General features: G+C 45.0%; 3 protein-coding genes across 3 annotated transcripts; 1 reads left to right on the top strand and 2 right to left on the bottom strand.

Annotated features, from left to right (window-relative positions):
- Positions 1–11273: 11273 nt before the first annotated feature.
- MTURN (maturin, neural progenitor differentiation regulator homolog) lies at positions 11274–24112 on the bottom strand. The gene is made up of 3 exons (XM_061464452.1): positions 23861–24112; positions 17915–18037; positions 11274–13200 (listed from the first exon to the last, which is right to left on the bottom strand). The coding sequence occupies exons 1-3, from the start codon at positions 24020–24022 to the stop codon at positions 13090–13092; spliced, it is 396 nt and encodes a 131-aa protein (XP_061320436.1). The 5' UTR covers positions 24023–24112; the 3' UTR covers positions 11274–13089.
- A 10148-nt stretch (positions 24113–34260) lies between these two features.
- EAF1 (ELL associated factor 1) lies at positions 34261–53389 on the bottom strand. The gene is made up of 6 exons (XM_061464454.1): positions 53258–53389; positions 49766–49860; positions 45818–45954; positions 42994–43160; positions 37987–38217; positions 34261–35963 (listed from the first exon to the last, which is right to left on the bottom strand). The coding sequence occupies exons 1-6, from the start codon at positions 53358–53360 to the stop codon at positions 35917–35919; spliced, it is 780 nt and encodes a 259-aa protein (XP_061320438.1). The 5' UTR covers positions 53361–53389; the 3' UTR covers positions 34261–35916.
- METTL6 (methyltransferase 6, tRNA N3-cytidine) lies at positions 53379–60716 on the top strand. The gene is made up of 6 exons (XM_061464453.1): positions 53379–53500; positions 54957–55327; positions 55986–56120; positions 57342–57512; positions 58061–58202; positions 60230–60716. The coding sequence occupies exons 2-6, from the start codon at positions 55049–55051 to the stop codon at positions 60385–60387; spliced, it is 885 nt and encodes a 294-aa protein (XP_061320437.1). The 5' UTR covers positions 53379–53500; positions 54957–55048; the 3' UTR covers positions 60388–60716.
- Positions 60717–60948: the final 232 nt, after the last annotated feature.

Below are 60948 nucleotides of genomic sequence, written 5' to 3' on the forward strand. Positions count from 1 at the left end.
AATTTCCATTCCTGTGGCATCTTTTCCTTCTCCCATCCAAGTGTATTTGTTTTAGTGCATTTAGTCCAACTGACTGTACTGGTCTGCTCTGCTGTGGCATAATCTGTCTCAGGTGCCCATTTCAAATGACAAGGTGGCTGGATTGCTTTGTCACAGAAAAGCGTATTCTTTTGCTATCATCAAACATAAACGTTTTAAAGTAAAAAATAAAGCACTGACATCCACTTCAACCAGTCCTACAACTCACCCCCACCCGTGACCAAAATGTACCCCTTGAAAAGAAAGCAAACCCTGCCTTCTATATTACCTGCTTCTATAAAAACAGCTATAAGAGATTCTTTTTCTTTCTGCCCCATTTCCAAGAGCTGGGCTGTTGCACAAGCTGCTTTTCTTGTGATGTTTATTGCCATGCTAAAGCCGTGCTATCATCATAAGTGATACGGGCTATAAGATACCCCAACTGCTTCATAGTCCAGAGCACTGGTCTTGAATCAAATGGTCCAGAAATGAGATTCCCCTCCAGGCCTGCCCGCTGTCTAAGGCACAGTAACTGGTTCTATTGGTTCCTCTGCTTCAACCCTGGAGACGCATCCTAGACTCACTACTTTATCTTCTTCTTTTGTTAAATCTACCTCTTTGGCTTGTATTCAGGTTCCTCTGCAGCCCTAACCTCCCTTTTATAATTCCCTTTATCTGACCCTCAATCTCTTCCTCACTCCCAGGACATAGATTAAACTTGCTGCCATTTTCCCAGCCTTCTCCAAGCCTGTAGCATGCATACTTCTCTCCATCATTTCCTTTGCTGCAGCAGTTTTTTCTTCTCCCCCCTTCAGGTACCCTTGTTTGAATGCATTTAGTATAACTAACTGCATTGATTTGTTTTGCTTGGACAGAATCTGCCCCAGGTATCCACTTAAAAATGACAAATGAGTTGGATTCCTGACAGCCCCAAGGAAAAAAGCATTGCTTTTGCTACCGTTGGGCAATGGTACATGGTGTTAAAAGACAGTGACTGATATTGGCAGATTCATCTATGAATGCCAGTTGCTATGGTCAATAGCAAATCTCTAGAAATGAAAATATTATGGATATGAACCCAGTGTTTGTTACAGACACATTTCTGCTGCACATCTATGGCGTCACATTTACATAGGTTACACAGCAGATACTGCACCATGAAGCCTCAGAACATCCATAGCGTGAAATGAAGAGAAATTTAATGCAAAAATGGAGGTAAGAAGGCACTGGTGGCTGCAGTCAGATGAGTCTGGTTTCTAGCATGGTACTTTGCCAGTTCACAGGAAAGAGATCCATCCCTGCTTCTGTGCATTCTTCACAACATTCAGTAAACAGAGGCTTTCTCCTGTTCCTTCTAAGCTTCCACTGCCTTTTCCACCATTTGTGTTGATGTTGGCAGGTATTTGTGGTGCCCTTTAGCTCAGCCGTCACTTCCGTCAGTCTCAGAATGAATCATAGAATCACAGATTGGTTTGGGCTGGAAAGGACCTTAAGATCATCCAGTTCCAACCCCCTGCCATGGGCAGGGACACCTCACACTAGACCATGTTGCCCAAGGCTCTGTCCAACCTGGCCTTGAACACTGCCAGGGATGGAGCATTCACAACCTCCCTGGGCAACCCATTCCAGTGCCTCACCACCCTCACAGTAAAGAACTTTTTCCTTATATCTAACCCAAACTTCCCCTGTTTAAGTTCGGACCCATCACCCCTTGTCCTATCACTGCAGTCCCTGAAAATCTTACTGGATGCTTTCTTCCCAGGACTTTTCATCAGTGTTGACAAAAAGCCTTCGTTCACTAAGTTTCTGCTCCCAAAGACCTCCTGTCTTCATGTTCACCTCCATACCTCAGGATCCATTGTGAGAACTGGCAATGCGGGCAGAGATATCTAAAGAACTTGGGAGCCTCTGAGCCAGCAGGACACTTAAATTAAATAATGTTTCTAGGCTATTTTTATGACCAATATCTTATTCCAAATCAAAAAGCACATTTTCTAGTTGATGCTTCAGACAGTCATCCTACATACTGTGTTACAAGAAGAGCAATGAAGATGGTGAAGGGTCTGAAGAGCAAGTCCTCTAAGGAGTAGCTGAGGGAACTGGGGCTGTTTGGCCTGCAGAGGAGGCTCAGGAGGGGACCTTATTGCTCTCTAAAACTACCTGACAGGAGGATGGAGAGAGGAGGTGTCTGGTTTTTCTCCTAAGTAACAAGAGGTAGGACAAGAGGCAATGGCCCCAAGTAGTGCCAGGGGAGGGTTAGATCAGCTATTAAGAAAAATTCCTTCACCAAAAGGGTTGTCAAGCATTGGAAGAGCTACACTCAGGGAAGTGTTGAAATCAGCATCCCTGGAGGTATTGAAGACCTGTAGATGTGGTGCTCAGGGACATGGTTCAGTGGTGGACTTTGCAGTGTTAGGTTAACAGTTGGACTTTATAGTCTTAAAGGTCTTTTCCAACCTAAAGAATTCCATGATTAAAGCAGCATAGCCTGTTAATTGCCAGACTTAGGAAGAGAGCTCCCTAGGTTTTTGAGCAAGGAAATCACCAAATCTGAAATCTACGTTTAGAAGAATGTCCGATCCGATTCTGCTCAGAGATCGAGAATGCAGTCTTCTGTTTCTTTGGCACAGTTGCAAGACTCATTTTCAGTAATCTTTAAAAGCAGCTGCTGCCCTGTATTGTTCTCTCATCACTGACAAAAAAGAGAAGAACACCATAGAGCACATTCACAGCTACAGCAATGAGAAATACCGTTTTGAGTAACGGCTGGATCTAGACGTTGCCTTTTTTTTCCATCAGTTTCAGTGATGGCATCTTTGAAATACTTAGCTACTTGTCAATTGCTGTTTCTTTATTGCAGGACTAAAACCAATTCTGTGTCTTAGATTCAGTTTCTGAATCTTCTCTCTCATGTATATGACTCTTTAGCAGTGTTATGAACAGGTAATAACAGTTTTCTGGACCGCATCTTCTTCTCATGAGGCCTTGAGATAAATAAGAGTTTCATTCTGAAGCTGAACCAAAATACATTCTAACCTATTGATTTCCCTTCCTGAGACTTAAAGTTCTATACCCCGCATCTCTTGTCCAAAGAGTCAGAGCTGCTATAATCAATCAGACCCCCCCAGGGACAGCCTTGATCACACGGTGATGAGCCAGCACAAGCTGTAGGCGCAGGCAGCATAAGCATGTAATTAGGGCAGCAGATAGCTAGGACAGCAGAAAAAGGCAGCCCTTTGTCTGTTCTGCTATGGCCAAGCTTTTGAAAGCCAGACTGCAGCAGGAGAGGGTGTGGGCCAGCTGGAAGAGAGGAGCTTCCCAGGAACAACAGTGATTCTCCCATCCCTCTTGCTCCCTGCCCTTAAGCTGCAAGCCAAGCTCACAGAGCTTTATGGCAAACTCATTCACTTCTTCTAGCCATGTCTGCAAACGTGTTACGTCCTGACATATCCATTCCATTGTCATAAAACTGACCACAGGAACCCGATAAAGAAACAACCATCCTCTTACAAGAAATTCACTGTTGTACTCAAGGAAATGCATCGTCTCTAGTGAATGTGGATAAACGCCAGAAACTATTGATCCTTTAAAGATGCCCTGTGGAAAACTGTTCAATGGGGAGCAATGAGGTTGTGAGTAATGTTTCATTTTGCCTGGCTCAGGAGGAACTGCTGGAAACTGCAAGTTCAGGAGAAGAGATCCATCCTCTGGTTTACCAAGAAAGGATGAAGTTGTCCCCATAGCAGCGTTTCTGTCACCTTTTTGTGCTCTTCCAGGAATGGATGAAATTGGCTGAGTTACTCTAAAAGTCCGAGATAACATCCTAGTCCTAGATAAAATAATTAAGGGTTAATAATTAATCATTCATTTAATGATTAATTTTAATATTTAATTAATTTAATAGCTAAATTTAATTTCCTAGTTGATTAATTTAATAATTCTATTAACTTATTTTTAATTAATTTAATTAATGCAATAATTGATTTTATTTTAATAAGATATTGAAACCATTTATCTAGTCCTAGTCCTGGTCCTAGTCGTAGATAAAATAATTAAGAGGGTTACAGGAAGCAGCTGTTCCATGACAAATGATTTTCCTGAGAAAACCCAGTAAGTGAAACATAATCACATAAGGAAATTGGTCTTGAAATATTGCTAGCTCCAGGGTTTGGAAATCGTCAGCCCCCTGTGACCTTGTGTTTAACATCTTTATTCATGAATTAGGAAAAGAAAAGGTAAAAAGCATAAACTCATAGACAAGGAGGGCCTTCAAGTGAAGCAGAAGTTGGCAATGTTAGGCTTGTCTACTGCATGGGGAACCCAAATGACAAGAGATCTGATTAGAGAAGTCAAGTGGGACGGTACAGGCTACATCAAAAACCAAGTCCAATGAGTCATTAAAGGGCAGGACAGAACGGAGGGTTGCAGAAAGGGAGAGCAAGGCAGGCAGAAGCAGAGGCAAAACTGAGCTTACTGATGTGATTTAGGGTCACGTGAGAAGTAGACACGGTGCCCGTACGGTGCCAAGAGGTCTGGAAGCCCTTTGGTTCCCAAACACCGCTGCACGCAAACATCAGCCCAGGTCACCAAGAGCAGCAAACCAGGAGCGGAAGCGCAGACGGTGCCTCCCCGACCCCTCCTGCTTGAAATGAAAGCAGCTACAGAGCATCACAAGCCACCTCCTAGAGCCACCGGCACCAGCAGTCAGCCTCCAGGGCAGCTCTCACGGTGGCAAGCAGGTAGGAAAGCCTCGGGTGGAACCGGGTGATTTTAAGGTCCCTTCAACCCAAACCGTTCTGTGATTCTGTTATTTCATTCACAAGGAAATGCCAGGTCCCTGTTCCCTGGGACACAGAAGAGGAGTGCTCAGAGGATGAGCAAAACCAGGGGGGGGGCTGCACTGTGGAAACCTCAGGCTTGAATTCCATGGCCAAAACAGAAGGGGCAACGATTGCACCGAAAGCAACTACAAACTGATCCGTGCTGAATAACACCATGAGGTCCCGGAGGGGACGCGGGCTGGAGGCAGCACCGACTTTTCCCATGTACAGCAGAATGAGGAGATGGTGAAAGAGGCCACAGCCTTCTCAGGCAGCAACTTCCCACCCACAGCTCCCTCCCTAAGCAGAAACACTGCCCGCAAAGCTGAAACTTAGACCCGGGCTGAGCCGTACCCACGGGTTTCCAGCGTCGGGAGCTTCCCAGTGTCCCCCTGTGGGAATACCCAGGGACGGACAAAACGTTTCCGCTTTTCCTGCAATCTCTGACCGTCCCTGCAGCCTCCCCGTATTCCCCGTGGAGCGAGAGTGGCACCTGGTGGTCACATCCCCCCGCACCAGCCGCGAACTGGTTTTAGTGCTGCTGGTTTGAATGCTGGGGGCAGAGGCAACGACGGGGGAGCCCTCCGGGTACCGCAGTCCTGGTTACCCAGGTCCGTGACGACTGCTGGCTGCAGTGAGCCCTGTACCTCAGTGCTCTTCGTGCCCCTCGGCGGGCAGGCAGCTCCAATTCACAGTCCGTGGTAGCAGCACGAACCCTACGCTTGCCTTGAGGTCAGAACTAGAGCGTGGACGCACACACCTAGGCACTGGAAATAGTTAAATGTGGTTTTCTTACGGCGTTTCAGCACTCACTAAACAAGCGGTGGAAGCGAGAGCCCTGTCAGAGAAGAAGGAACATGAAGTCTTATAGAAAGAACGAGTAAAATCTGATGTGCTCCTTAAAACAGCACATGGAGCTGCTGAAGGGGGTGAGCTCTGCATTTCCCAGCTGACCCTGCTCGAGGGCAGCTGTGGTGGAAGATAAGAGCATTAGGCAGGAGCCTACAGAGGTATCACAGACCGCACACCTCTAATGGATCTGTTCTCCTTGACACAAAGACGTATCATAGCTCTGGAATATCCCCACTGCTTCACCTGGGGAAGGCGTAACCTAAGCCTGGGTGCTGAGTGTGGACAGACTTGGACTGGGGCAAGAGCTATGTGCAAGGCAAAGTGCTCCCAGCTGCAGCCACCACCTTGTGTAGGAACTCAGGACCACAGCAGGGCAGCTTGTTGTCCCTGGGCTGAGGTGTGGAACAGCAGAGAGCTGCTCTCTAAACTGCTTAAGTTCACTTGACCTTCTGCAGGAAGAAGTTCGTCCAGGAGACCTGAGAGGCCAGCAGGCTCCAAATAGCTGAACACATGCTGGGACCATCACTTCTTCCATAAAGAGTGGCTGTACCTGTAACCAGAGCCTCATTGTCGCAGTGGCTTCCACCATAGGCAAAGCTCTGCTGGACCATCCACTCCATCCAACCCCACAACCTTAAGAGGCTGTGGGGCTTGTGTTGCCAGGACTGTGCACCAACACCAGGAAGTCAGTCTTGGCAGGCACTCCACCAACTGCAGGAATAGCTTTATAGACAGTGCTGAGGGTTCTGGACACACCACAGGGCATGTAATTGGCGTGCTCCTACTCAGCACTTGTGCCCTGGGAAGTGCCAATAATACAAGGCAAGCAGTAAGTTAAAGCACTTGCTCTTCCATGGGCTGGAAGATATTCTTCAATCCACAGAGGCTTGTGACAAAAGGTAATGACTGACAGTGTTCCTTCAACTAAGTCAGGGTGAGAACATGTCAAAGCAGCAATTAAAAGTGCAGTGTTTAAAGAAAAGAGACAAATGAATTGAACAGAGCCACCAATTTTCATTTCAGCATCATTACATGCCTCTTCATTAGCAGAGATGTCTCCCTAATCTGTGCACACACAGAATAGGACCTGGCAGGGCTGAAATACCGGCTCACCCACAAATATTACCACTAGTTCCCATCTTCTGACAGCAAGCCCCCCGCCTCAGACTGCACCAAACCAAATCACCCCGCAGTTCTGGGTCCTGTCCTGCAAAGCAAGGTTTACTCCGCAGTACCCAAAGCTCAGATGAAATAGTTTTCTCCTCCTTGCACTTGCAAACACCATGCACCAAGTGTCCAGGAAATGCAATCTTCTCATTCTCTTTGCCACACGTATCGTAGTTACTCTTTAACCTCCGTTTGGTTGACCTTGCTCCCAAAGAAAAGACTCCATCAATCATCAGAGTTTGGTAAGCTCTTTAATGGCAAGCTCATGGTGTAACAACACCGCTGGATTTGATGCCTCGGTGGTAGGAGAGGAAGGAAGATCAGAGGAAAGGCAGGGCCCCACTGAAGGCTTACACCTTTTAAAGCATTGAACAAAAGGACATCTTTTGGTGTTTCACAGCTTTGTAGTCCCAATGAGAGGTCGGTCTTCCAGCCAGGAGAAATGGTGGAAGCACACCAAAACCAGCCTTTGCACAGCGTGGCACAACATGATTTCTGCTCAATATGCCGAGGGCTCACTGGTCCCTGCGTTAGCAAAGGAAAACTTGACAACAAAGAAAATATGCATTGACTGAAAACCAGAGCTGATGTTTCCATCACCGCTCCCAAAGCAGACATCCTTTACACGCAGCGCTGCCTACATGAGCAGCAGCATGTCGGCGCAGAAAGGGAATTTCAATGTATTTTACATGAAACCAGTGAGCTTCTCTGTAGGCAGCAGTAACTAGTTCAAGAAGTTCTTTTCTTGAGACACATGAACCCCCTTTTTGCTAGCCTGTGTATTTATGACCAAGTTCGTACTGACTGAGCAGCGCTATGTAGCTCTGTGGCAACTGGGGTTTGCAATAACGCAATTACCCTAACAGAGGTGAGGACCAAACTTAAGGAATCTCTTCGAGTACCTGCCTTGGAAGTGATGTCCCTGAGCCACCAGCTCCATGGTGACCCTGCAGGGACCACCTCAAGCCCAGGCTGTTACAGGGTCCCAGAGGTGCTGCCCTGAATCACTGCTGCCTAGCTGTCACACCACGGCTTCAGAGACAGGCTGCTGGGGCGGAGGGGAGCTCCTGCCAGAATTAAACAGCTAAAACAAAGCATATCCCACCTCTCAGTGATTTACAGGAAGGGGCACGCAGCTCGAGCCCCTGAAGAGATCCATCCCAGTTCCCCACATCCCGTGGCCAGACCAAAACCAGCCAGTGCTGAGAAAGCAAACTGCAGGCTGGGCCAGGCTCCCCAGCGACCTGCAGCCAGAGAGGGCTCGTTTTCTGGCTGCCCAGCCTGGAAAGCCTCTATGGGTCATGATTTTCAGAGACTGGAGTATTTAGCCAGGCATCACTCCTTGTGGAAACATCTTGGGTTTGGCACCTAAAATGACTGCTCTCTTCCGCATAACCCTGTCTGGCATGGACAGCTTGTGGGTCTCAAAGGATAACACATCTCCCATGTCCCCTCATGCCCTGGAGCAGAAAGGACAGTGTGGCTCACTGTGCTGAACTGCAGCTCTCACTGATGGACCTGGCTGCAACTTGTGCCAGGTAAGAGGGTGTTCTCTTCCTGTTTCTTTGCTTTGACTCTTCTGGGAATGGGAATTTCTGAGAAGAAGAGAGTGGTAAGCATGGACAGGGGGTAAGGATGGACATGAGGTAATGGTAGATGAAGCAGTGATCTCACCTCCTGCTACACCTAAAGCTGACCACGAGTAAAATGGCTATGGACTTCAGCCCTGGTCCCAGTGAAAGATCAGTAAAGATGCATGAATAGGCTGGGGATCTGTTCTATACGACAGCTTTCCAAAGCAACATCTGTAACGCCGCTGCCACCACTTTTACTGTCACAGTCTCATGTCCCACTTGCAGAGGGGGAAAGGGCAGTTGCCTCCTCAGCAATGCTGTAGCAGCAGCTCCTCCCCACTGCCCCCAGCCAGCACCTCACACACGGGATACAGTGCCGAGACACAGCAGGTAGCGTGCGGGTCACTGCTGCAGGACAGCTCTGCCTATCCCTTTTGACAGCGGCATTCTGACAGACAAAAAGCACAGCGCTATGGGACACAGCCCAGAGCAGGGCAGGAGGCCAGAGGGGTGCAGGTCACCATGCTCAGGGGTGTGCTATTCACCGGGTTGCTGCGAGGAAACAGGCTGACAAGTTTTCTCTCATGAGCAAGTCCTTTACAAGATGCTGCTGTGCACCTGAGCAAGCAGCTTCCTGCGCCCTGACTGCTGCTCCTACCCACTCGCACCGTGTCATAAATAGCAACGTTGGGGAAGGCCTTTTAGATTGCTTTTCTCCATCCCTTCCTCTCAACCACCTCAATAACGCGTTCATTAGGCAGGACACTAACGGGAAAACACAACCAAGCTCAGGGCCCCAGTAAAGCCCAGAGGTTTTTTATACACTGGTGAAGTTCAATAAGCAGATACTTGTATTGTAAGTAGATGGAAGTAGAAGTTCAATAAGCAGATACACATGCATTGTAAGGCAGGATGGTTTGGGCTCAGATATCCCAGCATCTCTCTGAAAGGGGCCTTCCTCCCTCTTGCCCCTGCTACCCAAACCAGTTGTTGCATTTCTGACATCTGCTCTTTCCTCTGGCATCCCTTGCATTTCTCATCGCCCAAGCAGCACTCTGCTCGCTGCACTCATGCAACCCATATTCCAAGGCGCCAGTTGCCCTGGTATATTTGTGTTTAGCTAGAGCAGGAAATGCCTTTGAGAGAGAAGTGAGGGAAAATGGAGATTCTTCTGCGTCCTTTCACTAATGGTTTGCTTTGAGGATAGGCAATGATTATGCGCACCTCTTTCCACCCACAGATCTAAAAGTGCTTTATTCCCTGGTGGGCAAATAACACTAATGGCCCCTTTTAGAAAAGGCTTAAAGTGGCACTTCCAAAGGAGTTACCCTGCTCCCACTGAATTCCGTGAAGGTCTGGATGCACAACTGGAGGCCTGCCTTGAATTCCCAGCCACTGACATCCACCTGAAGCTCAGGATAAGTCAATGGCAGAGCTCTGAACCCCCATCTTCTCACCGAGCCCCCAGGCTTGCAAGTATTTATGCATGTGTTCTCAAACTCAGTCTGGTTAACTACTGAATAGCTACTAACCTTAGTACGTGGTGGGAGTGAGGGCAAAATAACATACAAATACTTTGTAATAGAACTAAACCTGTTCTGCACCTCTTGCATTGTTTGGCAAATGCGGAACAAGTAACAGGCAACGCAGGAACGTATTTAGTCAAAGTAAGCAATCCATATCTTTTGATAAAATACATTCTATATTAATACTCATTCACCTTCAATATACATGAAAATCCAGTTGTCTATGTAGAAAATTCTTCATTCTCAGCGCTGCCTGCTCACGCTTCGGTTCAGCAGCAGGGCTCAACACATTCAGCTCCCAGCAAAGTGAGAGGGACAAGAAGGCTCAGCTTTCTGCAGGACCAAGCCTCATGCACCCCCTGGTGCACCTGATCCCGCAGGTCCCATTTGAAGGCAATCCCGCTGGCTTCAGTGGGAATTTTGCAGGGGTGAGCGCTGCAGAAGGGCCCCCCGGCTGTCCAGCACTTGCAGTGTGGTGTGGAAGTCACCCACATGCCATATGGCATTCCAACAAAAAAGGTCAGTTAGTGAATATAGAAAGTAATAGATCTACATAAATCACAGTATTGTGGTTTTGCAACCAGATTAACGCTCAGCTCCCCATGAACAATCCAACTGCTATGCACAGAAAGGTAGCAGAGTGCAGTGAATAGTTCAACATCCTTTATGCAATTACAAGCACTGGATCTTCGTCTTTCCTCATTTCAGGACTTCCTGCCTATCCTGCTGCCACCCGGAGCCCAGTTCTCCACTGGGCCATCTGAAGTCAATCCTCAGCACTTTGGCTGGTTCAGGTCGCATCTGCACCTCTGCCATGGGCCCCTCACACCATGCAAGGGGTGCAAGGCACCCTCAACTCCCACTCATGTCCACCCCTGTCCCCTCCCCTCTGTTGTGCCAGCACCCATCAGTGAAACCACTCGCTGAACCAGGGGGGATTGATCCAGCTGGAAAACCGCCTGTCCATACGAATGCATGGGGTTATTTCCCAACCAAACCAACCCCACAGCACAGCTCACGATGCAGCCGTGCCCGGGGCTGGTGCCGGTGTGTGTGCACGCAAGGGGTGCAAGCGGCCAGCAAACCTGAACAGCAGGACTTTGCCTCCAGCTTGCACCGCTGTAAGCTATGTCTTGCATTACATTACAGCAGAGGAAAGTCAGCCCCTACTTGAATGAGCCACAACCAAAGGACTGGATGCTGTGAAGAGAAAGGTTCTCCCGATGCAAGGCTCTGTTTAAGGCCATGGCACCTGGTTTAGCTGGGCAGGAAAGAAAAACTTAGGGACTTAAAGCATGGATGGAAACCACCACTGGTCTTTCTTACACTTTATTTTAGTAAGCAAAAAGCCTGTTGCTGCTGTACAGTGTTATACAATGAACTGCCATAGTCCTCATGTCACTGCTCCATAGAAAATGTGCTGTGACTACCATGTTTATGCCTGCATGCCAAAAGAATGTACAAAGTCGCACTAAGCTCTGTTTCTCTTCCACTTCCTTTTGATAGTCTTAAACTCTGACTTTTACAGTGTCGCAGCCACTTCTGTGCACACCTCCATACCACCCTGGTTACGGAAGGCCTTTGCCCAAGATTAAAAGACTCAAGTGCTGTGCATCTCTCAAGCCATCATCAGAAATGTAAACCACTAAGAAAATTTGCTGTCTTCGGTAATCTTAAAAAGAAAAGTCTTTAACAAACCTACTGAAAAGGAGACATTGCCAACAATAGGGTTTTCAGACCGGTCCAAGCTGTTTCTAGAAGTTGTCCAGGCATTTTCTCTTCGCTCACGTGTTGCTTTATAAAGCTAATACTGTATAAAAGGGCTCTTTGAAGCATGTGACCTTCATTTCATTAGTTTTTAAGAGTCTGAAAAAGGAGTAAATTTAGAAACGTTTTGCTCAGTTGTGGAAAACGTCTGTATTACAACAGGATCTCCTCCGCTCCTCCCATGCGCAGTACAAAAGGCAAGTAAATAAAGACACCCTGCATCTTCACAGTCTGGTACTCATCCAAGTCACTAAAATCTATGCAAAGTAGGTACAAAATACAAGGGGTCTTCTTCTCCTGTAGACCAAGACCCCACCAAACCCCCCCTGGGAGAAAAGTTCCCAGCTAAATAAAACCTCACTAGCTTTTACATCAGCCAAGGTAGTAGCAGTACTTTAGCTCCCCTCCAATGAGATGTAAATGCCTGGACCAGCTCAAAGGCCCAGGGAGAAGAACAGGTCCAGCATTTCAAGAGCCAGGTGCTGGTTTATACCCTTATGGCTTCCAAGTTAAGTTGCACTTCAGTTCACGATGCCACGAGGTTGGAGATATAATTTAGCAGTGGATTAAAGAAGCGCAAAGCTTGAAGTTGGTTGTCATGCAGAGGTGGGATAGGCGATGGCTCTTTTTAGATTGATTTGCGTGAAAGCAGCATTTGGCTTTGGATCATACGGTGTCGGAGGACCAGGGTTGGTTACAACTGCTGATAGTTATTACTCCCAGTCAGTAATGCAGCACTTGCAAACTCAGGTGTCAGGGAACCAACATCCAGATGTCTGACACCAATACTCCCCTGGGTTTCCTGCTTCCCACTGGTTTTGTTAAGCCTTCACGTGCACTTCTGCAGTGCCGGCCATCAAACTAGCGTTTTTCAGGAGAAATCTCTCCAAGTTTGGTTACTTTGTCAAAAACCCTGTTTAACTAAACAGACAAGCGCAGGTGGTGTTTGCTCGCTGCGCTGGTGCCTCGGAAAGGGCACCGGTGAGGACTCAGCCCTCTCACCGCACGCTTCCCCCATCCTCGGTACTCTACATTCATGTCAGTGAACGCTACTCTCGGACACAAATCGAAGAGACAAGTCAGCGACAAAACTACTTCTAGGCTGATAACGGCAGGATGCTACCAAGACAACTCCATAGAAAACCCACTGAAGCAGGAGCAAAATTCAGGTCACTTCTTAGCAAAGCTCATCACAGATTATTATTATGATTATTATTATTAAATTCTTTTAAGCCATTTTGTAAAACCTTTATCCTGGGAGCCAGATATCCCCATGTGATGTGCTAGTTGGAACACGCTAACGTGGGACCACCTGACCCCACCTGGTACCAAAGGCTTCCGAATGCTTTTTAGCTTCTTTGAAAATCACTGCTGACTGACACCCATCTGTTGGTGATCGGCTTCTGGTTCCTCTTCTTCCACATCCGCGTTATACTCTTCAAATGCGTCATCATCAACATCTGGAAGCCCAAGTAACTACAAAGAAGAGAAAATACTGTGTAATAGTGAATTACACACTCATGCAGCTTCACTGGAAATCTTCATACAACACTTCTTGAAAGCCTCAAACCCCAGAATGTTCGCATTGCGTAACAATTGTGACTCAAAATCTTTCTTTCCCTCCTGTGGTATAGAAAGATTGGACAATGCATCCTCACACCAAATTAAGTGCTCAGAGACTGGAAGAGAAATAAAACTAAAGCAAAGCACTTGCGAAAAGCTTTGCCTTCTTCCCTGAGGTCGTATCACCAGTTGTTGAGTGTTTAGACTTGGCAGTGGTTTCACTTCAGAGAGAACCATGGCAATACTGCAGCAGTAATTACCTTGGTTTAAGACTGTGCTTGGCAACCATATAAAAGTCAAAGAAGAAAGCATCCTCATGCAGAACTTGCTAGCATGGAGTAGGCAGTCTCTAAAATCCAAGGTCCCACCATGTTAAGCGCATCTCTTAAACCCTTCACTCCATCACACCAGACAAAGCCCAGCACGCTGGGTGAAGCCCTCGCAGTGAAAAATACCGTGATTTGAACTCAAAATTGACCCAGTCCCTTCAGATTTCTGCAAATTAGATTCGGGCTTGTGAAGAGCTGCCAGCCTATCTTCCTCAGATAATGTCTGGGTGCCTCCACCTGATGGATCTGATCACTGCAAAGGCACTTGTTCGCTAATAGGAATGTGAACTTCTCACCCTCCTTTAAAGGGCTTCCAAGCCAAAAGAAGTCAGAAAGGTAGATAAACCAAATAACAGCCAAAATAACACACCTGTTGTGTAAATCCCATGTTAGAATCCTACACCAGCAGCTACTAACAGCCACAAAGCAAAAGCACGTGCCAGGCTTCATTGGGAATACCGTGCATTTAGCTTGCCAGGGCTGGAAGAGCATCACAGATGCATGCAGCTCCCTGGCTGGAGAGGGACGCCGCTGTTAGCTCTCAAAAGAGGCAAAGCCCAGGAAAATCAGGAGGAGAGTGACACTGGCAAGGCTGGTAGCATGAAAATGAGCAGGCTGTGGCGAGGCAGGTATTTAGGGACCTTAACTAATTTAGTCTGTGATCAGCATCCAGAATTAGTCAGTGGACACAAACACGATGCGCAGAAGTAGCCTCTGGGTCCAATGAAGCCTGTATTCTTCACTGTCGCTGTGAGAAAAGCAGGCGGTTTTAGTTGCAGGGTTTCTTTGGCAGGGAAATGGAAGGAGAATTTGCTGACTAAACCCCCTCCTTCCCAGTTTAAAAATACTCATGGAAAGACCCCGAGCTGAAACCGTTCCTGTTTCCTGAGCAGAACAAAGAGTAAATGCTCCTGTGCATGCATATTCTTCAAATCAAATGCTTAACTGAATGTGAAACTCCTTGGTTCGCTTTCAGCATGCGGGGGTTTTGCTTCATGTTGAAGCTAAAATTAAACTACTCCGTTTTCAAAAAGCAAAAGCAAGGCCTCTAGGCTTTCTTATCCCCCAGTATTAGTTTTGCTAAACTGACTCAGTGTATTCTAATTAAATGTGAGTGTTGGATTGCTCTGGTTTTATCACCTGGCAGAAAGAGATTTGATCACATTTGGTTTTGCCCAGCCCTGGTTATAATTCCTCCTTGATTTCCAGGGAAACGAGCCAAGGGGTCTTCATTTTATGGGACACCATAAGCCTTTCCCATGCAAAAGAAACACATAAATACACAAGAACCATCAAGAAGATGCACGTGATCCCAAAGGCTGGAGAGCACATCCTGCTTTTCACATATCCCATCTCCCTTTGCCCTCATGAAACACAGCTCTCCTCTCCCTGGCACAGCATAAATCAGAGTGATGTGGCAGACATCAGTGGTTTTACACAGCGTAGAAAGCATGGGGATGGGATGCAATGGGATGGGATGCAATGGGATGGGATGCAATGGGATGGGATGGGATGCAATGGGATGCTCTTCAGAGAGAGGCACAGTTTTGTTCTCTCACAGACACTTTAGGACCTTCCAAGCCACCAAGGACCTCAACCATGCAGGTCATATCTCATCACTTCCCACACCACTGCAGACCCCTTACTGCTCTCTGGACTGCAGTGATAGATCAGCCCACACCTTGACCCCAAGGAGGGAGGATCAGGGTCCAAAGTGCAGGAAGCTCTACAAACACTGGGCCAAAGCAGAAGGGTATCTAAAAGATGAGGACAAATAAGATTATGAAGGTGGATTGAGTTGATCCTAGACCAACTCCCACCTTGTCTTCCTTCAAATACACGTTTCTGCTTCTAGCCCATATCTACTTCATCTAGTAAAGTATCAGCTGTGTGGCAGACTTGAAAGGACTTAAATGGAGAGTGGAAACAAGGAAGAAAGAGGTAAAACAGGAAAGGGATGTAGAAAAAGAGAGCTGATCCATCAGCCAAAGGAAATCAACCCAGGAAGGCAGTAATGGGTAGAGACAACATGCCACCCCCCCCTCTTTCAGTAAAGAAACAGCTTGACCTTGTCCACAGCAGGATTTAGAAGTACTGTTTAGCTGTTGCAGGTTAACCAACACTTGCTAAAGGCATTGTCCAAATAAATATCCTGCCCTGGCACTGTGTTTATGCCCATAAAACATAAGGGAGAGATGCTTGAGAGCAGTGAGGGCTGATAAGCAGCCCCCAGACCACCCTCTGCCTCCTGCAAGCAGGGAACAGCATGGAGCAGAGGGAAATCTCTGTCTCTCACTGAGATCTCCCTGCGATTGCTCTGTTACCTCCATGCTGACAATAAGGTGGTTTCATTAGCCCAGCAGAGAAAGGATGGGGGAAAACACAAAGTAACGCTAAGGAAATACTTTTCCAGCACTGAAGAAAAGTGGGTTTGCTATGGCAAAGGCCTGAGTGTGCAAAATAACTCGTTTTATACCGCTATTGTAACATCCTTCACTTTAAAAATGTCACTACATTCCTTATTAGTCTTGTCTGCACACACCCATACCTCAAATGACCTGGCTCTGTTATGCTGAGGCAAATCTCCCAATACTGGGTCAAAGGAGAACCTGAGAAACTTCATCTTTGTGCTGTATCCAAGAAAAAGTGAAGAGAAGTACTTGGCTACAGACTGAAAGAGGACTCTGACACTTGAGGATGCAGTTTTTGAACAGACAAAAGCATAATGAAATGCAACAGCCTGGAAGCAAAACCCGAAAGATGCAGCTTCTAAATGAAGGAGTTTTTCACAGAAGCATAATGATGAGAAGAAAATGTGCCCAGCAGTGTTGTATCCTTTAAAGCCACCTGAAGACTTTAAATCAAGACCGGGTGTCTTTGGAAAAGACACAATACAGCTCAACTAAAATCTATGCGCTTGGCTGTGGGAATCACGGGGTGAAATGGGATGGATTAATGAATGGCCCAGACTATATTGAGCATATTGGTTTCCCTTCCTTTGAACCTTTTTATTCTGAGGAGTAGCTTAACTTGGTTTGACTGAAGCAAATTTCTCAGGAACTTGAGCTACGCCAAAATAAACGTGGTTCAAATGAAATAAGTGATCTGTACTGATTTAATTAAGTCTTTTTGAAGTCCTCTTTAGTTAAACCAATGGAAGTTTCTCCTCAAAGACAGAGCTTTTCTGAGCAGGAGAAAACAGCTCTGAAGATCCAAGAGCCAAATACAGTTCTGGGAAACATATTTATACTTTTGTATGTTTGCACAATTACAAGCAGCTGTCCTGACAGATCAGATTTCCAGTCCCTTCTAAGAAAAGTGTGCATCTGTTCCATTTATTTCCAGTCTCTCAAAGGATCCTTTAAAACGATGCTCTTTAATGTCAACCAGCTGCGGTGGTCCGTGGCAAGGCAATGCAAGGGATTAACACAGGGAAGGCCAGTGTTTTCATATTCAGAGCAAAAAGGAGGGCCTGGAGCTCCCATACTTGGGAGTATAAATATGGCCCTCAGTCAGCCTTCCTGGGGACATCATGGGAGCATGGTTCCGGCAACAAACCTCCACGCTGCTCTGCACCAGCCCCAGGCCCTCGGAAGGAGAGGCTGTGCAAACACGAAGGACAACAGCCGGCCAAATTCACCTCCTGAGAAAACGCAGGCTTTGACCCAAATCTTGGCGTTAAACGAGGACACAGAAAGCTGAAGAGCAGCGAAACAGACAAATACAAGCCCACTCCCCACAAAACCCAGCTGCTGCTCTAAATCCCTCTCGAGCGGCGACCGCGCTGGTGTCTGTGGATACCAAGTGGTAACCATCCCAACAGCAAAATCTGGACCACCTGGGAGAAGCCCTGTAATGAAAGAAAGTGCTGAGGAGGAACTGTACTTCCAGCTTCCCAGGGCTTTACTCTTGCTACTCAGACCCTCGCAGAACTGAGCAATTCCAGTGCCAGGAAACAACTGCCACAAAGTCCCAGGGTGCCGAGTCGCATCCCGCTCCTCCGAGTCAGCACTGCGCCAGCAGGATGCGACTGCCACCGGCTGCCACACCAGTTGGCCTTGCACTCCATGTGGGAATCTCAGCCTCGGAAACGCAGAGATGGAAATAAAAGGGCACCTGGCTTCCAAGAAACGACTTCCAATTGCCTTGTAGTAGCTTATGCGCTAACACCCCTGCACCTTGACAGCCGACTGGACACGTAAGCCCTGCAGAATAAAGCCACCTTGCTCCACCTAATGCTGCCCTATTAAACATCACAGGTACCTGTCAATGTTTACAAGTAAAAAAGAGGCACTTACAGGTCTGAAGGATTTGAAGACTTTTTCCAGTATCTCATGGAGTGTCTTTTTCCCGCAGGAAGAGATGTAATCCTGTGCGAGCTGCAGGAAAGGTAAGCAGTCCTCACTTTCGCTCCACACGTGCTGAAAGGCAACAGCAACACAAGAAAGAAAAGGCATTAACAGGAATCCCACATGATTTTATAAGGTGATGTGTTGTGAACATCTGCCACAGCACACTGGGCCTCCCTGCAGTTCAGACCCGTGCTGGGGACCGGACCTGCGGGCTGCTTCACAAGCTGCACTTCTGAGAAGGAGCCTTGATTTTATTAACACAGATACATCAGAAAGCAGGGAAATTGATCCAGAAGAGAAAAAGTCTTATGACTGCACCAGTAATTGAGGGTACAAGACACCTTGTGCACATGCGTTTTATTAGTAAAGGTGGTTTTGTTTCACATCAGCCCTACTCAGACCTGGAAGTCACTTTGGGTTTTCTCTTCTTCTGCATCATCTTCTACAATAAAGCCCTCTGGCAGATCTAAAGCATCCCTTTGTCTTCCTGGAATTAGTGGAATTGTGATGTGACCCTGGAGGTGGAACTCGGTGTGTAATCCTCTTGATGATGCAAACGAAAACATGCAAATTATACCCACAGGTTACACCCAGAGCTGAGGAAGAGACATCCGGGCACTCACAACATCCAACACCTCATGCCTCCCTCCGTTTTGAAGTTTACTTCTCCTAGGTTTGAATCTTCTCTTCCTGGGCAAGCACATTTAAACTCACTTAGGATATTCCTCTCGTCTTGCTCTTCCTTTGGGGATACTGGTTCCCCAGCGTGGTTCTGCAGAGCCTCTACCAAAACTGAGGCTTATTCTCCTGCTATGAGGTTGTCTGAAACGCAGCTGGTGAGCCACGGTGGGAGCCACAGGCAACAATGCTTCCTGCACAGAAAGGCAGCACGCAGCTCAAGCTAATGCGTGCTTTTAAAGACCTTCCTTTGAAGGCTTCACGCATGGGACTGTCTTAGATGGCCTGCTATACAGAGAAAGCATAATACTGCAAAATCCATTTGAGACTCGTACCTCTATTTCTGCACAGCAGCTCTTTTCCCCAAAGTGATGTGCGGGTTTTTATGGTCCTATAAACAGTAGATTATGCTTAAACAAGGAATGAGCAGGGTCTCTCTGAAGCTTAACTAAGATTCAGGGGAAGAGACAGAATGACAGATGTTTCAATCCCTAACATAAGGCTTACGTGTCACCTTCCTGTTCAGCAGTGACTACCTGCCTGGGATGCAGCTTTACACTTCTCGAAGGAAAACACTACTTAACATCACCTAAGCTCCATCTTTAAGACAAAAACTGCAACTGCTTTGCTATGAGCCTCACCTGACCTACATTTTCTTTGCTGCTTGTTGCATTTTACAAGCATGAACATAGTGAAATGTTTTGTTAGGAATAGAGCCCTGCCTTGTTGAGTAGGTTCTGCTCTTTCCATATAAGCAGAGTCATCTCTTAACCAGTCTGGAAATAAGAAGAAGTTCTTTACAGTCTTGCCAACTCTCAAAGGCACATACCACAAGTCCCATGGTACCTTCATGCCATCTTAGAGCCATGGGCCTTGTACTCCTATAAATAGACCACCAAATCTCAGCTTCTGTTAAAACAAACAAACAAACAAAGTCTGCACTTTGAGACTTGTAGGGCCTAAAAAGGCAGACAGTCCCCCAAAGTGAACTCAAACGAACCCTCTTTCAAATATCAAATGAACACTTTCAAGTAACAACATTTTAAGAACAGCCTCAAGATTCTGGCGGTCTGGCCCGTGCTTTCTTAATGCTTGTGTTAGCAATAACCCTTTAGCTACTTCTGATCTTGGCGTCCAACTCAAGAGCTGGATGCTGCAGCTCGCCTATACCTGTTGCAATCGTTTCTATGTGTAAAACGATCATGACTGCTAAGATCCTGATTCTTCTTTAAATTAGGGCTTCTTTTGACTACCAGAGCCATACACAGCATCTTCCACACAAATGAAAATCAAGCCATGCCCTTTTATAAATAACAGCTAATTCCTTCCCCAAGGAAAGTTAACTCCATGTTGTCCTATCGTGTTTTCAGTCTCTCAAGCTGCACCATGCTTTAGACTCCGGTGTGAATTTCTCAGCAGTAGCGCAGAATAAGGTGATCTAGCACAAGCGGAAAACCTAAGCGAGTAACTTGATCATTGAGCCTCTGAAGAGAGGGTTTTTTGCACAGCAAGTCAATAGCAAGTAAGGCTTCCAACAATTTCCACATCTGCAGAAGATGTAGGACTTTGTCTGCAGCAACGAATGCACTACGAAAGGTCTCTTGTGCCGTAAGCGCATGCACCTCATTGTGGAATCCAGAATTCCATCTTCTTCCCAAGAAAACCTGTTAATAGCATGAATTATAGAATCAATCATACAATCACGGAATGGCTTGTGTTGGAAAGGACCTTAAGATCAACCAGTTCCAACCCCTTGCCATGGGCAGGGATGCCTCACACCAGACCATGTCACCCAAGGCTCTGTCCAACCTGGCTTTGAACACTGCCAGGGAAGGAGCATTCACCTCCTCTGGGCACCCTGTGCCAGCGCCTCACCACCCTCACATAAAAACCTCCTTCTTTATATCTAACCTGAACTTCCCATTTCAGCTTTATCCCCTCATCCCTTGTCCTATCGCTACAAATCATGGTTGATCAGCACCTACACACAGCACATAGCTGAGGCAATTCATGGGGTTACATCTGGAGGGGGTTGCTTTCCCTCATGCCTTTAGATGATTCAGTGCTGCTGAATGACAAAGTCGCTTGCTAGACCACCTCTTTCTAACCAGCCCACCTATTGAGCGCAGCAGGATTTCTTTGTGGGGATAATTTGACTTGCCAGAAATAGTCAGACTCACTGACTCTGTTCTAAACTGCAAGGAAATCTTGCATCAAGGTGGCACCGTATATTTATTTGCTTTATCGGTTACTTTGAACACCCGCAATAACACGGTGACAAAACAAATTGCAGTCTACATCACTGCAACCCTCACCCCTATTGATTTCAGCTATACAAGTCCAATTAATTGCTTAACAACACCATGAGCCTCAGCAGCTGAATTATACATAGTTCAGCTATCTAAAACACTGATTCAGGGCATTTTAGAGTCCAGGTGGTACTGAAAACGTCAGCAGGCATCTAGAAGGGTCTTCGGCATCCTTGGCATGTTAAAAACCTAGCCCATTTAATTCAGGAAATTAAAATCCTAGGATTGCTGTGATCTGGAATCTCTGATTTTATACGAAATTCAGAGTTATTCTCCATGGCAACTTTCCCATGTTTTTCTCCTTCTCCCTTTTCAGTTCATCGTGCTTATCATTTCCTACTTACAACTGGGTTATCATAGACTCCTCAGCCACCTCCTACATAGCTTTTGAAGTCGTATTGTTATGAAATGAAGACATAAAGAAAGAGAACAAGAATATTGGGCACTAAACGCTTATTCAATGTAAGGCTCCTTTATGAGAGTTACAGGGTGCAAAAAGGCTCTAAAGTGTGTCACTGTGAATTCTGTTTATAGTTACTCACTTTCCCATTCCTCTGTGTTACTGGAGCCATGCAACAAGGCCCAAGTGCAAATGGCAATCAGTCCCCTGGCTTGTATTAAGTCTTCTTAAAACAAACTTTGGCCTATAATAGCTCATAGAAAGGCATCTTACCTTCTGGAACATTAAGAAATCCCAAGCAAAACAATAAATGGCTGCAAAAAAAAAACCCAAGATAGCCAAGCTGGGAGCAGAAATTAATTACCACAGTGCACTAGGAGCAGCAAACAGGATGCTGGTGAATCAGCTCATTCGTGGTCCTTCATCGCACTGAAGAGATACCATCAATGGGAAAAGGATTGAGGATTACATCTATCTGCCTGTCTTTAAAGTATTATCAAAAAAAGGTGATTAAAGTAATAGAGAAACAAAAAATACAGAAGAAAACCCTGATTCTGGTTTTCCACTGTTTCTGTTTCACACTTGACAGGAGCTGTTCCTTCTGCTCAGTTTTACTTGGTGACTCCAGGTGGGGAGTCATCCCCAAGGTCAGTTTTACTCCTGGTGACTCTGAGTCCTACCCACAGCAACCCTGGAATGAAAATACTTGCCAAAAAAAGAAAAGAAGGGAAAATGTGGTTGCAAACCCATAGAAATTGCCAAGCGTTGGAAGCATGGGAATAGGATCTGAAACTGCTTCAGATTTAAGTTGACTAGATTTTGTTTTGAGTTTGCTCAATTATTGAGCAGCGTATAAAGAAACAATACGTGTCTGAGAAAAACAATGAGCTTTCTTTGCATCTTCTGATATCATTAGCATCCAAGCACAGATTTAGCCTAGTCCTGCACTGGATTCGTATGTATCCCTGCTTAAGAGTCCAGCAGGCATGGCCTTTCCCGGGCACAGGCATCTCTAAGAGGCATCGAGTGCCAGGGTTTGATAGGCTCATGGGTGCTGGGAAGAGGAGTGCGCAGTGCTAGTCCCACCAGGGACCAGGATAATCTGCGCTCAGAGATGCTCCACTGCCATGGCTGGGACTGCGCCTGAAGGTCTCGTGTATCCCTGGACAGATGCATAACTAAACTCCTAACAACTTCTTCCATAATTCAGCACGTCAGTCTGCCCGACGGGATAAATAACTGCCCTGTTCGAGGGGATTTGTGGTCCTGGAAAGACACTTCACTGCTCTCTGTTTCCATGACCCCATCGGTCGAATGGGTCCACACAGCACTTACCTATTGGAAAGCGAATTAATGAACACTTGCCAAGCAGATCGAGGGATGAAAAGTTGGGAAGGGAAGGAGCTACCGCATCCCTATGATAACGCTCTGCGCTAGGAGCTATTTGCTCTTTAAACAATGAAATGAAGTCCTTTGGTCGCAGTTAACCGGAGCTTCGCAGGTTACAGACCCCGCGGCGAGGTGCCGCTTGCCGGTGACTCTTCCTGCACTTGTTCTCACCACCGGGAGGCTCTGGGGGAGGGGAACACACCACAACCCCCATCCCAAAGCCACGGGGTTGTTTTACCGGTGCCTTTTCAGCACGAACTCGACGCTGAACTCGGCGACGGGCAGGGAACGGGGCACGGCGGCGCTGGGCCGGCACCTGCCCGGGTCCCCAAACCGCGGCGGACCCGGGGTTGGGGGGGGGGGGGGACGGGAGGGGGGCGCGGCCCTCCTGTCATCCTGACTCCATTTTATTCCTGCCCATTCTCCATTTGCCGTGACAGCCCTGCCAGTCCGCCCGCCCCTGGCCCCGGGAGGATGGATGGATGGATGGATGGGTTGATGGATGGATGGATGAGTGGATGGATGGATGGATGGGTGGATGGATGGATGAGTGGATGGATGGATGAGCGGATGGATGGATCGGGATGCGGGGGAGCAGCAGCTGCAGCCCCCGCAGGGAGCAGGAGGAGCGGGGGGATGTTCGCACCCACTCCCCTCACCCGGAGCCCGCAGCGTCCCCGGGCCGGGTGATGGGGATGGCGAGGGGGGGCCCTGCCCGCAGCCCTGCCCCTGGGGCCGCCCCCCACCTGCAGCGGACTCCATTTTGCAGCCGGTGGTGCGGCGCTAGGGAAGATTCCCCCCCCCCCCCCGGCCCGTCCCCGCCACCCGCGGCACACACGACGGGAGCCCCCGCCGCCGCGGCACCCCCCGCCCTCTAACCCCGCATCCCTCCGCCCCCCGGGGACACGCACGGACGGAGGGGAGGGGGGGGAGCGTCCCAAAGCGGTGCCGTGGCCGCGCACACGCAGGGATGCCCGCGCACACGCAGGGATGCCCGCACACACGCAGGGATGCCCGCACACACGCAGGGATGCCCGCACACACGCAGGGATGCCCGCACACACGCGTGACCGGCTCCCCCCCTTCCTCCTCCGGTCCCCTTTATGGGGCACTCACGAAATTGTCTCCGCAGGCGGCCTCCGGGCAGAGCACGTAGAAGGAGACGCCGGGCTCGGCGTAGAAGTCCATGCGGCGCTCGGTCTCCTCGGCGGCGATGAGCTGGAAGGGCGTGCGGGCGCACCAGCGCTCCGCCGCCTCCGCCAGCGCCTCGAAAGCCATCCCCGGCCCCGGCCCCGGCCCCGGCCCCGGCCCCGCCGCCGCGCTCCTTCGCGCCCAGCCGCCCGTGCAACCGGAGAGGCGGAGCAGGAGGTGGGGTTTGCTGCAGGCAATGGGCTCGACGCCTTTTGGCTACTTGGGAGGAAGGGGGGGGACAGGGACAGGCACACACACACACACATACACACATACACACACACCGGGAGCGCGCTGCCGGCAGAGCCCGCCCCAGCCCCGCTGCGGCTCTCCAGAGCCGGTGCCCCCGGAGCTGGGTTCTGCGGGAGGGACCCAAAGGCGAGGCGCTGCCCCAGCGCAGGGAGGGGGGCTCGCCCCGTTGGGAAGACGGAGGGTTGGTGCCAGTGACGCTGGGCACCAAGGGGGTTGCGGTTCGGTTCGCGTTACTCTTCCCGGTATAGCCAAGGGATTCTCTATGTGTCTAGTAGACGCATGGGGTACAAGAGGTGACCAGCGTTTAGAAAGGGCCTTAGATTTGCATCCGTGCCACAAAAGAAAACAAACCCCCACAGACCTGGGTGGGTCTGAGGAGCCTGGAAGCCCAGGATCTCATAGAGATGAGCAGGTAGCACAGAACACATACATGGCGGTGGGTAGAAGACTTTACATGGATAAAGGCAACACTGGTCTTTAAATAATGCCCAGGTGCTGCTGCTTATCTCCAGAGTGGTGTCACTTTGGGGACCTTAGAGCAGCTTCCAGTACCTAAAGGGAGCCTGCAAGAAAGCTGGAGAGGGGCTTTGGACAAGGGCCTGTAGGGACAGGCCAAGCGGAATGGCTTTAACCTGCCAGAGGGGAGACTGAGATGAGCTCTTAGGCAGAAGCTCTTCCCTGTGAGGGTGCTGAGGCGCTGGCACAGGGTGCCCAGAGAAGCTGTGGCTGCCCCATCCCTGGCAGTGTTCAAGGCCAGGTTGGACACAGGGGCTTGGAGCAAGCTGCTCTAGTGGAAGGTGTCCCTGCCCGTGGCAAGGGGTTGGAACTGGATGAGCTTTAAGGTCCCTTCCAACCTCACCATAATCATCAGCTCAGTGCTAATGACACCACAGAGAAAACCCTCTGCTGGCACGGGAGCAGATCACTGAAGTATCAGAAAACACCAGTGATGTGAGTACTTGTGCAAGCATAACTCAGCCCCTTTGTGCAAGTGGGATGTGATTGCCTGCTGGTTTTGTCACAAAAGGATGTTTCATTTATTTCATATAGATATTCTGGATATAGCCCTCATTTTTGGGGTGCTATTTGAGCAGCAGTGCTGCGCACCCCTCGCTGCACTGGCAGCTGTGCTCTGGCTGTGCAAAGCGTGGCAAGAACAACAAACCTCCTGGCCCAGATGTCTCACATCCCAGAATCTGGGGGTGCTCTTATAGGTACGTACCCTGCTCCCCTCGCACCACCTGTTGCAGGGGAAAATGAGGCAACACTGAATAGCTAGGAAGGAAATCCTGAACCACTTACCATTTCCCAAAGGAGGTGGGGGTCCTGCAGAAACCCAGATGGAACTAGATGATCTTAAGGTCCTTTCCAACCCTAATGATTCTATGATTCCATGTGACTGCAGGCTGTTGGGAGCTGGCGAGGCTGTGAGTCCTGTGTAGGGTTTTGCAGCTTCATCACTCAGTGTTGGGTGCTTGGTGGTGGGGCTTTTCCCAAAGGTATTTCCATAATTAGCTTGAAAATAGGATAGGGGGAATCCAGCCCTTTCTCCTAAAATGTGACATCGCCAGCTTGCCTGCAACCAGTGGGCAGGGAGCCACTGCCTGGGCAGGTACCTCCCCTGTCACAGCACTCCGCTGCCAAGGTCAACCCCGATCCCATCCCCATCAACTCTTTGTGCTTCCCCAAGACTTGGACTTGTTTTCTGTCCTCCTGGCCCATAGCAGCAGGGGGAGGTCAAGGCTGCGCTGCAAGCAGACACAGTTTCACATACACGGGGTTTGAGTGTTGACGCTTGCAATTTATGTGCGTTTTCAAAGCCCCACATGAACATCTTTTTAGTCCTTAAAACGTCACTTTGAAGTATGCGCTGTTCGTTATCTCCCTTCTGTGGAGCAGGGAAGTTGACAGGCTTTGAATGAGATTTTAAATACCTTATTGCAGCCTGTGCTGCAGACTCCTTTGTCGTGTCTGGCAGTGAAGCCATTCAAACCAGGCAGCCGTGCTTATTTGTTTATTTACATGTGATGGGGCTCTTTGCCTTCCGCCGGTACCTGAAAAGCAGATTATGAAAACAACCCAGTAAAAGACAGTGATTTTGGCAATGCTAGAAAGCAACCTGAGGAAGGGCTGCTTCCAGAGCAAGCCGTGCTCGGCAGCCCTGGCCATCATGCCAAAGGCAGGGGCTGAGGGATGGCAGTGTGCACATGAGGTGGATGCCCTGCCTGTGACAGCCTTCAGGCAGTTGAAAGCAGAAGCACTCCCTGCTCATTTGAGTAGAAGCGCAGCAGTGCTGAGCTATGTCTTAGCTTTCCCAAAATACTGTATAAATCACATGCGTGGTTTTGCTTCCGACTTGCTCCAAATACCCATGAGCATCCATGCCCCAAAGGATGGCCACGTAAGAGGAGCAGCTGTCTTCCTGGGAGAGAATAGGGGAGGTCGAGAAGCTGTCTGTTGTGTCAAGGAAGGGAACCTCTACCAGGGGGAAGGTATTTCCCTCTACCCTGTGGGGAGGCACTCACATTTCCATCTCCCTCCAGGACACAGCAGTTCCGGTGTTTTCCATCACCCAAATCCAGGCCATCACGAGGTCAGGGAAACGTTGCTACCACGTTTCACAGGGATACCACTACCCAGTAACTATCGCTTGGTCAATGCAGAGCTTTCAGTGGTGCTTGCACCATCACAGCTCCACAGGTGTTTTCACCAAGCCTGTAACAGCATTAAACAACCTGCTGCAGTAGTAGGTTCTTCCAGGGACTCAAAATGAGTGACTCTTGCCCAGCAAACCAGTTTTTAACTGCTGAGCATCTACATTAAGGTTAATAAAGTGCAAAATTCCTGGATGCTGCAATATTTCCAACCTACCCATCACGTGCTGCATCCTCCCTGAGTGTACAACCCCATCCTCTGAGGCTGGAGTCCAGCAGCCAGCACACCGGTGTCTCGGTTCCCCACCTACGCTTTGGAGGATACTCAGCTTTCCAGAGCATCTAGACAGGAATTTGGGTTTGTCTTGTCTTTAATGAGGAACGTCGCTCCGGCTGTCATCTTTGCTTTGGGCTGCTCTTGGGTTTTAAACCCATCGCCGTGGTAAACGGAGTTGAGAAAAGAGCAAGAAAACTGTGAAGAAAGATCCGAGCCAAGAAGATGCTGTCGAGGTGAGTTAGAAATGCTTCCCAGTTAAGTTTTAAACTACCAACAAATGCTGGTTTAAACTCTGTACAGAATGAAGACCCCGCTGCTCCCACAAATCCGGACATCCTCCTCTTGAAGTCAACGGTTGAGCATCCTATTGCTGTGGCAGTAAGAAATCAAGCAAGTGACAAAAACCTGGGCTATGCAAAATCCATGTGCTGATTAGGAGCTTTCCCTGGTGGTGCTCCAAAATATCAAACAGCCCCCAGATCTGTCCTCCTCCAAGTCCCTGCTTTTTAGGAATAGGAAGATCATGTGCTAAATGTGAGGGAGAACATACTGATGCTGTGCCATCTTCCCGGTCCTGCAGGCAGCTAGTTCTGAAGTCTCTATTGCTCTTGTAGACCCGGACCAGCAGTATCACAGCACAGTGCTGGGTGTACTAATAGCTGTGTCTCCACGCTCAATAGTGCTGTGCATTCACTAAAGCAATGGCTCATTACGTTTGTGAGCAGTGTACCAAGCTAGCATGGAAACATTTGATGGCTCAGCAAACTTAACACATGAGGCCAAATCACTGCACCTGAAGCTCCACAGATATTTTCATCCATCCTCTCTTTATTCCGACCCTCAAAGGCCAGCACAAAGCCTTCGTCCTCTGCATGTAGGTAAGAGCAGCACCAGCTGATTTTGAAAGCAGCTGGTTTTCCTTGAAACTCCCTGAAGCACAGGTTGTGTATACATTGAATATCCAGTGCCCGTTTGGAAATGCTGTGACTGATCTCAAATACAGACACGATAGTAGGAGGGAAGAGCTGTGAGCTTTGTTTAGGGCCAGCCAGCTGAGGGTCAGCAAGTAGCCAGGCAGACGTGGTGAGAGGTGAGGCTTGGTGAGCCCAGGCTGAATGCAGGGATGGGAGAAAATGGGAGGAGAGCACAGGACAGCTTCTGCCCTGGCATCTCTTTTGACACAGAGCTCCTGATACATCAGGGTTCCTGCCTTTTTCACCTGGAAGTGCCTGCCAACACTCTTGGTTCCCGTTGGATCTGTGTAGCCATGAAGCAGACCATGCCAGGCAAGCCAAGCGGAAGGTACGTTACGGATTGGTTCATTAAGAGCTGAAAGGTGATTTTGCAAAGACCTGAATGTCAAAAGGCACCATAGCCTCTTCAGGCAAGCAGGATTTTGTTGTCAATTTGCTGTCCTTTATGAAATTGAAAGGGCACAGGCCTGCAGACTGGCCTTGATTTTCAGATGAATCCCTCCCCTAGTATAAAAGATATTCTCATAACAGTCCCAAATTAGTTGATTGCTTGAAGTGCCAGAATCCTTAATGCTCTGCTATTTTAAACATATGGAAATTGATTCAACACTTATCATCTATTTAGAGATGTAAATTTATTGATGCCACTTCTTCAGGCAAGCTCTGATACTTAGCTTTCTGGGCACAAGCAGGTTTTTATGACGACTTGTGATTTTAACTCCAGTGATTTATTTTCCTTCTCAAGGCTGGGAGAAGCAGAGGAAAATTGACCATATTGTCTACTGAGAGGAAAAAGATAGTGGTACAAGCACTGGTATGGCAGATACTGCCTTATGAAGACATGGCAATATCTGGCCCATTGTAGCCTGAGGGTCCTTTCCCAAGCATGGACACTGGCCCACATCTTGTTCTAGCTTCTGTTGCAATTGCTCTGTCCGTAGGTCCACACTCATGTTGGAAGCATCACTCATTTCTGTTCCTTGCTTTAGGGGAAGAGAGGTGAAAAACCAAGTGCAGACAGTGACAGCAATGACATTGGCCAGGTCAACACCCCGTGGCCAAGGAAGCTCGCCCCTTCCCAAATTCAGCCTATGCTTCTGAAAGCAAAAAAGCATTGATCATTCATCTGCAATTAGAAGCTCTGGTTCCAAATGTCAGTCTGCTGGGATACCTTCCTGCACAGACAAGCTTTGAGCTGATGCTGTGGGCATGAGGCTGCTATTAGATGAGAAAACCTGCAGCCTGGCCCTAGCTCTGCTGCTGACAGCCTGCTTTTTGATGTGGCGCAGTCAGTTAGCACCTTGTAAGATGGAGATTTGTCTTCATTACTTGGGAATGCTGTTTGTGCCTTGAAGCTGGTGAAAACACAAGTTTCTCCTGTGGAAAAGTTACTTAAAAACAAAACAAAGAAGGTTAAATCTCAGCCTTTCGATCACGTGTTCTGATTCAGCATGATTCACGTGTTAATGCCGCACTGAGAATGCCTCTATAAAACCTAGCATTAATTTTGCTTCTGGGATTAAGCAATATTTCCTAATGTCTTTCTTATCCCAGGATTTTTGCAGAGAAGCTGCTGGAACAAGGCCAGTTCACACAAGACGCCCACACGTTAGCTCAGGTCAGGAGAGCACTTACGCAGTGAACGCTCCAATCCTCCCCACTCACCCTGCTGCAGTCAGCATCGTGGAGAGGGAACGAAGCGGATTCCCCTTGGGTGAAAGGTGGACATCGCGAGCTCAGCATCTTCTGCATTATGGACCTGCTTCTGGGCTGGATGACTTGTAGCGTAAACACAGCTGCAGCGTATTTACTGTACCTTAAAATCTCTTGCTGGCATTTGGGAAGCGAGTTCAGTGGCTGGATTAGCTAACCACCAAACCTGGTATCTTAACCGGCTCACGTTAAACAGGGACTTGAGCTTCTTGTTTACGCCACTGTTTATGATGCTGAGCCCAGCCTCAGCAGCAGGGAAGAAAAATGTGGCTCGGTTCCTGAGGAACATGTCAGCCTTTGCATAAACCTGAAAGAATTCATTTGAGGTAGGACAGGGTTACCTCGGAGCTGGGTTTTGGAAGCGTTCGGGCACTTCGGGGATCAGATCCAATCAGTATCTGTTCTCCCAGGGGGAACTGGTGACCTCCCTAGTCTAAGGTCCACTAGCTCTCCTTTGAAAAGAGCAGGGAACCACCAGAGCCTGCTGCTGCAGAGTGGTCCCCATCCCTACCCTTCCCTTCCACGTTCACTCTCCACTATCCAGACCCAAGCAATCACCTCTCTTCCCTAATTAAGCAGTGACTGTGCACTTAAATATACTTCTTACATCATGAAGGAGAGGATGACAACCAGGCACTCAAAGCCTCTCTCCCTCATGCCAGTAACCTCTCGTGTTGGTTGTGCTGGGCTATGGTGTGCCTACTGTGTGCTTACCAAGCTCTGGCCACCTTTGTTGCAATGAGCATCTAAGTCTTGTATCACAGGCTCTATGTGCCCGGCAGTGCCATGTTCCCAGAACCTACTTGGAGCACTGGAGTGCTGCTCACTGATACCTGTTTTCCTGAGCAGATCCTTGTTAATCTTTGTTAGTGATTGTAACATCTGGCAGTAGGAAAGCATTAAGGAAGTACCAGAGCTACGTAGGAAAAAGACAACTCCCAGGTTACAAACGGGTGATGACAGAACTTATGGGCTGGCTGGGGCTGCAAAGAAGCGGACAATTACATCTTGCAACACACATAGGGAATGTTCCCTTCCGAGCAGGCTCTGTACAAGTGTGCCTCGGAGGTTTTCACACAGGCTCCTACAACAGCAATAGCTGCTCTGGGAAGAAACACAGGTCAGCAATGTCATGTAACACCTCGAGCATGATACTGAATGCGCTTTTACACGCTGCCCTTCAGAAAGCCCTGCTTTTACAAATGTTCAGGGCAATTAAAACCAGAGGTCTGTGAGAACCTATGGATTCTGTGGGAGTTCACATCAAATTCATGTGATTCCTCCCAAGTTATCCCATCGATCGCCTCATTTAGCTTGTCAGTGCTGTTTTTAGAACACATGGTTCAACCAAATCCAACAGCACACAGAAGAAAACTATGTCAGCCTGGCTCTAGCCCCTGCTTCTGCCAGCATCTGCCCCAAAAGTAGAGAGACGTGGGTACGCCCATCACGTGTAGCACACAGAAACTCACCGGCAAAGCTAAATGCAACTTAGCAGGGCCAAACACCTCACCAAAACTCTTCCACTAATCCCTTTAGCAAGGTGTTCTTAACTCATTTTTTATCCAACCTCCACTCCCTTCTCCTCCCAGACACAGGGCATGGGTAGCAGCGAACTGTGTATTTTATTTACAACGGTGCAATGATCTTAAGCTCCTTCCCAGCCCAAACCTTTCTATGATTCTATGAAATAAAGGGACTTCGAAGGAGGACAAAACCTATAAAGCTTTGCAAGCAAACTGTTTCTATACATAGCTACAAAGAGGCATATAGCTCGTCTGTAATAAAGCTAACTGTGCAAATCAACATCGGCACAGTATCTTCAAAATAGATGCACTTCCCACACTTCAGCTTTGAGCTATTCCAAGCAATGCTTAAGAAAACAAGTATTTTCCTATCAGTTTGCCTTCTCCATAAAATCATAGAACCACAGAATGGTTTGGGCTGGAAAGGACCTTAAGATCATCCAGTTCCAACCCCCTGCCATGGGCAGGGACACCTTCCACTAGAGCAAGTTGCTCCAAGCCCCTGTGTCCAACCTGGCCTTGAGCACTGCCAGGGATGGGGCAGCCACAGCTTCTCTGGGCACCCTGTGCCAGCGCCTCAGCACCCTCACAGGGAAGAGCTTCTGCCTTAGATCTAACCTGAACTTCCCCTGTTTCAGTTCGAACCCATCACCCCTTGTCCTATCGCTCCAGTCCCTGATGAAGAGTCCCTCTCCGGCATCCTTGTAGCCCCCTTCAGACACTGGAAGCTGCTCTGAGGTCTCCACGCAGCTTCTCTTCTCCAGGCTGAACAGCCCCAATGTTCTCAGCCTGTCAAATCAGTTCAGCCAGGACACGTGAGGGGAGGGCAATGCTGTGGTGGAACAGGGAAGGGCAGTGCCGTGTGCTCCTGGGGTTGAGTCTGTCCTTTTGGCAACCAAGCTTTTTCCATAAAAAATACATATTTGTTACTGTATTTGAAACTACAGCTATCTAATCCCATTAATTTAAATCATTATTGATTCCTAAAGCAGTTCTAGTTATGGGAAGAGTCATAAGCAGGCCATGTTTGCTGGTGTAGCTATAAAGTCAAGCCAATGAAATGGATGAAGTCACTGAGCAGAAGAAACCATCAGAAACCAAAGCTGTCCTGAGTGGCTGAGCTCGCCACAGCAGGCAGCTCACCCGTGGATGCAGAGAAGTATTTACTTGGTTTCAGTTCAGTCAGTAATTGCATTCCGTATGCACTGGTAATTCATGTTTTAGTCTAATTGGAAGATAGAAATTTCCCTACTCTACGTGGAAAAATTAGCATCAAGCAGTAAGGTCTGCTAGTGCCAAAATCCTGCAGGATTAGAGCCTACCGGGAATAAGCAGGAATACTTTGCTTCATTAACGTGCTTTAGTTCACCTTCTTTCCCCAGCATGTGAGATACTGCCAGCTGATTAAAAGAATTCTAAATAACTGCTTTTCTGCAAGCAACCCCTCTTGCAGCACTGTGTGCAGCTCTGGTGTCCTCAACACCAGAAGGACATGGAGCTGTTGGAGCAAGTCCAGAGGAGGCCACGAGGATGCTCAGGGACTGGAGCACCTCCTGTATGGAGACAGGCTGAGAAAGTTGGGGCTGTTCAGCCTGGAGAAGAGAAGCTGCGTGGAGAACTCAGAGCAGCTTCCAGTGTCTGAAGGGGGCTACAAGGATGCTGGAGAAGGACACTTCATCAGGGACTGTAGTGATAGGACAAGGGGTGATGGGTTCAGACTGAAACAGGGGAAGTTCAGGTTAGATCTAAGGTAGAAGTTCTTTACTGTGAGGGTGCTGAGGCGCTGGCACAGGGTGCCCAGAGAAGAGATAAATGCTTGATCCCTGGCAGTGCTCAAGGCCAGACTGGACGGGGCTTTGAGCAAGCTGCTCTAGTGGAAGGTGTCCCTGCCCATGGCAGGGGCTTGGAACTGGATGATCTTAAGTTCCTTTCCAACACAAACCATTCTATAAGTCTACGATTTGGACTCCAGTTTCCATCTGAATAAAACTTGCTGCAAACCATGAATAAATGCACAACCATTCAATAGGAACAGGTAGGCAACGTTTACTATTCCTTAACATGGCTCATCTTCACCAAACAAGTTCTGTGTACCTAGGAAAGCTGTGGGAAGGGTGGAGATCCCGGAGATCTTCTTTGGCAGGATATGCCAAGGGCTGCTCAGGATGAAGCGGCAGGGAAGGGACGGGTTGCTCACACATGTGCTGATACCCACGAGTGGCCTGCAGGACACTGCGTGAACTCACCAGCCAGATGCTGTAGTCTGGGTGTGAGATGCTCAAATCAACAGCTCACAAACAACAGGGTGTTCACCCTCGGTTCACCCTCCAAAGGATGCCAAGGATGCCCAAATGTAGTTTAAAAGTGGTGAAAAATGTGTTGATTTGGTTGCCAACAGACAGGGAGGGGAAGAAATTCTTTAGGGAGGGATAGCAGGGAAATACGACCTACAGCACAAATACAAAGCAGGGCAGAAATTGGTTATCCGAATGAAGCTTTCCCCTCTTGCTGATCTAAACCATAATTAAATTGGCTATTCAAATCAATGGAGCCTGGTGTTGTCTTATCCTCTTAAGTGTCACAGATTTTATTCACACATAAATAGTAAACTTCCTATGACATGTCCTGGATTTTCGAGCTCATGAGCAGCCAGTGAGTGAGAAGCAATGAAAACGCTGCACTGCTGCTTTTCCATTTAGGTGCAAATAATGTCAACAGACCTCGGGAATAAGCTCCAGCAATGGGGAAATGGCATCAGAGAAATGTCTCCCTGCATATTCGCATCTTAAGCTGGGGAAAAGTCAGAAGCAGCATTAGCATTAACTAGACTTCCAACAACCTGCACAAAATCCCAAGTTGGTACCACCTTGTTAAACCAGAGCACTTTTATTGTCGGAGCAGGAACAACAAAAAAAAACCAGGAAAGCAATTATGGCTTTACATCAAGTCTATTTAATAATTGTCTGTTAAAACATGTGCCCACGTCACAAAACACTTTAAAAAACCCCAGGTATTTTAAAATGTATAATACAATAATGCAAAAATATGCCTAAATATGTATCTAATGCAAAAAAATAAACCATTTAATAACATCTCCTCTCAAATGTCCCCTTGCTCTTCAACACCTTAAAAACAAAACCAAAAAAGCAAAGAGCTTAGTAAACAAACCAGAGTTCAACACAAATGAACAGACAAAAGCAGTGCAAAGACACGGAAGAACGGAGAGGCATCCAATCCAGCTTCCCATTCCCCTGGATTACACCACAACTGCGGTGCCGCTTGTCCTATGCCAGTTTAGTTTTAGTTATAAAAAGTCAGCCTGGTGTTCAAGCTCTAAGAGGCTGCTTGTGGCACTCATTTTCCACATGAGCAAAACCAAGTTAATGATAATCCAACTGAGCACCTTTTAAACCCCCTTAAACAGGGGTGAATTTCATCCTAGGTAAATATTTAATGTCCTGTGTACTCCTGCCAAGCACAGAGATCCTGTCCAACAAACAAGACAGACTAAAGTCTGCCTGGACAACTGTGGTTGGAGAGAGCCTTCCGCTGTTTCACAGTTAAGTGTGTAGTCATCTCTTCTTTCTGCGTTCCCCAGGAACTGCAAAGGCGGCTCTGGTCTTACAATTTCAGTAAGTCCAACATCTTGTATGGGTAACACTGCAATTTCACAGGTAATTGGGCTCCTAAGTTATTTCGGAAGACTAGGTCTGAATGTCTGAGTTAAGTGAGACACTTCTGTTGCAAGAGAAAATGCTGATCCAGTTCTTATTTGGAAGCGTTCAGGTGATTGATGGATATCCTTTATCTTGCTAGAGTTAACTGCCCTCAGAGTACGGCTGGCTGTATGTGCAGTACAGCTCTTGTTTGCAAAAGCAATCTGAGGAAGTTTCAGTATTGCTTCCTATAGGAAAGGTGGCAGGAATCAAAGTGCTATTTAGGAAAAACTGCTTATAAGGCACTGGTGCAGCAAGGTTTGTGACGACCATGGTTTTATGATTCCTATTTTCCAGCTGTTTCAAAGTAAGTCTATTAAATCAACCATAAATAGCAATAATAATAACAATAATAATAATAAAAAAAACAACATTAGAAAAGTTCCAAACCAATCAACTTGGCATTGAAACTTAATTTATGACAGTCCCATTTCAGTGCACACATTAGCTCCTGCATGTTTTTTTCAGCTCATTGTTGGCTCATGCTCATCCTATATACAAAAGTCCCCCCCCAAAGTAATGATGGGCTGAATATCTTCTACAAACAAGATATTTTTGGAGGACATCATATAATTACACATTAAGCTAACAGATGATGGACAGGAATACAGGAACATATATTTGCTTGCTCACTGTACGTATCTATTTAAAGCTTTAAAATAATAGGAGGGTACATAAAATATATATTTAATTCACAAAGTAAACCAGCCCTTGACATCTGCTGTTTTGCAGGGCTATGCATTTCTTCTATCAAAATTCCACACATCTCTGGAACTATCTCTGTGCCAGTTCCTCTTCATAGGCAATCGTCAATTCAAGGTAAATTAGTTCTTCATGTATAGGCAGCAGAAGCAGCAAAAGCTCAGCCTCTAGTCATCACTGTCGCTCCCGGACTCACTCAACTGCAAGTCGTTTCCTATGGAAAACAAAACCCAACAGAACACAACAAGTTAGTAAGTATTAATTCACAAACCAAAGGACAGTCACATTTACACGGGAAGATTGAAATAACATGATACATGAACACAAACATCATCTGTCATTTAATGGAACTCCATGCCCAAGAACATTAAGAACTTCATGGGGCTAATACACGGTGGGATTCAGGCCAGACAGAGTGTCCTTGGCTCCACAGCCATCAAAGTTGCTCTGTGGTGGTAGAACAGCACTCCCCATGCTATTCCACATGCATTCCACAGCCTCCACCAGACAAACTCCTGTATATGGAGCTGCTGGGACAAGGCACTGGGGAATTCCCTGGCTTTCTCAGCCCTTTTAAAATAGATTTTTTGTTTTAAGACCATTTGGGTAGCCAAGGCAAGGCCCCTCCTTGTCAATAAAGCGAAAGGAATGTTAAAGCCATCACAGCTCAAGGCTATCGGCTGAACTAAGCTGACACATGCTGTGATGGGGAGGGCCCCCCTCCAAAGTGCAAAGAGGGATTAGACAAAAGGCAGCCAGGATATGGACCAAACCTACAACCTCAGACCTTGTTCTGCAGAACACTTGTGATTTGATGAGGCAGAGGGGATAAAAGGAGGCAGAATCATGTTTGTGTTCTGGTAACTACACCAAGCTCTTCCAGCATTCTCCCACTGCCCTGCCCCAAACAGCTGCTAAGCAGCTATGCAATGGCTATGCCTGTATTTCTTCATTTCCTCTTCTCTTTTATTAAACAAGAACTTCGGTTCCATCTACGCCTGTAGATGGTGGTCACCAGTGATTTGAATGCTCAAGGACATATTAATCCTTGGCAAAAGGATCTGAAATCCAAAGACAAATATCATTGCCTGAAAAAAGGAGCAAAACCCTTGTTTTGTCCAGTTCCCAAATCCTGGAGTCAGAGGCTTCTTGACATTCAATAACCTCTGCAGCACTGTTGTCATGGCCCAGGAGAAGCAGGGAAGAGGCAGCTCACAATCAGAAACAGAGAAATGGGAGTGTCTTTATGACTTTGTTGAACTTTGGATTTCACTTAGATATTCATTACTGACAGGAAGACCAACAGGCCTCTCCAGTTTTCCAGCAGGCCTTTGCAGTATTGTCTGTATAATATACTTGTCTTCTTGAAGCTGGAAACCCTACATTTATCTGTACTTAAGCTCCACCAATTTCTTATGTATGGGTGCCAAGAGACGTATGCAAATATGCCTCAGGAGGAATTCAGAGCTATTTATGATAGTTAAGTTCTAGTTTCTTGTAAATACAGTATTTTAACTCCACTACATTAAAATCTACCTGATCCAGCATAAGGAAAGAGCAATAGAGATGTACACCACCTCCCCTGCGAGAGTCTCATGGGACAAAACTACGTTTTAAAAATGGGTTTTTTGTACACTTTTTAAAGGGTGGAGGTGAGTCTGTAGTGACTCAATGCTTGCAAACTCCACAGATGTAATATTTTAACCAAATACATGTCACTTTAAATTTCCCTTCAAAATGTGGTATGAAAATTTGTCAGATCAACACAGGCAGAATAAAGTAAACACTTGGGCAAAGCAATGCAGCTAATAATGAAGACCACAGAGACTGTGCCACAGGACAGCCTTGTGTCATTCACGACTCTTTACAGACCTCTAACTGACATTTGTGCCAATTTATTTATGTCTAATCTGTGGTTTCACATTGAAGTAATTCCCATTCTCTGGTGCGCCAGATCCTCCCACTCATTCCTCCTGGATGCCTGAATCAAGGCTCAGCATGGTCAATGGGGGCCATTGCACTGATGCCCACAGACTTGAGACCAAACTGAAGCCATCTCCACACCTTCAGACAGGTCTTGGCCCTCTGTCCAGTAAAGCTGCCCACATATTTCAGCCAGCACAACTCCCTGGGATTCCTATTTGGCAAACTGCACTTCATGGAGTTACCTAACATGCTAGGAAAATGAGTGCTCTCAGGCAGCTTCCCACAGTAATAAGACACAAGCCTTTACTTACTGAGTGTGTTCATGAGCTGATTACTTCCTTGTGACCTGCTGGTGCCATTAGCAATAGCATTCCTGTTGTTATATTGCTGGTGTGGTGGCTGGGAAGGGGAAACATGTGCTGGCTCTTCCCCCTCACTGCTGGAGCTTTCATCTTCACTCCCAGCTGAGCTTTCTGAATCCGATGAGCTGCTTCCACTGCTGCTGCTCATCTGCTCAATAATTTCAACTTCTGCCCTCAGCTCTGAAATAAAGGAACATTCATCTGGTTGAAACCATGAATAGGGCCCCACAGAATTCTGGCAAATGCAATAGTTTTGTCAAGTGCAATCTATCGCATCAAAATATCTCACATGAAGAGGAGGAAGGAATAACAGAATTCCCCAAAACTCTTTTACTTAGTTGTTGTAGCTGAATTTAAAGAAGCAACAGCACAGGTCAGGATCAAAAAACCTTCACTTCCACTATTATTATTTATATACTTTACACTCCTGAAAGCACCTCCTGCTTAATTTTTTTTTGATGGATTATATGCTCTACATACATAGTAAGGACATTTTTTGATTGAGTTTTACAGGCCAACAGCCAGCCCCTTTTTAAAAAGCATTTAGAGGTGGAATAATCTAATTGTTAGCTATCAGTGACGTTCAAGCTTTTGGAAAACACAGAAAGCTGGGAGGGATGGACACAGGCACGTGATCACAACAGATACTTTCCTGACTTCAGACATGCATGAAACCGCTCCAGCACAAAGTCACACGTCTCATTTTAAACAAACTTCAGAAGCAGATGGATGACATCAGATAACTTTGCAGTGGGGCAGATGAGAATATTCCCATGTTAGGGAGTGGCAATAATACCTTAACCTGTTATGGAGCTTACAAGCAGTCAGGGAGATACAGAGACTGCCCTGAAACTGGGAAGGCAGTCAAGTCAGACACACCCCACTTCACAGTTTCCAGTGCAAAGAAACACTGGAATACCATGACAGTACCGTGACAGTTGCATCAGCAATAGCCAGGTTTGGCTGAGCAACTGCTTACTAAACAGCTATTAAGGTAAGTCACCCCAAATCATACCATATTGTTAAATTTTGTAATAATTTTAAGTGGCCTAAACACTATTAGAGGACAATTCGTATGTGTCCACCTGAAGTCAAGCATCTAATGACTCAGTTCACCTTAGGTAGGTTTCCATTAGAGAGCACATATGTTAAGCATAGGATGTGAAACCCTCAAAATACAGGCTTTTGTTGTGCTAGTAGTTCTATACCCACAGAGTTAAAATTCAGCACTTGTCTTGGAGAAGTCACAGGCTAAAGGGACAAGAATGAAAGAAGAGAAAGATGAGATATTATCATCTCTACCTGACAAATGGAGAACTGAGGCCAGCAGTAATTCACCTTAGGTCAGATGTGTCTCAAAGCAAGATGAATCCCAGCTTCTCAGCCTGGGACATCTTTCTTGTGTATGGCATAGCCAGATCCCATAAAATGAGTCTTTCTTTTATGTAAAAATGGCACAGTTTTAATGCTTCTTATCTCCTGCCCCTGCAGGAATAAGTTTGAGCAAGTAGAACTCTTTCCTTTTTTAATAAGGCACATTTTCCTTGAGCTGCTTAACACTATAGAGTAACAGCTAAGTTTTCAGCCTCCACATTATCTGCTGGAGAGATTTTCTCTAGCTCAGCAAGCATTGGTTTGAGAAATTAAGTTTCCTTTTGCCAGTTTTAAACCCACTATTTTTCAATTTCAAAGTTCAGAGCTCAATTTCAAATGCTGCAGTTATACTGAAGCAGAGGCAAGGAAGGCATATTGAAAGGGAACAATCATATGACTAGCTCCAGCTAGGTATTAAGGATAGTGGGGTTATTCCTTCAAATTTCTTCCTAAATCTAGATCCCTGGCTAGACTGCCTGTACTCTCTGTACTTTATTAGTATGCCACGTAAAACTGATTCTTTCATCGTGAAGACATAGTTAAGAGACCACTGGAAGAGGAAGGAAGAATATATGATTAGGCCAGCAGAAGATATTACTTTGTACTGTCATGTCTTTTTCCCTTATTCCCTCCCAACATTGCATTGCAGGCTTTAAGAATCCATTTCATGCCTCAACTCCTCGAGAGGCAAATGAGCACTTGTAAGTCACTGTTCTCAGCCTACCCATATCGAGGACTTCAAATTCAAATGTTCCCAGTGTTCAAGACTAAGAAATTAACAGGGGAAAGCTAAAAAGGTAAACTGGAATAAGGGTTCTTTCACTTCAAAATGTCCAGATTTAAAACTATTTTCCCTAGCTTAATGACATAAAATTTCCACATGCTTTTAGTGATGGAGTTGTCTGCTGTTACAGTGATGATAATAATACATTATTAGAAATATCCTAGATTATACCAAGCACTATCACATACAGACCACAGTTCCTATTGCAGAAAGATTTGGTAATCAAGTCTAATAAAGGACAAATGTCTCAGAAGTAATGCTTATAGTTAGTCTATGGCTGAAATGGAGGGGCTTTGGCACATGGGCTGAGAACACAGCAGCCCAGAAAGCACCATATAAAATAGTGTGAAGAAGGCGAAGCAATCTAAGAGCCACTGGTGGTGAAAGGGAACAGATGCAACAAGAAATGCACTCCAGAGAACTAGGAAAAAAAAAAATCTAAATAAGAAGTTCAAACTCGATACAGTAGGCAAAAAGATAACTGAAGGAAGAAAGGTGATGGTCTGACGAATGGGAAAGGAAGATTAGCCTGGCTAATTTTAAACAGAGCTAGAGATTACTGTCCGATTGAAAAGTGAGGGTTTCCTGCAGAAAACTAAGAGCCCATGAAAGAGGTTTGGTTATGAGGAGAGAAAGGGAGAGTGCTTTGGAAGAAGTGGTAAGGCTCCCTATGCTGAATACAGGCAGGAAAAGCAAAACAGCACCAGCGTCACATACTTCAAGGACTGGGAAGGTAAGGGTGTTATCAGTGACTGGGCACTGGTGGAAACTCCGTCCAAGCCCATCTTCAAGACAGCTTTTGCCTTACAGGCTGTCAGCTTCCCCTCAGGTCTCTCTTGTCTCTTAATTCCTTAAGCCCAGAATTCTAAAGATGTTGTCTGTGTAGACGAGAAAAAGTCATGATTTTCACTAACGTTATGGTGGCTGCTGCATTGCTAAATATCTGCTAGGCAGAACTCCAGCAGGATCACTAAGGAAGTCTGTTCAAAACCCTCTTGTGTTACTCTGTCAAAGATGGTGGGTAGGCCAGAGATGACACCAAAGCTCTACAGAAGAACTACATCTGTTTTAGAACTGTCTGATGTTGCTTTTTCCTATTTGCTTGTTATACTTAGAGCAGTTATAGGTAACTGAAGCCCTGGCTAAACATTTCCTTGCAGTGCCTCCAATTAAAATAGTTGTGTGTGTGTATGTGTACATATGTGCTAAGCTGAACAACAAGAGTCAGGCTTTTCCTAGATCTTTCCTAGACCAACACTGTTAGGGGAACCTTAGCTTTTGCACATTTCATGTTACAACTGCAGGCTTTCTTTGAAGGAAACAAAAGGGCTTACTGTTTTATACTGGCTGTCAATGAGGTTTTTAGAGTAAAAACTTCAAGGTCAGAAATCATTACACAAACAGAACAGCCTTTCTCAACAGGAATGTCTTCTGTATATATTCAGTATCAAATGGCATAATTTCTTTCCATAATCATTTCTAAGTGTTCTTACTACTTAAGAACCAATAATAGGTTCTTGATTCCAATAGGCTCTGCCAAATTTTTAACTAAAGCTCTAACCTTGGGCTGCAAGAATGCCAAGGACTTTTGGAAATAAAGTCATTCAGCTTTAGGGAGGATAAGGTTGGATGCCTATAGCAGAAAGCTTACTGTTAATAATGGTATGCAAAGTGGAGAGAAATCAGCTTAACACTGGCACTTTGTGCATGTGGAGCTGGCAGCTAGAACAGGCAGTATTTTACACTGAGGTGCAAAAAATTTGATTGAGATGTCCTTGGGAGACAAACACAGTGCTAGGGCATAATCCCTGCCATCTACAGCTGCATTTAGGTAAACAAGATCTGCTCAGACTTTTAAGCACTGAATTTACAGTCCCCCAAACCAGAAATGTTTCTGTGGGTTTTATTTTCCCCTCTTTTTTTTCCTTCAGACCACTATAAAATGGTCATTGCAGAAAAAAAACAACAAACCTAGAACCAAATACAAATTGAAATTTAACCTCTCCCTCATTTTGACTGTGTAATTCACAGCAAAATCAGGTATCACACCAGTATGAAAGGAAGGACATGAGCAAAGAAAGCAGACCCAGCCCACAGCGAAACACTGAGACAAAGCGTCGCTGGGGCATGAGACTGAGTTGACTCAGTCATCTCTTCAAGGTACCTTAACAGAAGTAGAGCAACTATATGGCAGATGTGATCAAAGCTACAGAGGAGTGGCTGTGGTAAAGGAGAAGCTGCAGGGCTCTTCACTCTCTCATCCCTCCCCTATTAGCATTACTTGGCATGCCACAAGCTCCAGGTCTTGTGATGGGAACACAGCTACCCAGCCCTTCCATCCCACTGACAAATGGCTCCAAACTTACTCAGTGTAGGAATAACTTTCGTCCAAGTTACTTGACTGCATAGCTAGGCCTTGGCTTTAGTTGTTGTTGTTGCCTAAGACACCCATTCAACTCGTCTAGCACTCAGCTACAGGTTTCTGAATTTATGCTTATTTTGCCTTCTTTTAAGAACAGAGGAATAGCCTGGAAGACAGAAAATTCCTAGAAAGAGGAAGTTCTCTCATGCCAGAGAAGACTGCAGTATAAATATCTGTGCTGGCAGAATAGTATAAATAATTCACTAAGATGCCTTAAAATGAGATATAAAGATGACAAACCAGCTGTCAAGTAACATCTTCTAATATCTGAACATTCTAATGTTTTTATAAATTGCACAGTTACAGTTTTTATTATAAAGAATAAAAAAAAAACCCAATCCAACCAAAACTCAGGAAACTACAAACCCTTCTTTACCTCTCTTAATGTCATCCAGCTGAGGCTCAGGTGAGGGGTTATCCTTCAAAGGAGAAGTCTTAGGTCCAACTGCTGGCTTGGCTAGGGCTCTGAACTGAGAAGGAAGCTGAGATGCTCGGGCAGACTGTTGCTCTATTCGGGCTTGGATCTTGCTGCTACCTTCCACTCTGAAAAAACAACCGGAGACATTCAATGGTACTATGTGACTATATTCGGCTTTTTTCAATGTCCTTGAATTAATTCATCATCTGTACAAATCTGTTTTGTAAAAACAAACAGTGAATTACAGCTTTCTGCATGCAACACTTGCCTTCAGGGACAAATAAGCATATACAGCTACACTGCAGCGCTTACAAAATGAATTTTCAAATCCAGATGTGGTTCAGCGGTGCCAAATTTGCTGCTCTAACAACAATGAAGACTTTAATTTCATAGGCTCATAGAATGGTTTGAGTTGGAAGGGACCTTAAAGATGATCTAGTAAATTAGTATTTTTGTTTTATCTAGGAATCTGTATCGAGTAATTTAGCAATTAGTATTTGTATTTTTTAAAAAAGAAGTAATCATAGTAATTTAAAGTAAGTACATCATGAAATAGATTCACTCATAACAAACCCCTGCTTAAAATCGCAGCAAAAGAACCAATTTTCTTACTTGCAATTAAATCATCTCAGACTGAACTCTCTTAGAGGTCAATCTGACTAGAACACTCGTTTTTACTGCTAAATACAGCATGTAAGCATTTAATTCCTGGTTTTCATTCATTTGCTATTATCGCTTAAAAATAGTTTAAGCTGCTCCTTAGTAGGAAATAGTCTCCACAATAACACTATGCCTAGCTGCTCATTTCAAATCAAGTGCCTCTTCCTCCTACTGCATCAGTGATGTGATTGATATTGTTGGACAGTCAATATCCTTGGCTGAAAACCAAAACAGAACAGAACAGAACAAAACCTACTTATTCAGGTCCCTCTACAGCAAACCATATTGAGATTAAAGCGTGTGGTGTAGTTTATCACATAACACCAAAGGCTTTTGGGGCATGGCTTTATGTAGTGTAGCACAGAAGCAGCTTACGTGAATATTAGAACTTAGTTTCGGTTCTAGGAGGGTTCCAGCTCAGCAGTGTGACACTTTTGTGCCTTTAAGCTAATCCTACTGAGAAACAAGTTGAACTAGACCATGTGGAACTTCTGGGATTTCACCTAAACTGCTTCTGGTATCTGAACTGGCACATTTAGCACTATCTCACGTATCTCTGTGCTTCACTGAATTGTAGATACAACCTCAGAAATTAAACACAGAAACACTTTTTCATTCACCACTGAAATGCAGCTATTAGATACCACATTTACAATAGAAGTGAGGATTTGGGAATACACTCACCGCATCAAATGAAAGGTAAAAGATTGTTTCCGGTATTAATTAGGCTCTTGGAACTACAAAAGGTTTTATGTAGAACAAGTGCAATTACTCCCCCATTAGTGTCATCTGGATGTTGACACTAAAAACTCTGCTCCCACAGAGTGTCACCAGGTCGTTAAAGATCAAAGTAGCCATGACAAAAAAGACAGTTCTGATCTGAGAAGTGAATGACTTTGCAAAGAACTCCTCCTCAAAACAGGGATCCCCAATTATTCACTAACTTGCTTCTGCTTGAGAAAAGTGGAAGTATTTTTCACCTCACCAGAGCCAAAACTCAGGGGATCCAAACACTCCACTGAGCCTAAGCCCTCCTGCACTTCTTTGCCTTGTCCTGACTTAAGCTTCACCGGGACAAAGTCCAGCAGAACTTCAACTGGGAATTCACATCTCATTTATGATGTGCTCATATCCACTGAACAAGACGAACGCCACGTGGATCAGTTTTCACATCACTGATTCAGGAGTGCTACAGTCCATTTACCTCGAAACCAAGGTGCTCTTGGCTAACTTTCAGCCAACTGCTAATGAACTTCAACTCGCATTTCTAGTAGTTTTAGCAGCTAAAAGTTTTACATTGCAATAAAGGCATGGGCTTTTTAAAATGCAAAACTTGTAGAATTATTTGAGAGCTTTTCTTCGTGAGACAACTGAATAATTGCCTTCCCTTTAGATTTCAGTATCCTGTGGTCCAGTGACACTGAAAGAACATAATCCAGAGACTTCAGGTACTTGCCGAGCAGCAAGACTACGAAAAATGTTCCAACTACACACTTCATAGTGTTTGTGCAGCAAAGAAAGAATATTGGGTCAGAGCAGATTTCTGGCCTTAGCAATTCTTCTAGGCAAAATCTCATTAGTATTATTTCTACAGGCCCTGTCCCCTCCCCTCCATCTTCTTCCCCCCTCCCCAGTTGGAGGCTTTAGATTGTGTTCCACTTTATACATCACTGATCCAAAACAGAGATGAGTGTTTCATCTTCCCTAAGAGTGTATTATTAAAGATCATGGCTCCCACGGGAAGCTGTAGGGAACAAACCTGGAAAGTTCAACAATCCTTTTGACAGCCTAGTATTTCTATTGTCTTTTTCAGCTAACTAGAGATTCCTGAAACACATCCCATCCTTCAGCCAGCTTTCAAAGCTTCAAATCATGGCAAGTGTTTGATTGCAACCTATAATTATGTCCTTTCAGCACTGGAGAATTTACAAATTCTTTCCTCTTGAATTTACACTCCTATTCACATTTTCAGGCAAGGTAAATTGACATGTAAAGCACGTAAGGTTTAGTAATTAAACTTCACTACAAAACAAAAGAAAATGCAGTTCTGGTTCAAAAGACAGTCTGAAAAAGAAACTTCAGCAAAAATTACTCCTATCAAGAGCCCTGTCCCCAGGTTTACCTTGTTTTCTTGACTTGAATGCTGCTATTAAGTTTTTCCAGCACGTATTCCCCAGAGTCATGGTTGATAATAAGCACACAGTCCTTCTGATATGGCCTTTTATTTCCTCTAAACACAGTCATCGGTGGAGTTGAACTCTGGTATCAAAGAAAGAGCACACATTTGTTTGGTTATATTCCACTACCCAAAAGTTTATATTCATTTATCTTAGTGATTATATGTGTTGTTCTGACCAAGAGGTTAAGCACTTAGCTCCTACAGAAAATGTTCATTCATGAAATGGGAAAAATAATTATATGCAGTAGATGAGATGTTTCCTTATAGCAAAAGGATGCCTTTCATCATTTTAAGTGTCTCTGCAGTGACACAACATGTCCTTCATGGTTGCCATTATTTACAGTTACCATTCCCAAAATGATCACTGAATTTGCATAGCTGGCCCTGACAACTGTCATAAATCTTCCTGACATTTCTGCTCTGGAAATCTTGGGTTTGGCTAAGAAATAAAGCTCTAATTATTCATGTAGCAGAACTGTTTCCTAAACAAATATGTGGTCAGTTGAAAAAGAATTTAAACTGCTTTGTATTTTTTAAAAAGGCACTGTTATTATAGTGGATTACAAGCAACTGTCACTAACTATGTAAGAACAGCTGCCTTCTTCAAAGTCAGATTAACATGTAGATGCCATGCAGTTATGCTGAAATGTCTTCTCGAAAGCAAATGGGTTTTTTTGACACCTTCCAGAAAGTCCCCAAGTCCACACAATGCTGCACAGAGCCATAAAAGCCTAATGGCTTAGACTGAGAAGCAATAAAGATACACTCATGTGGTGGTGGACGCTGGTTAACTGATACTGCTGAGATGATGCTCAGCTGTACTGCATCCATTCACAGCATGGCTCACACAATTGGTTCCAGGGTTACAAGCACAGAATCCATGGTCTATCTGCACACAGCAGCATGGACACACATATCATCACTATGTCAGAAAAGGACATACTCAAAGGGGATATAGAGAAATATGTTCTCAGTTGTGAAACTTGGTCAGACTTCTCTGTAATGTATAGCTACTGTAGAAAAGGAATTTAGAAAGAAAATGTTTGTTCATGTGCACATTTGCACATGCTGTAGGAAAGCAACCAAAACTGGGGAGAAAAGTTAAAAACATACTTTTCTATGGATTTTTTCTGAGTAGCAAAAATGAATAATCGTATTTTAACCACTCAGAATGCAATTCCTTTTCTTCATGCTGCTAAAAATAGAATTATGTTTGAATTTAAAATAGGTTTAGAACCGTAAGAGTGAAAAATCTGAATTCCCAACAAAGATACAGTAAATGACAAGAGATATGATTCAGAAAATATGTCTCAAGAAAGTCATGTCTTCAAAGTCACGTTACGTTTTTCAGCACTCCTGCATTTAAGAGAAGAAAGCAACATTTCTGAGAATAAAAAAGCAAACTGAAAGTCAAATCCTGCTTGCTGTTGACAACTAAATCAGGAGATGCACAAATTTAAGGAAAATTGATCAAAATTTGCTGCTATCATTCTGCTACCCAGAAGCCTCCTACCTCAGCAAAGAATGATTCTGCCTAAAGAAATAAGCAGAAATGAAACTCTGCTTAAGCAAATGAACAGTTTCATCCTTCTACATAAAATTAAATGCTTAGGTTTTATGTTAGTACCTAAATAACACTGGCTTACAGATTCTGCTGATTACAGGAGAGAAGAAGGTGGTAGGCGAAACAGGTGACATTTAATCAATTTGTTTTCATGCTTCAAGCTTGGGTTTTTTTAAATAAACAGGAATTCTTCACTTCCCCAACCAAAACTGTTTATCAAACACTAAAGCCACTAAATCCACATGTACTTCAAGTTATCCAAGCAGCAAGGGACACCAAAATACCTCCACTGAACAAATTCTTGGGGATATCCTCAGGGACCAGGCAATTTCAAAAACCAACTTAGAATCTGAATGCTATCCAGTTGTTGGGCAACTGGGAACCAAAAGCAGAATCCAAGAAATTCAGTAAATCTTGTCAGGATTAAGTGATCTCAGCACTTCTCACTCTTTTCCAGTATGCTCAGTATTTTCCAGCTTTCTGTCCAGAACACAGGCATCACTTTCCTTGGAACAATACACACAGAATGGCTGCATTCACTGCAGTTAGTTGCCTAAGCCTCCAAAGCATTCAATAAGCTGCTCATACTCATGGGAAGACAATGAAATTAAACTCAACAGTACAGAAATTCTGAAAGGGACATTACAAGCGATCTTGTTCAACACAAAAAAAATGAATGAACAACACAGTTCCAAACCATTCCAAGGTGAATGCCTCTGCTATTAATCGTATTGTTACCTGCTCTCAAACAGCACTGCCATGCTCATCATTTTTAGAGACAAAAACCAGTCTGTGACTTCCTGCAGCACTCAGAGGTGATCAAAAACGTGTAAAAACAGGAGTGGTGGAAAGCAGGCTGAAGCCTCATTCAGAGAGAACTGTCATGGTACCATCACCTACCAAATAAACCCACCAACATGCTAAGACTAAACAATACCAAAAGGATCTAACACACAGCTTCCGAACTGACTGGTGACCCCCTGCTAGCAGCAGACCCATCAATGTCTGTGGGTTCTGGTTTATTGGCTTGACACAGAGCATTAACTCCAGCTAACAAACAAATCCAGTTCAAGCATGCAAGCACTTTGTTTTGGTAAGGAAACCACTGAACCTCCAATTACAAAACAGCTGCACCTATAAACAGTTTAATCACTTCTTTTATTGCCATTTGACAATCATCCTCACACAGTAGATCTTTATGGCATAATTTCAGGAGGAAGTGGATGGGAAACCACTTCAGTGCCACTCACCAGAGCTGATCTCCCCTTGCTTCCACTCATAAAGCTAAAGGCATGGAACTTTCTGTGCTATTTGTATGTCCAAAAAGCCAGCCAAATACCAGGCTGCTTCAAAAGCAGCGTGACCAGCAGGTCAAAGGGGGGGATCCTGCCCCTCTGCTCTGTGCTGGTGAGACCCCTCTCTGTGTGCAGCTCTGGTGTCCTCAACATCACAAGGACATGGAGCTGCTGGAGCAAGTCCAGAGGAGGCCACAAGGGTGATCAGGGGCTGAAGCACCTCCCATACGAAGACAGGCTGAGAACATTGGGGCTGTTCAGCCTGGAGAAGAGAAGCTGCGTGGAGACCTCAGAGCAGCTTCCAGTGTCTGAACGGGGCTACAGAGATGCTGGAGAGGGACTCTTCATCAGGGACTGTAGTGACAGGACAAGGGGTCATGAGTTTAAACTTAAACAGGGGAAGTGCAGTTTGGATGTGAGGAAGAAGTTCTTTACTGTGAGGGTGGTAAGACACTGGCACAGGTTGTCCAAAGAAGTGGTAAATGCTCCATCCCTGGCAGTGTTAAAGGCCAGACTGGACAGGGCTTTGAGCAACCTGGCCTAGTGGAAGGTGTCCCTGCCCACTGCAGGAGGTTGGAAGTGGATGATCTTAAGGTCCTTTCCAACACAAACCATTCTAAGATTCTGTGGTTTGGTAATGGGAAAAATATGCTTACAGGCATACCTGTGACTTCTGAACATCAAACCTTGACTAAAGTCCAAATTACTCTGCCTTTATTCACTAAGCCATTGCACCAAAAAAGGTTAGAAACTAGGCACAGAACTTCAGCTAACAATAGAAGTCTTACAGTCACTCAAGGAAGAGTAGGAAGGAAGAAATTAAAAGTAAAGAGTAGACTACAACCTTACAAATATAACCCTTTACGATTCAATTGTACAGTCCTTTCCTAGGGTAACACAGCACAAGTCTGGCTGCTCAATTACTGAACCCGTTTCTATTAACAAAAATGAAAGTGAAAGTAGCATTTATATTAGACTATAGCTACAATGCAAATTTGTTGGAGAGCAAGCAAAGACATAAAACACACTTACCGGAATATGTGGCAGAGTGATTGTGACATCATCTCCTTTACCCACTTGGAGGTCCCCCTCACAAGATGTATCAATCGATGCTGGCTTAAAATCATCTAAAGAGGAAAACAATTGCAATTACATTTCTTAGAGTCTTCAGAAGTGTCATCCTGCCCTGCAAAGAGTTACTGCACATTACTGGGATTATAGGGAATGCTAAAATACATGCTAGTGTTTACAGCAGGGGTGGAATAACACACCAGTACAATGTGTGTGGCTCTGTGCCCCAGTCATATGACAATACCAGACTCTGAACTTCCTCTTTAAAATGGAAACAAGGTTCTAGACCTTGTGTTAGAAGCCCAAAAGCAGACTTCTCCAAACCCCAGGCTTTGAGTGACATTGAATTTTGCAGGCAAGTGTAAAACTGTACCACCTATCTCAGCAGAGTATCAACTTCAAGACCGAGGGCTCTGCATGGCTCTTGCCAATTCCAAACCTGAGGACTAATTTAGTGGTACCAACTAATTAAGTGTTCTTGATATTTCTGTCTATTTAACAGCTATCTTGCCTCCACACTACTTCCTCAAGGCTAGACCTCATTTCTCACTTATGAGATAAAGAAAAAAGGTGCTGATCTCACTTTAGCAGGCTCCATGCTAGTCCAAAGTCACTACAGATAGAAAGCATGACTAAGGTGAGACACTACTGGCTTTACACAAACCCTGGTTTTAACTATTCTTGCTGCATTTTAAATGCGAAATGCTTTGTCTCCCAAACAAGGCACTCTGTTTAGTGTATTTATTTGAACTAAGAACATTTTAACCTAAAAGTATTTTCTGCTCGTTACTCTGTTGTGCTGATGAGTCATAAAAAAACCCCTCCAACCCCCCCATCAGAACCTGTAATACTCTGACAGAGGATTTAGACAAAGTAAAATAAGATCAGACAGATAAAAGCTGGTTTGCTTTGTTTGTTTCTAAAATCAGTTGCCATCCAATTCTAGCACCTCTGGATATGGACATAAGGAGGTGCAATTATAGTCACAATCAAGGCTTTTAATTACTGCATTAGTTAAGGAATTAATATCTCAGAACAAATGTAAAAAATAATTCCACTATGAAAAGCACATTTGCAGAAAAGAAAACCCCAAACAAAAAGAAAACTAAAACCAATCAACAAATCTAAAAACCTCAACCCAAAACCAACCACCAAACCCCATCCTGCAATAAATTCTCATTAGGAGGATGTTAACGTCTAATTGCATTTTAGTTTGACAGCACTACAAACAGAATCAGGCACACTTGACTTAACCCTCATGCCTTGACTGCCAGACCAAATCATACTTCACTTAATTTCCACCTAAGCAATCTATTTCTAGCTATTGTTTCCCACCTACTTTATGTGCAAGCTTGCCAAATAAAACAAACCAGCTGCACAAGATCTAGTGTCTTTACCATAAAGAGATCAAGAGTTTCAACAATGCAATCAGCAAAATTGTGATTCTGTGTGTGAAAGTGTGAAAAGTGTGATAGTGATATCAGCAAAATAGAGTTACTCTAAACAAACACTTAACAAACCGTTTTCTTTTGGTTAGCACACTAGATGTATGCGCTTGGCTAATCTTCCTGGATCCAGTGTCCCTCCAAACGTACCCACAGCTCTTCTTCCAGAAGTCAAATGCTTTTAAGATGTGTTTTACAGGGATAATCCAGTTTTCCAGCATAGTATTTCATAAACATTAGGGACTGAAGTGTTTTAAGAAGGCCAAAACAAATTTAGCCTAAGAAAATCCTCTTATTGTAGTTTGCGTGAAAAAGATTACGGGAACAATATAATGCTCAGATCCCAAATGAATCAGTCCAGATTAGCAGCTGGAAAAAACAAAACTATAACCAGGAAATGAAGAGATCTCACTTGAAAGTCATGGACTGAAAACACAGCACACAGAAAGGTCTTATGAAACGAAACTGCATTCTTCCAGTTGTAGTCAGAAGAGCGTTGGCTTTGCAACCCCTTAAGAAACTAATTACCAAAGCACTTTCTATTCTAGAAATCCAGTGTATTTCCATCTATATATGTCTTGGGTTCTATTCATAAACTATCAGACAACTTCATTCATTGCATAGATTGGTTACTTTAAGATTTAGAAACAGAGATTTGCTAGCATGTTAGCGCTGGATAATACTGTTCAGTGTTATGTATGAACAGTTCCATGTACCAAACATTGGCATGGTATTCTGTGGAGTGATGTATAACCAGAGGGGTGAAACACACAAAACTTGAGTGCTAATCCATGAGACAGAATTTACTATTGAGCAAAACAGCTCTGCCTCAATCATTGAGTAACAGCTCAAACCAGAAAGCTGCTCTTTCAAGTCACTTTCAGGTGATATAATATCATCAAAATCCTTAGTTGTAGTATATGAACATGGGCCATGAGACGGGGCCTAGGATTATGCATCATAAAGCAAAATATCCTACTGTTAACTGTATAAATTCCCCACCTTAATACAAGCTACTGCAATAAAAGTTCACTTACTGTTGGTGATTTACTACTCATTTTAAATCCCGGATTCATTTGGAGGAAGAAAAAGCAATTTCTTCCCAAAGAATTCAAGGGCAGAGAGTGAGCTGCTCTTCCGAACTGTTTTCTATTGAGAAATTAAACCCACCCAGTGCTAAATAGAACATGGAGTAATATCCTGTATCTTTAAAAAAACCCATATATTCATCCAATTATTCAGAATTGCTCAAGACTCCACCTCAGGATTTATCTGACACTTATTGGGCAGTACTGCGAGTGTCTGAGGGACTTCTGCTTGCTTCCCCCATGGCAGCTGCTGGAGCTGGGGCAGCCAGGGACAGGCCTGCTGGGATACATGTTGCCTCATCACCAAAGAGCCAGCTGAAAACCAGACCGTGGGTGTTTTAGCTGCTGACCAGCCCGTGGCCGTTTGTCCTGCAGCTACCGTTTAAAATAACCATCAAGAAAATGACAAGCCATTTCCCCTCATATTCCCTCACCGAGGGAACTCGCTTTATGCTCCCCAACGATTCGCATACACCCCGTTAACAAACTTGCCGAGCTGTTCGCCTGCCCTGGCCTGTCTGTCTCGCTCCCCCCCCGCCTTCCACCAAGACATCAGGCTTGCCCGCCGGGCTCGGACACCGCTGCAGCCGCGGGGAGGGAAGGCGGGCGCTGAGGGGGGACGGAGCCCTATGGTGGCGGCGGGGGAGCAGCGCTCGGGCAGCGACCCTCTTGGTCGGGGAGGACCGGAGGCCCACGCAGGCTGGCGGGGAGGGGGCGGCCGTTAACCAGCAAGGGACCGCGGCGGGGGAACCTTGGAGAGGATGGAGGGGAGCCGGGCAGGTGCTGCGGGGCCTCCCGGAGGGAAGGGGTGAGAGGAGCGGGGGTTCACCGGCAGGAGGGACCGAGCCGGCGGAGCACGGGGGAGGCAGCAGAGGGACGGGTGGTGGGGAGCGGGAGGACGGAGACGGGGTGGTGCTCACAGCGGATGGTGTGGAAGAAGGCCTTGGGCCGCCGCTCGAAGCTCTCGCCCAGCTGCAGCGGGTGCTCCTCTTTGTCCAGCAGCGAGTTCGCCGAGCCGTTCATGGCCCCGGTTCCGTCCCCTTCTTGCCCAGCCGGTCCCTTCCTCTCCTCCGTGCGCTGCCGCCCGGTGCCCTTCCGGGAGCCGAGTGCAGCCGGGAAACTGCTCCGGGGCTGGCGGCGGCGGCGGCGGCGGATACAGCGAGGTGAGGCGAGGCGAGGCGAGGCGGGACGCTGGGCCGACAGGGTCCCTTGGGCCGAGAAGAGCCGCTGTCCCCGCGGAGGGGATGCAGGCCCTGCAGGGGTGTTCCTGAGAGGAGAGGTGGGAGCCTGGCGCTCCACGCCCTCGGGAGGGAGGGTAGGATAGGGTAAGGGTAGGGTAGGGTAGCGCAGGGCTGTGTTGGGGGTCCCTTCCTGACGGGGTATTCCTCGAGGGATGCGGGGTCGGATGCGGTCCCTCTGTTTTCTAGCTGTTGCCTGGAAACCGGCTTCCTTGTGAGGGCAGCGGGGCTATTGTTTGTTTGCGTTCTCGGGGCTGCATTAAACACCTTGAAAACGCCCTTTAGCCTAAGCACAGGCTGTTAAAAATGCGTTTATCATCGTGCTAACGGCCTGCCTCAGCGTTTTCTGAGCGTGAAAAGAGCTCGGTTTGCTTTTCTCTCCAAGCTTGTCCTATGGAGAGATACAAACGTTGACCTATAGCGGACATTAAACTGTTATTTGGGAGATACGCTGTTCTCGAGAAGACTTCCTTTCAGGGGAACCTTTTCTCTGCAACCTTTTCCTGTTGTGTTTGAAGGAAAACGAGGGTGCCCGCTCCAGTGAAGCTGCACAAAATGTTGACAGTTCTTTATTTCATTTGCACACGTTTGTGTTTCATGTTTGTATTTGTATCATGTAAGATTTTATTTATTTATTGCATTATAGGGTATTGACCCTAGGCACTGACATACGTGAGCAGCGTGTGTTGGCTGCTTGGGTTCCTTGGGAGTTACTGGGTAATGCAGTATTTAATTCACATGCACAGATGTGCATGTCTGTGGCAAGGCAGGGGTCAGCACTAGTTTAACACCAGAGATAAAATTTGGGTCCTTTCCCAGCCTATGTAGAACTCTTCGTTGCTCCATTTTTGTTAACTTCTGACAATGAACCCAGCTGCGGTTGTGAAAAGCAGTGTGGATCCGCAGGAGGAGGCAGTGGATTTGCTCTCTTGTTCAGGTGACGTGGTGATTTATAAGTGCCAATGTTGTCTCCAGTGTTTTCTCACAGAGGTGAGAGCAGGACGAAGAGATGTGAACATGAATACAGTTTGTTTCGTAACTGCAATGGGACTTGCAGTGTTACCTGTTATTATTTTTATGAGATGCTCTAACTGGGGTTAACAAGAAACAAAGCCCTTGCTTTCCTTTCAGAGTCAGTTTAGTGAAAATAAGCTTAGAGCTGCACCATCTTCGTCTTGTTAAGTAGTTTTCTAGAATGCAGAGGGAAGCCCATCAGTTTCTTCCTTTGACATAAGTGGGATGTCAAATGCAGTTCTTAGTTTGGATGGAGGACTTCGGAAATTAATTGAAATCTGGAGATACTACAGTGCAGCAGATAGGATAGATTGTAAAATTGTAACAAGTTCACACTGTTACTATTTCTCTTTTCTTCTGCTTCTAGATCCTACCAAAGTTAAGTGATGGAAACATACACTAAAGAAAGAAAATCACCCTTGGGTGTTTGACATTCATATTTGTCTGAAAGAGTCTAGGATGTTCCAAGAAAACACATCAGACAATTGCGTAAATGCAATAACATCTACTGAAGATGGTGCTTTCCAAAAAAGCGGCCATAGTGCAAGAATCCTTAGCCCAGAAGAAGCTGAGAAGTTGGCGAAAGATCAGGTTTTAGTGTCCGAGTTCAAACAACTAAAACTAGAGAAAGAGGCACAGAAGAACTGGGATTTATTTTACAAGAGAAACAGCACCAACTTCTTCAAAGACAGACATTGGACAACAAGAGAGTTTGAAGAGTTAAAAGCCTGTCGGGAGGTGAGATCTATACACTTCCTCCTTAAAGATGGGATTGATTGTTTCCAAATGATTTAATAATACTTAGAACAAAGCCATTAGGGTAAGACCTGTCACATGTTAAGTTTGCAGTGCCCTGTGTACTTTCTCTTAATATCAAAGATACCTCCTGAGAATCAGATGCATCAGTTTGGTTTCAGTTTATAATTGACCCATGCTGGATACTAAGAACAAAATCTGGAAGGTTGTGTGCTAAATAGACAACTTCTCTCTCTCTGATGTGACATCACAGATGCAAGCTGGTGCACTTCAGAACACTACTTTAAAGAAAAGCATCCGGAATTACAAGCTAGCCGCAAAGCACAGTTAAGGGGATAGCTGATGTTCATTATAGCTCAATGAAATGCAAGACAGAAATCATACAACAATCTGTTCATTGCTTAAAGGCTAGATGACTATAGAAATACGTTAATATATTCTAAAAAGATTTGTAATTTTGCTGAAATCAAGATTTCTGTTTTGCAATGTCAGATTATCAAATGGACGCCTACTTTGGTTTCTGAATCAATGGTAATTAAAATTGATTATAGCTTGTAAAATGCTGATTGAGCAGTTTCTCTGCTCTTATAATGAGGAAAACAAAAATTATGTGCTTTCCTTTGGATTTATTTCTCCCCAGTTTGCAGATCAGAAACTGACCATTCTGGAAGCAGGCTGTGGGGTTGGGAACTGCTTATTTCCACTCTTAGAAGAAGACCTGAATATTTTTGCATATGCCTGTGATTTCTCTCCTAGAGCTGTTGAGTATGTGAAGGTTGGTGTGATATTTGGAACTTCCTTTAGAGTGTCTTTATAAGCTTCTGGGATTGCACATACCTGGAATGACAGACTTCTCTTGCCTTCCTTTTTGTAAAAAAGGTAGAATAGCTTGTACAGAAAAACAGAGACTGATCCATTTCAGTGGATCCCAGATGCAAGAAGCTGAATCTTTGCTCAAGACCTGTTTTTTTTAGCATCAAATTGCAGCATTATAGTAATGCATGTATATTGCTTGAAGGATTTGCGAAGACTATGGTTTTTGGGAAAACTACTATGTCTTTGCTGACTGTGCAGTACAAGCAAAATTTGATTGTGGTGGAAGCTTGCCCTTGATTTTGTGGTGCTATGAAAGTCACTGTTGAGGAAATTTGAAGCCTGATGAGAAATAGGTATGTTTCTACTTATTCATAGGTAGGTAGTACTCCAATCCAAAGTTAAGTTTCCCAGCAAGACTGGTGGGGACTTTGAGCTTTAAAAGTCCTTTGGTTTATTTAGTTTGTAATCACAGGTAAATTTCAATATATCTGTTATTTGAAATCATTCTCTTGTGGTACATTTGTGACTAAGAGCCACAAGACACATACTGCATGTCTCATGGGAAAGATGGGAAGAAATATGCAGAACAAACAGGAGAGGAGAGCAGCCCCCTGAGTTGCCACAGCTGCACTGCAAAATTGCGTTGGGCTGAATATATACCCTGGGCTTTGGATGACTTGGTGGTAACTGCTCTGCAAGTCTTGCTGAAGTTCTTTCTTGTCAAGACCAGATTTCCTTTTAACCAGCAAAATCATGGGTTAGAGCAGCCCAGGTGCAGGTTATGTGACATGAGCTGTTTACAGTCTGCTTGTAGCTCAAGAGCTGTACTTTGATCACTTTGTATTACTAAAATCAGTTTAATAATATTTCTGTATTGTTAAAGAGTAGAAGCAGCAGTAAAACAGAAGTGTTAAGTTTTCTGAGTTGCCTTAGCATGTGTTCCTTCTCAAGTTCCTGAGAACAGACTCCTCTACTAGTTGTAGTTTCACTACTGTAGTAGGCAGCAAGGAATTTCTGATTGCGTTAGTCACGTGTTGGAAGTGAATGTGCTTTTGCCACCATGTTTTGTGCTGCTCTACTGATGAGTTTCTTCTTTTCTTGTCTACTGAGAAGTTTACTTTTTTTGCAAGAACAGATGCTGCTCATTTTCCATGAAAGTATACTCTTTTCGCTTCCCTAGAAAAATGCCTTGTACAGTAATGAAAGATGTAAAGTGTTCCAGTGTGATCTTACCAAAGATGATCTTCTAGAAAATATACCAGCAGATTCTGTGGATGTTGTCACACTTATATTTGTGCTTTCTGCCGTTCATCCTGACAAAATGCATCTTGTCTTGAGGAACATTTACAAGGTAAAACCGGCTGATTTTACAGCCTTTAAAGCACTTTTCTTCTTTTTAGCCTGAAAGTACAGTTTTCTTCTGAGAAAATAACCCCTCTTGTAATGGTGATCTTTAATATTATATTTAATGGATGTATTTAAGTTAGTTCACCTAGTATATGGGACTACAATATGTTTTACAAGGGTTCTTTTTCCTCTCTCGGTACTGTGAATTTATTTGGGTTCTGGCTGGCCTAGTGTGTGCCATCAACATAACAAAGATATTTTGCCTGTGTTTAAAAGAGCAAAAAGCTTATTCAGCTAATCAGCACCTGAACAGATCTCTTAAGCTATTTGTAGTCTACTGTTCATGAGGAAACCTATTTAAGAGCAGACAATCCAGTTTATATGCAACTTTTTGTTGCAGAGGGAATGAATTGAGTATATATAAAACTTCTTGTACTGAATGTGTTAGGATACCTTTTCTTAGTTGTATGTGTGTGTGTCTGTATATGCAAGTATATATATATATGGCTAAATCCATTTATCTTATTAAAGCCTATATGTATTATGTTACAGGTATTAAAACCAGGCAAGTGTGTGTTGTTCAGAGACTATGGACTATACGATCATGCAATGCTCAGGTTTAAATCTGGCAGCAAACTTGGAGAAAACTTTTATGTTAGACAAGATGGGACAAGGTCTTTTTTTTTTACTGAAGGTAAGAGATGCTGTAGAGTGCTTTGTTTTGTGTGAATCTTCTGTTTAAACTTGCTTCAGGGAGTTGCCAACATGTCCTTGGCAGTAACTGTTAAATGGTGGTGTATTTCATTTGCCATCCTTTTGGGGAGGAGGAGGTTATCTAGACTGGCAGGACTTTTTGGAGCAGTTTCTTGCTTAACAAGCTTTTTGTGCGTGCCTTAAGCTGTTAAAGCTTTTTGTATGTGCTATGATGTGCCAAGAGAAGCAGTTTCTGACTGCAGAATTTTGTTCGGATTTGTTACCAAAGGGAAGAAGACCAGTGTTCAGTAGCAGAACTGACCATCTTCAAGAAGCAACTAAATAATTATCTTAGCATTGGTTTTGTTGTTGGGATTTTTGTTGCAGGACTATTCCTGGTGTGTAAGATGAGATCTACTGAAGAAGTCAGTGACTTATAAAGCAGAACCATGACTACAGCACTGAGAAACTAGTGAACAAATCCTGCTGAGATAGCACTGGCTAGCTGGGGTCACTCTGTCTTCTATTTTCTTTTGGTTTGTTATTTGTTTTTTTTTAGTGTAGATATGCAAAACCATTTCCATGTGATACAGTATTTAAACAGGTTTTCTTTCAGAGCTCATAATGATTTAGGAAGGAAGGGAATTATTGCAGTTTGCTGGTGGGGAATTTGAAGCACAGAGACATGAAGGAATTTGCATAGTCTCACAATGAGTTGGACTTACAGCTCATCTTCTAACTCCCAATTCCTCATGCTAACTTCAGTGACTTCCCCCATCAGTTATAGGACATTGTGTATGTAGTAAGAGCTATGTGTTTATTTCTGTGGGGCTCCTTGTTCTTCATATAAAGTAAAATATAGGCACTGAATAGACCGATTTGGAGTGAAGTAAATATTATTCATATTTTATGACACAAGGCGTTACCTAATTGCTCCTGATATATAAAACCCATTAACCTTATCTGAGCTCTCTCTATTCTCTATAGGACAATGATGAAATCTAAGATAATGCTGGCTGTGCAACAGCTTCATTGAAGCATTTCTAGAACTATGAAGTGATTTTTAGTTCTGTTTAAACAGTTAGCTTTTACAAAGAGAATTGATGCTAAAGGGAACGAGACTGACCTGGCTATGGAATTTTAAATCACATTTTTATAGTGTTAGAATTGTTTCCGAATGAGAAATTCCTTGCATGCTTGCTTTGGGGAAAGAATTGAGGTAGGGAGAAGAAAGAAGAAGGAAGGAGGAAAGAGAGAATTTCTCTTGCATTGTTCATGTTAGCAATTGTTTTGCTTTGGGCTGGTCTGTGACTGTCTCATGGACCACCTCTGCTCCCATTTTTAATCATGATCTCCTTCATCTCACTAATTTTCATATAAATATTGCTTAATGCTTGAGAATCCTTTTGTTACTGGAAACGTGACTCCTGTCATTTCTGACCAGTTTGCAACCCATGCTGTTTTTCATTTGTTTAGCACTACACTGGTACATACACCAAGTGACTGCTGCCTGGGAGGATTTGAATAATGCCTATTTATTAATGTGCCTTGTCTCAGATAACACCGAACTTCTTCCATGGAAAAAACAATTCCATTCTTCCACTGTTTGAAAGATTATTATATTTGTAGAGGAAAGCATGGTTGTAATTTTGTGTTATAGAGTATGTGCAATTTCCTCACAATGAGATTTGAATAGATCCACAATTAAGTGCTGTTTGCTTATATTTCATCAATGTGGGTCCTCCACTTTATATGAGCGACCTGTTTACAGCCCGTGCATGTGGCTTCATGTGTCTTAGGTTGTTACAAGCCTGCAGTACCACCACTTTTGTAAGCTGTTTTGCTTGGGTTGATGTTTCTAAAGGAGATCTGTATTGATTTTTACTCAGCAGTCTGCCTGCATGAAGTCTGAAGGCCTGATTTTCATGCTGTAACACATAAGAACATACGCTTATATAAATGCTGACTAGTATTTTAAAAATAGCTTAAACATAATATTTCATCTTGTTTTTTTAAATTCTTTTCCAGAATTCTTGTCTGAGCTTTTCAAGGCTGAGGGATATGAGCAAGTGGTCAATGAATACGTGCGACGAGAAACTGTCAATAGGAAAGAAGACTTGTGTGTTCCCAGAGTTTTTCTTCAAAGCAAATTTCAAAAGCCTTTCAATCAGACAAGCTCTTGCTGATTAGCAACAGCATTGCTTGTTTGAGATGGAAGCTGGCACATAGATTTTCCTTGTGTGTGCTCATCTTTCTGGTAAACCAGAAATGACTGCATCAAATACCTCTTGTTGGTTTACATCCTCAGGTATGACATATGAATGCTATTTCTAATTCAAATCTAAGATGGTTTAGTGATGCAGTATCTGTATTCCTGCTTCTGAAGTAAATCCTGTGCAGCATTGGCAGATGATCAGGTAGAGCACACTAAATAGGGTTAATTTTAAGCACTAGTTTACATGAGTTATTATAATTGTTATTTCCATTTTTATTAAAAATATTTTTTAAATAAGTATCCTGTGTCTCGTATCACTTTACAGGGGTTTTCTGGCCTGTTACAGTGTTTCTTCTGCTTTCAGTACTTGTAGGACTTTGGGCTATAATGTCTCAGATACAGGAATGAAACTCAGTGAGTGGTATAATGTAAGCTGCTTTCATATTTTAATAATAGTACCTTTTTAATGTGCTCAGCATTTAGATATGTAAACAAATGTTTATACCCTAAATAAGATCCTAATTTATCTGAT

Source organism: Pezoporus flaviventris, unplaced genomic scaffold (assembly GCF_033815535.1).
Source record: "Pezoporus flaviventris isolate CSIRO_AGI_PZ_B2104156 unplaced genomic scaffold, CSIRO_AGI_Pfla_v1 ptg000037l, whole genome shotgun sequence".
Taxonomy (NCBI): domain Eukaryota; kingdom Metazoa; phylum Chordata; class Aves; order Psittaciformes; family Psittacidae; genus Pezoporus; species Pezoporus flaviventris.

Coding starts and splice junctions, on each gene's coding strand:
- MTURN (XM_061464452.1), bottom strand. CDS start 24,022: ATGGCTTTCGAGGCGCTGGCGGAGGCGGCGGAGCGCTGGTGCGCCCGC. Junction 18,038..23,860: donor CCGCCTGCGGAGACAATTTC/GTGAGTGCCCCA, acceptor GTTGCCTTTCAG/CACGTGTGGAGCGAAAGTGA. Junction 13,201..17,914: donor TCTTCAAATCCTTCAGACCT/GTAAGTGCCTCT, acceptor TCTTCTTTGTAG/TTACTTGGGCTTCCAGATGT.
- EAF1 (XM_061464454.1), bottom strand. CDS start 53,360: ATGAACGGCTCGGCGAACTCGCTGCTGGACAAAGAGGAGCACCCGCTG. Junction 45,955..49,765: donor TCACTCTGCCACATATTCCG/GTAAGTGTGTTT, acceptor CTTTGATACCAG/AGTTCAACTCCACCGATGAC. Junction 38,218..42,993: donor GCTGGATGACATTAAGAGAG/GTAAAGAAGGGT, acceptor CCTTTATTTCAG/AGCTGAGGGCAGAAGTTGAA.
- METTL6 (XM_061464453.1), top strand. CDS start 55,049: ATGTTCCAAGAAAACACATCAGACAATTGCGTAAATGCAATAACATCT. Junction 55,328..55,985: donor AGTTAAAAGCCTGTCGGGAG/GTGAGATCTATA, acceptor ATTTCTCCCCAG/TTTGCAGATCAGAAACTGAC. Junction 56,121..57,341: donor GAGCTGTTGAGTATGTGAAG/GTTGGTGTGATA, acceptor TCGCTTCCCTAG/AAAAATGCCTTGTACAGTAA.